This window comes from Hibiscus syriacus, unplaced genomic scaffold, assembly GCF_006381635.1.
Source record: "Hibiscus syriacus cultivar Baekdansim isolate YM2019G1 unplaced genomic scaffold, ASM638163v2 tig00111540_pilon, whole genome shotgun sequence".
Lineage (NCBI taxonomy): Eukaryota > Viridiplantae > Streptophyta > Magnoliopsida > Malvales > Malvaceae > Hibiscus > Hibiscus syriacus.
The window spans coordinates 378,257-447,198 of NW_024063114.1; the positions used below are offsets into that span (position 1 = coordinate 378,257).

General features: G+C 35.2%; 4 protein-coding genes, 1 long non-coding RNA gene and 1 pseudogene across 6 annotated transcripts in view; 4 read left to right on the plus strand and 2 right to left on the minus strand.

Moving 5' to 3' along the window:
- Positions 1–952, plus strand: part of LOC120164595 (protein FORGETTER 1-like) — a 6,687-nt gene extending 5,735 nt beyond the window's left edge. Inside the window, exons 17-18 of the mRNA XM_039174288.1 lie at positions 289–417; positions 893–952. Of these exons, the coding sequence (XP_039030219.1) occupies positions 289–417; positions 893–952 (189 nt within the window). The remainder of the gene's footprint in view (positions 1–288; positions 418–892) is intronic.
- Positions 953–22,088: 21,136 nt separating this feature from the next.
- LOC120164540 (metacaspase-4-like) lies at positions 22,089–23,972 on the minus strand. The gene is made up of 2 exons (XM_039174242.1): positions 23,560–23,972; positions 22,089–23,308 (listed from the first exon to the last, which is right to left on the minus strand). The coding sequence occupies exons 1-2, from the start codon at positions 23,903–23,905 to the stop codon at positions 22,410–22,412; spliced, it is 1,245 nt and encodes a 414-aa protein (XP_039030173.1). The 5' UTR covers positions 23,906–23,972; the 3' UTR covers positions 22,089–22,409.
- A 1,247-nt stretch (positions 23,973–25,219) lies between these two features.
- LOC120164596 lies at positions 25,220–26,960 on the minus strand (annotated as a pseudogene).
- Positions 26,961–27,634: 674 nt separating this feature from the next.
- Positions 27,635–45,522, plus strand: LOC120164480 (zinc finger CCCH domain-containing protein 37-like). Of its 2 annotated transcripts, none has more exons than XM_039174187.1 (12): positions 27,635–27,914; positions 28,653–28,900; positions 41,305–41,364; positions 41,464–41,541; positions 41,625–41,687; positions 41,782–41,976; positions 42,821–42,858; positions 42,950–42,996; positions 43,104–43,252; positions 44,560–44,613; positions 44,890–45,021; positions 45,146–45,286. In XM_039174187.1, the coding sequence occupies exons 1-12, from the start codon at positions 27,752–27,754 to the stop codon at positions 45,158–45,160; spliced, it is 1,242 nt and encodes a 413-aa protein (XP_039030118.1). In that variant the 5' UTR covers positions 27,635–27,751; the 3' UTR covers positions 45,161–45,286. The 2 variants fall into 2 exon arrangements, with proteins under 2 accessions (XP_039030118.1, XP_039030117.1); XM_039174186.1 differs by having other exon boundaries at positions 27,647–27,914; positions 45,180–45,522.
- A 3,514-nt stretch (positions 45,523–49,036) lies between these two features.
- On the plus strand, positions 49,037–52,192 carry LOC120164514. The gene is made up of 4 exons (XR_005519742.1): positions 49,037–49,085; positions 49,173–49,253; positions 49,371–49,465; positions 51,993–52,192. It is a non-coding gene; the product is annotated as an uncharacterized LOC120164514 (long non-coding RNA).
- Positions 52,193–53,657: 1,465 nt separating this feature from the next.
- LOC120164597 (serine/threonine-protein kinase AGC1-7-like) lies at positions 53,658–55,748 on the plus strand. Its single transcript, XM_039174289.1, has 4 exons — positions 53,658–53,718; positions 53,861–53,943; positions 54,037–54,689; positions 54,837–55,748. The coding sequence occupies exons 1-4, from the start codon at positions 53,658–53,660 to the stop codon at positions 55,717–55,719; spliced, it is 1,680 nt and encodes a 559-aa protein (XP_039030220.1). The 3' UTR covers positions 55,720–55,748.
- Positions 55,749–68,942: the final 13,194 nt, after the last annotated feature.

The following is a 68,942-nucleotide window of genomic DNA, read 5'->3' on the forward strand; positions in this document are numbered from 1 at the left end:
CCTAATATCAATTTCCTTCTTTCCTTTATGGACAAAATCTATCATATCTCCATCTTTATCAACAGACCTGTTATAGTTATATCAGTAATTTTTTGTACACAGGTTGTGTAAAAAACAACATTTCCTATTTAAACCCTAAACCTTAAACCCTAAATAAGACACGTGGCATTAAAATAGACAGGATTAGTTTACACAGCCTGTGTATCAGATAATTGTCCTTGTTATATTGTTAAACCAGTTTTGCTGACATCCTAATTTCCTCTTGGGTTAATATTTCTTTATGTGCAGTGCATGCATGGCCCCAATTGTAAGCTTGGCAAATTTTGTACAGTTGGTAGAAGAATCCAGGAAGTAAATGTTTTGGGTGGTCTCATTCTTCCAGTTTGGGGCACGATTGAGAAGGCCCTATCTAAGCAGGTAACTTTTTGTGTGGTCTGCTCTTTTGTAACAATTCCTTGTCAGTTGTATAATCTGTAGTACCAGTGTGTTTATGAGGAACCTTCTCCTCAAAATCAAGTCCTTGTAGCATCTGAATTTTGTCCCTTTTTATGACATGATGTAAAAGGTATCTTACTCTGTTAGAACGTGTATACATCACAATTTCTGTTTTTTGGCATTGCAATGCTGGGATAACATTCTATCATTGCTTGCAAAGATAATTTAGTTGTGTACCTAAATGCTAGTTTCGGGCTGCTACAATGCACAAATCTATTCTTCAAGTCATTGGTAATCAATGATATCATGTCAATTCAGCCTTCTCAAAGTTAATGTTTTCTCACCTTTTTTTGCGACCCTTCTTTTCTATGTTTGAGTTGAAAGCCTGTATGATGTTCAATTTTTATCATTATATTAATTACTTTTAATGATCTAAAACTTATCATTATCTTTTCAGGCCCGTCTCAGCCATAGGCGACTTCGTGTTGTACGGCTAGAAACCACTGCTGATAGCTAGCGAATTGTTGGTCTTCTTGTTCCAAATGCAGCAGTCGAAACTGTACTACAATGTGTAGACACCCGTTTTTGTCCGGGTTTTTTTTATTTATTTAGTTTTATATTTTATTATTATTATTATTATTATTATTATTATTATTATTATTATTTAATATGCATTTACATTATTTTTTTAGGCTTAATGGGCAGCCCAGATTACAAGCCCAAGTCCTAGTCTACCCAGCCCACTCAGACAGGCCCAAACAAAGGACCCAACTCAGCTAGGGTTTCACCCTATTCTCCCTAGCCGTCTTTAACACCAGTCGTTAGATCTGGAGGAAGATCAACGGCCCACAAGCAACCTAGATTAGGGTTTCAACTCTAAGCATATCATCCAGTAGCCGCCGCCGCTTCAACTCCTCAGCTTCCTAGCCGTGAGCCGATCACCGAGCCTTCGCCGAGTTCCCGAGCCACCAAGCCGAGCCTCCCTTCCGACCGTCTCTGTCGACGTTATCACCAACAGTGACCGAGACCACATCAGTCATGCAAATCAAAGAGAAAACCCGATTAAAAAATCAAATAAAATCATGCAAGTACACAAGAAATCTCGAGGAATCAGAATAGTCTATCTATCAGTCAATCCATCACAAAATCAGCAGAGAAGATATCACCAATGATACATGCAAAGATAAAAAGACAGAGAGGGAAATATCAGGGGACCATTCGGTTTTCCAGTGAAAATAGGAAAGAAGAAATACCAGAGGAAGCATTTTGAACAAAACAAAGAAAATATAGAGGTGAGAGGTGGAGATTTTACCTTTCTTGGGTCTTCGTCGGAGTCACTAATCGGTGGGTCTCGATTGGGGTTGTTTCGTGACCCAGGAAGGTGGTTGTAGGGCTCTTCGAGCCTTATGAGGCTCGATTGAACCATGGGTAACATAGGGTAAGGAGAACTGGGGTCTTTGGGGGTTTGTCTACACCCTATGGCCACCGTTATACGGTGGCCAAGGAGCCCCTGGGTGCTCTGTTCTTCAGCGACGAGGAGGCAGGAGATGAGAGAAAGGGAGAAGAAGAGAGTTTGAGCGGTTGAGAGGGGAATATAATGAGGGATTTAGGGTTTTATAACCCTAAATATGATTTATAACCACATTATTGAACGTCGTCGTTTTGCCAAGGGAGGGTTTGCGTGTTTTGCTAAAAGGGGTAAATCATAATTTAAGTCCCCCTTTCTTTTGTAACGTTTTGTTTAAGCCATTAAATGAAGTTTATTTCATTTTGATTTGAGCGCTCATGTTCATGTACTTATATTTTAGTCCTGTTGTTGCCTATTATGCCATTAATGTAAATATTTGACTTTGACCTCAATGTTTTTAAATAATTTAATTTAGTCATTGATGTTATGTGTTTTGAATTTTCTTTGTTATTTAATTTTGTCATGGAATTTGTAAATAGTTCATTTCAGTCATTGTTGACATTCGGTTTAATTATGTTTCAACCCTCCATGTTCCTGTTTTATTTTATTTTAGTTATATGTTATTTACGGGTTATTTCCATTTTTAGTACCTGTATTGTTTAATGCTTGTAATTTTGGGCTCTAATTTATTTGTAATTACTGTTGTAGTTCCTAAGTTTCTATTTGTTTCATTTTAGTCCTATATTCATGTTTATGCTAATTCATTCCTTTAATGTTCTATTTTGCTCTTTTAGCCCTGAAGTTTCTATTTTATATATTTTAGCCCCTAAATTTTTTATTTTGACTCTTAAATTTTTGTTTTTATTGTTTTAACCATTTAAGTTTATGTTTTTACCATTTTTTCCCCTTAAGTCTTGTTTATACTATTTTGGATATTTGATTTTATATTTTTGCTATTTTGGTCTTTATAATTTCAAGTACTTACCTTTTTGCTCATTTTATTTCAGTTTGTAATATTTGTTAGTTTTCATTTTAGTCCCTAATGTATGTGTATTATGTTAATTTTACTTTGCATATTTATACATGTATATGTTGTTTATTACGATATGTTTATTTATTAATTAAATTTTAGTTGGTGCCCTTAGATTATTTTTAAGAACATTTGTCATAGAATGGGTGTGAAAAGTACCCCCTTACGGAGGAGGTGCGATTCAATACACCATTCGAATGAAAGGAAAATTTGAGATAAATCAATTTCTATTTTACTAATTAATTTGTTTATATTATGATTCAAACGATGCAATGAGTATTGTTGTAAATATCAATTTGTTTTATTTCATACAAACTGTTTATATTTAGTTTATATTCTATTTTTTTATCGATGAGGGAACATTTTTTACGAATAAGAAATAGACGAGATAGCTTTCCCGACGGAGGATTGCTAATCTCGAAGTTTCTTTTCAAGTTAAAGAATTTTCTCTAATTAATTATTTCGAAGCAAATTAATTAATTTTGATAAATGAATCATATTTTAATTGTCGATGTGAATTCATTATTTCCACCATTTACGACAACGTGTAAGCGACGCAGTACCGATTTTGGGAGCTGTGGGGTTGCTAATCCTTCCCAACTCGTAACCGACTCCCGAACCCGTTTAAATCGAATCTTTGGTAAACGCAGACCAATTTTCGTCCTAAAAATGATTTTTCTTAAAATTATTTTAAAAGACGTTTTTAGGTATTCGACCTACCTAACCCAAAGGTCGATGGCGACTCCTATTCTTTTAATACAAATTCCTCAAAGTTTTCAAATTAAAGTCATAATCGTTTTAAAATAATAATTTAATTGTTTTATTTAAAAATGGTTATGACAGCTTGGCGACTCCGCTAGGGACCTTTTTTTATGAGAGTCAAGCTGTAAAGTCGCTTACACATTGTCGTTGTGGTCGAAATTATGAGTTTGAGTCTTTAGTTAATTTATGATCCGTTTATTGAAATTTTTAATTGCTTCATTTTTTAACTGTCATACTAACATTTGAATTTTTTCTTTCAGATCGGTCCAAGTTTTTATCGAGTTATTTTTTTGGTTTTGAGTCAAAGGTAGGTACGTTCCTCCTCACACACATCACATACATTTGCATAACATAAGCTCTAGACACGAGCTTCAATCCAAATTAGTCGGGTGAATGCTTTACTCTAGTAAGAATTTATTCTTCGTATGAGTTTTAGCAAATAACCCATGGGATACATATCTTATACCTTCGTAGGGATTTATTCCTCGTATGGGTATAAGGTAGTGAATCCCCTCGAATTGAACTCGTTCCGTTCGAAACCTGTAATGGGTGAGTATCGAGGGTCTGGAAGCCCAAGGGGGCACTGATATTAAGGACAATTCGAGTCCCATTTTCTTGTTAGAGCCTAAACCATGCATATAGTGAACCGTAGAACGATCACCCTAGGTATAGTCATACCGAACCTCTGTCCGTCAGTAGGTACCCAAATTAGGTATACACAAAGGAGGAGTGTTTCTAAACCTTTCCTTTTTGCTTTAAATTTTGTTAAATAATTGCATGCGAACTAGATACCATGCAGTTAGGATTAATTTCTTGAAAAATCATTGTGGGTAGAAAGCATGTCCGGGTAGGATTGTTATCTATTGAAAGCATGTTCGGGTATATATCATGACAGGGTAGGTGTTAAATTCATATTTAAATAACATTTTTATCTATATCTATTGTCTTACCTGAACTAACTAATTTCTTTTGTTTGTGTGCACTAATTTATTTCTTCTCTTTTGTTTGTTTCATTTTGTCATCATTTTTTGCATTGCATTGCATCATCATAATGCAAAAGTATTGATCCGCAAGGGAATATTCGAGAGAAAATTTTCTCAAGCAGAGATGAAAGTTTTCAATCAAACAGTCTCATATATAGACATGCATTAAAGAGTAAAAGGATTTCAGAGTACAAGAATGAGATTTGTTCGAAGATTGTGCATCATTCGAGATTGATATGATGATCCATTAATTTGAGGAATAATCCAACAGTGGAGTTTTATCTACAATCATATCATCGATAGTCATCAAGGAGCGACGCAATGGCTTCAGCACTGCTGAGGTATTAACGGAATGAGTTTACAGAGCATTGAGGGGGCATCAGTTCCAAATACAAAGATTCGAGACGAAGCAATGAGCTCAAAGATTGTGCAACATTCGAGACTGAAACGACGATCTATTGAGCCAAAGAGTAATTCAACAGTAGATTCTCATCTACGAATATTCCATCAGTAACTATAGAACACTTAAAGGGCATCATTTTCGAGGACGAAGATCCGAGACGAGGCAGTGATCCACTTCAGACTCAACATCTAAGCGAAGGCATGTTTGTAATGTGGATTGTCTTGTAATGTGAAGGCTTTTATTTCTGGAGAAAATTATTCTATGATATTCATCGTTGGGATCAACATTTTTGCATTTGCATTTGCATCTTTGCATTTTGCATATGCATTTCATTATTCATAAAAATGTGGAACTAATTCATGGAGAATTCGATGGACGTGATCCTGATCACGTGACGACATTGAGAATCGAAGCAAGATTTGAACAAATTAGAAGCAAGAAGCTGAAGTTAATACGGTGGAAGCTTGTTCGGCTGGTTATAGGACTGAGCCTTCCAAGATGATCCGAGAAAAGAGTCCTCGTTCATTGAGGTATACGATGTTGATCTCGTGTACAACTACCACACAAGAAGCCCTGAACATTTTGCTGAGAAATTGTAAGGCACTGAAGCGCAAGATCCAAAACCTGATTTACTCAGGGGCATGGACAATCAAAGATGAATGGGGGCATTGCATCTACCATTTACATCCATGGAGATTGTTTTGTTTGAACTCGTTTTTGTTTTGTCTTTTATATTTGCTTAAATTTTTTTAAATCTTAATATTTGAATTTATGTTAGCTTCTAAGGTTGAATAATTGAACGAATTTTAATCTTTAGTTCTTTGAATATATAATGAAGTACATATTCTTTTAATTCTTCAAGAATTATAGATTTTTGACATATGACAAGATTATACCTTTCTTATCATGTCCAACCCCAAAATAAAATCTCTCAATTTTTACCCAGAATAATTCCTGGTCACCATCAAAGAACCAATTTTTTGACATTCCCTCTCTTTAAGACCTTGAAACATTCTTTTCAAATCTGAAACGTTGTATATATCCTTTCGATATACGAAAACCATACCCATGCATTTTGTTGAGTCAATAAATTCACAACATTGTCTTCTTAGACGTCAAACCAACTTTTTCTACCAATAAGACCTACAGACATTGAGTACAAGATGTTCACTTGAACATGAAATTTCCTACAAGAATAAACAATGTGGGACATCTTGAAGCGATCTTCTGAGGACGAGCCTGAGCAATTGAGGCATACTGGGAGCAAGAAGCAAAAAAAAAACAAAAACAAAAACAAAAACAAAATTAATTCAAAATAATTTTGTCATGCATTAATTACATTTTTTTCATGTGAATAAAAATTATTCCTGAAAATCTATCCCCTTGGGGATACCTCTTCTGCAAGGACTTCTGTGTATGAGATGATGAATGGCATTCTTTCTTTATCCCTTCACAAAATGAGAAAATATATCCATGTGTCCCCTTTGATCCTAAATTATGTTTTCTTCTGATTCAACCCTAACCAAGGATCACCCTCCACACTAGGGGGCAAGGTGGAGGAAGTCTGCTCACATGAGTGAAGACATCGATTCAGATGATATACCGAAAGTGAACTAAATGCCAAGTGCGAATATCAAATCAAAACAAAGAGAAAAAGAAAAGAAAAATCAAAGAATAAAAAGAGGACAAAGAGCACAAACAAAGAGTCTATCGACTCAAATGATGCATCGAGCTTCAAACCGTGAGATTGATCAAGCATAATCACTCCAGAATCACTTCACTTGAAGATAATGGAACATCAAGAGAAAATAAAGAACTCATACGAGCAGATTCAAATTGAGCAAGATAATATTGAAGGCATCATAACAAATTGATCATTGGTTCAATTACCCTTAAACACTTATTTGGGCCTATTTATCCATTTCTTTCATAACCGTGAGCCATAGCCTACATTACGTTCCTAAAAAGTCCCTTCTAATCATACATGGATTTCTAAACAGAAGAGATTATCTTCAGATTGCATCCCGCCTATCAGGATTAATCTTTTATTTAAAAAAAAGTTTTCTAAAATCTTTAATGCATGATAAAAAAATAACAAAGGGGGTTCAAGACGTAAATCATGAATAAAGTCTTGAAACCAAAGGAGGATTCGAGTTGAAAACCTGAAAAGGCGACTCGAATACGAAGATGGTGCAGCTATTGCATAGAAGGCGATCGCATAAATCTCTTGATAAGGCATCGCACAACCCGAATGAGATCATGAGAGCTGGGAGTCGGAGAAAACTTCCAAGAGATGAGTATATGTTTCCCCATCAGATCATTGAACATTCAAATAAATGAGAACACCATACCTTTAACCAAACATAACAACCTGAGACTTTTTTATCATTTCCATACTTAACCATTTCTCAAAGATAGCATTGATCTTGACACTTGTCAAATAGCTATAATTTATTAAAGGATTAACAGTGTAATTAATTCTTTGATATTCAATGAACTCTTGTTCTATGATTTGTCAATTGTGAAACCTTGAAAGGGGCAATATTTTCAAATCTTTGATTAAACATTTTTCAAAACTCTTCTAATTGATGTTTTCATGCTCCTAAAAATAAAAAAATTCAAACAAGATAATCTCTGGTGGTATATCTTAGAATTCAATGAATATCTATCTGAAGCTCAAGATCTAAACTGGGGCAAGAGAAAGCAAATTTTTGGGGGTAAAATTTTGATGGGACAAACAAATGGTCTCAGATCAAGGTTTGCAAGAGTACACCCTAGTGGAAATAAAGAAAAACTGAATCAATGATAGAGTGAAGATTGCTCTTGCAACTATTCTCCTTCCAGATCGAGAAAAGCATACATCAACACATGCATACATACATACATACATACATACATACACATACATGCATGATACATAAATTTTGCATCAAACATTTATCATGATGTATATTAAAGACATTTTTCTCCTCACTTGAGGACAAATTTAATAAAAAAAATCAAATAAATTTCATTTTTAACATCGAAGATAGTCATTCAAAATGCATCATTTTGATCTCTCAGGAAATCAAAGCTCGGAAATGACCAGATGTCTCTAACTTGAAGAAACAATGACATCCACAGATGTGACTTCCTGACGTTAACAATTAAGACATTTCCTCCATCAGCAGGAACAAACAGATTATCAGTATCTTTTGATGTTGTTTCTCTCAAAACAAAATGTTGTCTCGCTAGAGACAGCTTCTTTTGAAAAACAAATCTTGTCTCGCTTGAGACAGTTTTCTAAAATCAAATCTTGTATCGTTTGAGACAATTTCTTGAAAAAAAAATTTCGTCTCGCTTGAGACATTTTTCCTTTGAAATACAAATTTCGAATTTGTTTCACATTAAACAAAGTTGATCTCACTTGAGATCGTTTTCTCATAAATAAATTTTGTCTCGCATGAGACAAATTTTGTCTCACTTGAGACAATTTCCTTAAAAACAAATTTTGTCTCGTTTGAGACAATTTCAAAACAAATTTCGTCTCACTTGAGACATTTTCCCTCATAATACAAATTTCAAAGTTGTTGTACTTAAAACAAAATTAATATCACTTGGGATTTTCAAAGTTGATTCGTCTCGCGTGAGACAGTTTCCCATTTAAACACAAATCCTGAAATTGTTTCCTTTGAAACAAAATAAACACCTTTGAGATTGTTTCCCTAGAAACAAAATCGACAAACTTTGAATCTTTTTTTCTTAAAACGATTTTTGTCTCTCTTGAGATAGTTTCTCTTGAAACAAATCTTTGAGTCTGTTCTTTTTTAGTAAAAATCTTTGAGCTGTTTCTTTTGAAATAAAGTTTTGTCTCTCTTAAGACAATTTAGTGAAAAATCTTTGAGTCTATTTCTTTTGAAACAAAGTTTTGTCTCTTGAGACAATTTCGTGAAAAAATCTTTGAGTCGTTTCTTTTGAAAAACAAATCTTTGAGTATGTTTCTTTGGAAACAAAATTTTGTCTATCTTGAGAGAATTTCTTTTGAGAAAAAAATCTTTGAGCCTGCTTCTCTTAAAACAATTTTTGTCTCTCTTGAGACAGTTTCTTTTGAAACAAATCTTTGAGTCTGTTCTTTTTAAAAAAAACCTTTGAGTTTGTTTCTCTTAACAAAATCATCTTTGAGTCTATTTCTTCAAAAACAAATTTTGTCTCTCTTGAGACAGTTTCTAATGAAAAATAAACCTTTGAGATTGTTTCTTTGAAAACAAATTTTGTCTCTCTTGAGATGATTTTTAATGAAAAACCAACCTTTGAGATTGTTTCATTTGAAACAAATTTCGTCTCACTTAAAACGTAAACTATCTTTGAGTCTGTTTCTTTGGAAATAAAATTTTGTTTCTCTCGAGACAGTTTCTTTGAGAAAAAATCTTTAAGTTTGTTTCTTTGAAAACAAAATTTACCATCTTTGAGTTTGTTTCCCTTGAAACAAAACAAACAAAATCTTTGAGTGTGTTTTTCTTGAAACAAAAACATCTTTGAGTTTGTTTCTCTCGAAACACCGATCTTTGAGAACGTTTCCCTTAAACACAAATTTTGTTTCGCTTGAGACAGTTTCCTTTAAACGTCATCTTTGAGTCGTTTCCCTTGAAACAAATTTTGTCTCTTTTGAGACAGTTACTTTTGAAACACGTCACCTTTGAGTATGTTTTTCTTGAAACAAATCTTTGAGTCTGTTTCTTTTGAAACAAATCTTTGAGCCGGTTTCCCTTGAAACCACAATCACTAAAGATGACCAGTCGTCCTCATCACGTAGGAGCAGTGTCATCCCCTGACTAGATCTCTTCATCGCGTAGGAGTCATCTTACCCCTAGATAACCAGACGTCCTCATCATGTAGGAACCGTGTTATCGCCCTTTCTAAAAAAGACCAGAACTCTTCATCACGTATGAGCCGTGTCATCCCCTGACCAGATCTCTTCATCATGTAGGAGCCATGTCACCTATAGATAATCAGTTGTCCTCATCGCGTAGGAACCGAGTTATCACCATTCCTAAAGATAGCCAGAACTCTTCATCACGTATGAGCCGTGTCATCCCCTGACTAGATTTCCTCATCACGTAGGAACCGTGTCACCCTTAGACGACCAGACCTCTTCATCACGTATGAGCAGTGTCATCCCCAACAACCAACATTATCCAATTTCTAGGCAAAAGAAAGAGAACCAGACAAAAACATGTTGTCTTATTGTCTTTGCCCTATTCTTGTTAACACAAGAATGTGCAAAGAGGGGCAGCTGTGGACACTCGTTTTTATCCGGGTCTTTTTTTTATTTAGTTTTATATTTTATTATTATTATTATTTAATATACATTTACATTATTTTTTAGGCTTAATGGGCAGCCCAGATTACAAGCCCAAGACTTAGCCTACCCAGCCCACTCAGACAGGCCCAAATAAAGGACCCAACTCAGCTAGGGTTTCACCCTATTCTCCCTATCCATCTTTAACACCAGCCGTTAGATCTGGAGGAAGATCAACGGCCCACAAGTAACCCAAATTAGGGTTTCAACCCTAAGCATATCATCCAGTAGCCGCCGTCGCTTCAACTCCTCAGCTTCCTAGCCGTGAGCCGATCACCGAGCCTTCGCCGAGTTCCTGAGCCACCAAGCCGAGCCTCCCTTCCGATCGTCTCTGTCGACATTATCACCAATAGTGATCGAGACCACATCAGTCATGCAAATCAAAGAGAAAACCAGATTAAAAAATCAAATAAAATCATGCAAGTACACAAGAAATCTCGAGGAATCAGAATAGTCTATCTATCAGTCAATACATCACAAAATCAGCAGAGAAGATATCACCAATGATACATGCAAAGAAAAAAAGACAGAGAGGGAAATATCAGGGGACCATTCGGTTTTCCAATGAAAATAGGAAAGAAGAAATACCAGAGGAAGCATTTTGAACAAACCAAAGAAAATATAGAGGTGAGAGGTGGAGATTTTACCTTTCTTGGGTCTTCGTCGGAGTCACTAATCGGTGGGTCTCGGTTAGGGTTGTTTCGTGACCCAAAAAGGTGGTTGTAGGGCTCTTCGAGCCTTATGAGGCTCGATTGAACCATGGGTAACATAGGGTAAGGAGAAATGAGGTCTTTGGGGGTTTGTATGCTCCCTATAGCCACCGTTATACGGTGGCCAAGGAGCCCCTGGGTGCTCTGTTCTTCAGCGACGAGGAGGCAGAAGATGAGAGAAAGGGAGAAGAAGAGAGTTTGAGCGGCTGAGAGAGGAACATAATGAGGGATTTAGGGTTTCATAACCCTAAATATAATTTATAACCACATTGTTGAACGTCGTCGTTTTGCCAAGGGAGAGTCTGCGTGTTTTGCTAAAAGGGGTAAATCACAGTTTAGGTCCCTTATTTTGTAACGTTTCGTTTAAGCCATTAAATGAAGTTTATTTCATTTTGATTTGAGCGCTCATGTAACATCCTGAAATTTAGGGTCAGTGACTAAATTGTAAATTTTGAAAACTATGTGCTTGATTTCGAAATAAGTTAAAAGTTCATGGATTTAGTAGTAAAGCTGGAAAGTAACAAGGGTATTATGGTCTTTTCTAAGAGAAGAATTTTATTTTCCCTTTTTAAGAAAACCACGTGGGAAAGGAGAGAATTATTCAGAGTCTTCTTCTCCAGCTTCTTCTTCTCCCCGTAAGCCTCATTTAAAGGTGAGTTTAATTTCAGCTGTTTAATTCTTGGATTTATAAGTTGATTTTGATTCTTGGAGTATTATATAAGCTTAAGGAAAGCTTATATAAGCTTTAAACATCAAGAATAGAGAATTAGAAAGGAAATGATATGAAGGGTGTAGAAATGAAATTTTGTTATAGAAAGGTTTTTGAAGTTCTAAAGATGGATTTGACTTGTCAAGGGTATAATTAAGAAGCTAGAAGCAATAGAATTGAATTTGGAACATGTTGAAAATTTAGTGTAATTCTTGAATTACATATGGAGAATAGGATTTTGATGTTAAAGAGGTGATTAATGAATAGGAATGAGTTTGAATATGAGTATGTAAGTTAAAAATAAGAAAGGGGATGATATATGAAGTATTAAGCTGAAAAGAGTGGATTTTCGGGCATAAAAGATGATTCTGGGCAGAGTGCATCGATGCATATTCATAGTGCATCGATGCATCAAGGTTAAAACCCATAAATTATTTGAAGGTGTATCGATGCATTGGTCGATGCACTCTTTTAAAATAGAAACATCGAATGCAATTAGTGCATCGATGCATAAGTCATGCATCGATGCATCCCAGTAATAATACAACATCGAATGCATTTTATGCACCGATGTATCAGTAGTGCATCGATGCATACCTTCATTAAAAGATGAAATTGGCTTTTCTCTGAGCCTAAGGAGTGATAGTTTCGAATATATCAATCAATATACTGATAAGTATTAATGTATTATTATGTAGATATAGAATGAAAGCTTGTTCCGGAACAAACTAAGGATTAGGATTGATTCAAAACAACGAGACCCAGGTGAGTGCATCTTATTGTATAAGATTATATGGAAATTTGGACTTGTGATAAGTCTATTCTTATAGTAATAGCTCATTAAGTCTTGATTATAAGTATGTTAACGATATGAAGTGTATGTATGTTTGATTATATGAATTGATATGTTTTGTTTTGTATGTGCTATGTGATTTATGTAAAAATACGGTTAAGTGTTAATGAGAGAATATAAAATAAGTTATGAAATTATATGAATATAGAAGATAAGTCAAGAGATATAGGGAAATGAAAATAGATGTTTATAAAGAGTCATATGAGAACAAATATAAGTAATATGATAATGAAATATAAGGCTATGTGAATACATGGTTATGAGATAAAATATGTAAGAATAGGAAAAGATGATGAGAGTGAGTTCATGAGAAGTGATATGAACTAGGTAAACATGAGTTGGACAAGTACATAGTGGTATGATCCATTATGGGAATTAGTGTAATAGAGCTTTTTGATTTAATGAGAGTTAAGGGAACTAAATAAGATTGAATTATAGAATGAAATGGGAATAGTATATCAATTAGGAAACTTGAATATAAAGGGACGATACGAATACAAGATAAGTTATATGCTAAATATCTATGGAGCTATATGAAAAGATTATAATGAAATTATGAAATTGAATTAAGTAAATAGATTAAATTATTACCTAAATAAAAATACTATTAAATGATATATATTTATAAATACGATATAAGCTATGTGAAAGTGTTCTAGGTGTTTCTATATGTTATATGAAGTATATGATCATATGTGAACAAGATATGATAAGTATGTTTACATGAATAAATGTGATTGGGTGAGAAATGATAGAAATTATATGAAAACATGTATATGTGAATTAGCTTTGTAATTAGGTAAATATATGAAATCATAACTATGAATTATGTGATGTGAAAGTAATCTATGTGATTATATGTTATATGAATACAAGAACATGAGATATGTGACATGTGAATTATATGGAAATGATCTACGTGTAAGTGAACTATGTGACTATGTGATAATATGAAAAGAAGCTATGTGATACGTGATATGTGAAAGTGAATTACATGTTTATGTGAATATTTGAAATGAAATAAATGATAATGCCCATGTTATGTGTCATGAGAGCTAGGGGTATAGTTGGCATGCCAAGAGTCGAGGGTCTACGCGGTCCTTCGGGACATATGTATATTCTTTGGAACATTTATGAGGTCTTTGAGGCACATACTTGGTCCTTAGTATATGTATATGATTCTTAAGGAATGATATGTAGTCCTTATGGACATTATTATATGGCACTACGGTGCAATTCTACGCGGTCCTTCGGGATATATATATATTCTGTGAAACATTTGTGAAGTCTTGTAAGACACATACTTGATCCCTAGTATATGTATATGATTCTTAAGGAATGATATGTGGTCCTTATGGACATTATTATATGGCACTACGGTGCAATTCTACGCGGTCCTTCGGGATATATATATATTCTGTGGAACATGTGTGAAGTCTTGTAAGACACATACTTGATCCCTAGTATATGTATATGATTCTTAAGGGATGATATGTGGTCCTTATGGACATTATTATATGACACTACGGTGTAATTCTACGTGCACTTCGGTGCAATGATACGAGCTGTGGTGACAGCATTAGTGCACAACCTCTATAGACTCACATATCGATAGTTCTCACAAGTGTACCATGGGCTAATCAAAGAGATAACATAAATACAATATATATAATGTATATGCTTTTAGTGAAATGATATATGAGTGATATGATATACAAAAATGATAAGTACAAGATCATGTGATAAATAATTTGATGATAATGATAGAGATAATGATAATAATATATATGATAATGCTAAGAAAATAGATGATGATATATGTACATGAGTGTATTTGTTATATAAAAAGGTGTGTGATTTTGTATGAAATTGTTATATGATTTTGTATGATAAGTTAGTATTAAATGTTCATGTGTTTTGTTATATGGAATGTTTTATGATTTCTATTATATGTTTTATTTGCCTCACTAAGTCATCGACTTAGCGTGTGATTGTTTCACACGTAGGTTCGAGAAGAATATAGAGAGCAATGTGTAGCAAGACAGGTCAGTTACTTCTTACCGAATATCAGATCAGAAAAGATGTTTTGAATTAGATGTATTCTGTACATTGAAAATGGTTGGCATGTAAATAAATATCTGAATTGTATATGCACTGAACGGTTTTGCAAAAACATTTAAGCTCTGAATAGTTCTGGAAATCTTTTGAATAAGCTACATGTATAAAAGTTTTAAATTACTCACTATTTTATACAAGTAAATGTTTTGAAAAAGTCAATGTGACACATCGGACTCGAATCCAGGTCGGGTATGGGTTGGGGGTGTTACATTTAATGGTATCAGAGCTAAGGTTTAGTTGATTCTAGGCTTAAACCGAAGTCAAAGGAGGTTTAAAAATTTGTACATGCCAACTAAAGGTGAAAATTTCTGATATGATAGTGTAAGGAGTATACTGTCTTGCTAATAGAATAAGATTTGTATGAGATAGTAAGAATTGATTATAGAAATTGTCAAAGTAAAGTAAATCGATAACTGAAAAATCTGATGGTGATAGCAATTCACCTGCCCTGGCCAGGCAGGATGAAGAGCAGAAACCTCAGAAAGTGTCTTATAAGATTAAAGGTTGATTTCAGAAAGTTGAAATCATATTAGAATAGTGATAGAAGATCTTTATTGTGTTGAATCATAAAAGTTATATGAATTAGTTTTGTTAGTATGTGGATAAGATAGAATATGGTGAACAAATGTCACCATAAGAGCGTTAAAAAGATCAAATGATGTAGTAAGATTTGGTAGAAGTGTTCAAGAATAAGTATATTAGTGACAAACGTATAAGATGTATAAGTCAGAGCTTATGAGTTCAAAATGAAGGGATAACATTGTGTATAAGCCAGAGTGTTTATATGATAAGGGTTTGCAGTTAAGACAGAAAAAGTTAGCGTTGGCTAACAAGAATATGTGATGGGAATGTACGGGAAGTATAAGAATGTAAGATATTGTCGGGATATGATAATCAAATATGGAATGTATCTGGATACAGTTGTATATTTGAGTAAAGCTGAGAATTGATAAGAAGAGTTTGAGAATGTGTATATCGATAATTAGTTTATAAGACAAAGAAAGTCATAATGTTGAGTTTGAACAACGGAAATTTTGGGATGTATATGATTGGATGATTAGGCCTTGTGCCCTAGATTGAACAGATGTTATTGAATAGTTGTCATAGTAAAGGTGATAGAGTTATAAGATTGAAGGAAAAGATAAAGTTGAGTTAATTGATTATGATATGAATTTGAATATAGTTGTATATTCTGAGCAGATAGCTATGATGTAGAAACAGAGATAAGTATTTGCATGGAACCTTCAGGAAGGAAAATACAAGTATAAGAAATGATAAAGAATGAAGTTATGTATAAGAAATGGGTTATCAGAGTAATGAGGATGCAATGAAGATTGGTACATAAAGATGAGTATAAGTGATAAGACAAGAGTATGTGAACATGAAAGGAAATATATGATTTATGTATAAGGAATAAGGAATAAAGAAATGAAAGGGATTGATTTAAAGGATCAAATACGATAAATATGGAAGTACAGATGACAATTTTGATATACAAATAAGACAAATGTGCAAGGTGATGTGAAAAGATTCTTTAAAGTGTATGTTGAATCGTATTTAAGAAGATTTAAGGTCGTATTCTTGGTTAAATGATGATGGAAAATGAATTTGGTTATTATAAAGTATTTAGAGATGAATTTATGATGTTAAGTGATGAAAATTGATGTTACCGTCTATGTGATTAGTGACATTATATGAAATTTCATAAATGGTCAAAGGAAAATGCATAAAGGAAGGAGAGAGAAGACATAAATGGATTAAAGTTACTAGTTACTGTTTATATGATAAGTGTCAGTACATGAATGTATAAAGGAAAAAGGCAACTGAAGAAATAAAGGAAGGAAAGATTAAGTGAAAGACGTAGTATGAGAACGTTAGAAGATATGTTCTTATTGATATGTTCAGTGAAAATTCGAGGACAAATTTTCTTTAAAGGAGGGGAGATTTGTAACATCCCGAAATTCAGGGTCAGTGACTAAATTGAAAATTTTGAAAACTATGTGCTTGATTTCGAAATAAGTTAAAAGTTTATGGATTTAGTAGTAAAGCTGGAAAGTAACAAGGGTATTATGGTCTTTTCTAAGAGAAGATTTTTATTTTCCCTTTTTAAGGAAACCACGTGGGAAAGGAGAGAATTATCCAGAGTCTTCTTCTCTAGCTTCTTCTTCTCCCCGTAAGCCTCATTTAAAGGTGAGTTTAATTTCAGCTGTTTAATTCTTGGATTTATAAGTTGATTTTGATTCTTGGAGTATTATATAAGCTTAAGGAAAGCTTATATAAGCTTTAAACATCAAGAATAGAGAATTAGAAAGGAAATGATATGAAGGGTGTAGAAATGAAATTTTGTTATAGAAAGGTTTTTGAAGTTCTAAAGATGGATTTGACTTGTCAAGGGTATAATTAAGAAGCTAGAAGCAATAGAATTGAATTTGGAACATGTTGAAAATTTAGTGTAATTCTTGAATTACATATGGAGAATAGGATTTTGATGTTAAAGAGGTGATTAATGAATAGGAATAAGTTTGAATATGAGTATGTAAGTTAAAAATAAGAAAGGGGATGATATATGAAGTATTAAGCTGAAAAGAGTGGATTTTCGGGCATAAAAGATGATTCTGGGCAGAGTGCATCGATGCATATTCATAGTGCATCGATGCATCAAGGTTAAAACCCATAAATCATTTGAAGGTGTATCGATGCATTGGTCGATGCACTCTTTTAAAATAGAAACATCGAATGCAATTAGTGCATCGATGCATAAGTCATGCATCGATGCATCCCAGTAATAATACAACATCGAATGCATTTTATGCACCGATGCATCAGTAGTGCATCGATGCATACCTTCATTAAAAGATGAAATTAGCTTTTCTCTGAGCCTAAGGAGTGATAGTTTCGAATATATCAATCAGTATAATGATAAGTATTAATGTATTATTATGTAGATATAGAATGAAAGCTTGTTCCGGAACAAACTAAGGATTAGGATTGATTCAAAACAACGAGGCCCAGGTGAGTGCATCTTATTGTATAAGATTATATCGAAATTTGGACTTGTGATAAGTCTATTCTTATAGTAATAGCTCATTAAGTCTTGATTATAAGTATGTTAACGATATGAAGTGTATGTATGTTTGATTATATGAATTGATATGTTTTGTTTTGTATGTGCTATGTGATTTATGTAAAAATACGGTTAAGTGTTAATGAGAGAATATAAAATAAGTTATGAAATTATATGAATATAGAAGATAAGTCAAGAGATGTAGGGAAATGAAAATAGATGTTTATAAAGATTCATAGGAGAACAAATATAAGTAATATGATAATGAAATATAAGGCTATGTGAATACATGGTTATGAGATAAAATATGTAAGAATAGGAAAAGATGATGAGAGTGAGTTCATGAGAAGTGATATGAACTAGGTAAACATGAGTTGGACAAGTACATAGTGGTATGATCCATTATGGGAATTAGTATAATAGAGCTTTTTGATTTAATGAGAGTTAAGGGAACTAAATAAGATTGAATTATAGAATGAAATGGGAATAGTATATCAATTAGGAAACTTGAATATAAAGGGACGATACGAATATACAAGATAAGTTATATGCTAAATATCTATGGAGCTATATGAAAAGATTATAATGAAATTATGAAATTGAATTAAGTAAATAGATTAAATTATTACCTAAATAAAAATACTATTAAATGATATATATTTAGAAATACGATATAAGCTATGTGAAAGTGTTCTAGGTGTTTCTATATGTTATATGAAGTATATGATCATATGTGAACAAGATATGATAAGTATGTTTACATGAATAAATGTGATTGGGTGAGAAATGATAGAAATTATATGAAAACATGTATATGTGAATTAGCTTTGTAATTAGGTAAATATATGAAATCATAACTATGAATTATGTGATGTGAAAGTAATCTATGTGATTATGTTATATGAATACAAGAACATGAGATATGTGACATGTGAATTATATGGAAATGATCTACGTGTAAGTGAACTATGTGACTATGTGATAATATGAAAAGAAGCTATGTGATACGTGATATGTGAAAGTGAATTACATGTTTATGTGAATATTTGAAATGAAATAAATGATAATGCCCATGTTATGTGTCATGAGAGCTAGGGGTATAGTTGGCATGCCAAGAGTCGAGGGTCTACGCGGTCCTTCGGGACATATGTATATTCTTTGGAACATTTATGAGGTCTTTGAGGCACATACTTGGTCCTTAGTATATGTATATGATTCTTAAGGAATGATATGTAGTCCTTATGGACATTATTATATGGCACTACGGTGCAATTCTACGCGGTCCTTCGGGATATATATATATTCTGTGAAACATGTGTGAAGTCTTGTAAGACACATACTTGATCCCTAGTATATGTATATGATTCTTAAGGAATGATATGTGGTCCTTATGGACATTATTATATGGCACTACGGTGCAATTCTACGCGGTCCTTCGGGATATATATATATTCTGTGGAACATGTGTGAAGTCTTGTAAGACACATACTTGATCCCTAGTATATGTATATGATTCTTAAGGAATGATATGTGGTCCTTATGGACATTATTATATGGCACTACGGTGTAATTCTACGTGCACTTCGGTGCAATGATACGAGCTGTGGTGACAGCATTAGTGCACAACCTCTATAGACTCACATATCGATAGTTCTCACAAGTGTACCATGGGCTAATCAAAGAGATAACATAAATACAATATATATAATGTATATGCTTTTGGTGAAATGATATATGAGTGATATGATATACAAAAATGATAAGTACAAGATCATGTGATAAATAATTTGATGATAATGATAGAGATAATGATAATAATATATATGATATGCTAAGAAATAGATGATGATATGTACATGAGTGTATTTGTTATATAAAAAGGTGTGTGATTTTGTATGAAATTGTTATATGATTTTGTATGATAAGTTAGTATTAAATGTTCATGTGTTTTGTTATATGGAATGTTTTATGATTTCTATTATATGTTTTATTTGTCTCACTAAGTCATCGACTTAGCGTGTGATTGTTTCACACGTAGGTTCGAGAAGAATATAGAGAGCAATGTGTAGCAAGACAGGTCAGTTACTTCTTACCGAATATCAGATCAGAAAAGATGTTTTGAATTAGATGTATTCTGTACATTGAAAATGGTTGGCATGTAAATAAATGTCTGAATTGTATATGCACTGAACGGTTTTGCAAAAACATTTAAGCTCTGAATAGTTCTGGAAATCTTTTGAATAAGCTACATGTATAAAAGTTTTAAATTACTCACTATTTTATACAAGTAAATGTTTTGAAAAAGTCAATGTGACACCTCGGACTCGAATCCAGGTCGGGTACGGGTTGGGGGTGTTACAGCTCATGTTCATGTACTTATATTTTAGTCTTGTTGTTGCCTATTATGCCATTAATGTAAATATTTGACTTTGACCTCAATGTTTTTAAATAATTTAATTTAGTCATTGATGTTATGTGTTTTGAATTTTCTTTGTTATTTAATTTTTGTCATGGAATTTGTAAATAGTTCATTTCAGTCATTGTTGACATTCGGTTTAATTATGTTTCAGCCCTCCATGTTCATGTTTTATTTTATTTTAGTTATATATGTTATTTACGGGTTATTTCCATTTTTAGTACTTGTATTGTTTAATGCTTGTAATTTTGGGCTCTGATTTATTTGTAATTACTGTTGTAGTTCCTAAGTTTCTATTTGTTTCATTTTAGTCCTAAATTCATGTTTATGCTAATTCAGTCCTTTAATGTTCTGTTTTGTTCTTTTAGCCCTGAAGTTTCTATTTTATATATTTTAGCCCCTAAAGTTTTTTATTTTGACTCTTAAATTTCTGTTTTTATTGTTTTAACCATTTAAGTTTATGTTTTTACCATTTTTGTCCCTTAAGTCTTGTTTATACTATTTTGGATCTTTGATTTTATATTTTTGCTATTTTGGTCTTTATAATTTCAAGTACTTACTTTTTTGCTCATTTTATTTCAGTTTGTAATATTTGTTAGTTTTCATTTTAGTCCCTAATGTATGTGTATTATGTTAATTTTACTTTGCATATTTATACATGTATATGTTGTTTATTACGATATGTTTATTTATTAATTAAATTTTAGTTGGTGCCCTTTGATTATTTTTAAGAACATTTGTCATAGAATGGGTGTGAAAAGTACCCCCTTACGGAGGAGGTGCGATTCAATACACCATTCGAATGAAAGGAAAATTTGAGATAAATCAATTTCTATTTTACTAATTAATTTGTTTATATTATGATTCAAATGATGCAATGAGTATTGTTGTAAATATCAATTTGTTTTATTTCATACAAACTGTTTATATTTAGTTTATATTCTATTTTTTTTATCGATGAGGGAATATTTTTTACGAATAAGAAATAGACGAGATAGCTTTCCCGACGGAGGATTGCTAATCTCGAAGTTTCTTTTCAAGTTAAAGAATTTTCTCTAATTAATTATTTCGAAGCAAATTAATTAATTTCGATAAATGAATCATATTTTAATTGTCGATGTGAATTCATTATTTCCACCATTTACGACAACGTGTAAGTGACGCAGTACCAATTTTGGGCGTGGTGGGGTTGCTAATCCTTCCCCACGCGTAACCAACTCCCGAACCCGTTTAAATATAATCTTTGGTAAACGCAGACCAGTTTTCGTCCTAAAAATGATTTTTCTTAAAATTGTTTTAAAAGACTTTTTTAGGTATTCGACCTACCTAACCCAAAGGTCGATGACGACTCCTATTCCTTTAATCCAAATTCCTCAAATTTTCCAAATTAAAGTCATAATCGTTTTAAAATAATAATTTAATTGTTTTATTAAAAAATGGTTATGACACAAGGTTCTTTCTCAATCCTTCACCTTTATCACATGATTGAGAGCATGTGCATGCAGAGAAGACACTTCTTCAAAGCAGACACATTCTCTTGTGCAGAAAGGGCTAATGCCAAGCTTTAAAGGGGTTGATCGCCCCTTGAGCATGTGCATATATCATACTGAGATTCGTGAACTCTTAGGTTGCAGATTTGACATGGGTTCAAGATATTGAAGATTAACTGGCAGTGGCCGTTCTTTTCGTAAGTGCGAGTTTTGATGTGCTTTGTGAGTTTTGTGACGAGTTTTCGAAGCACGAAACGTACAAAGAGACAGAAATCAATGCTATTATGCTGCTTCATAGTGGAAGAAGAGAAAAATGACATGCACCATTATTTGGGATCGTGCAGCCTTATTCATACTGATGAATTTTTGGCTATAATTTTGTATATTTACATTTTCACGAAGGGCAAACAGACTAAATAGGTCCCTAGGTTGAGTATTCATTGTACCAAAACCTGAAATAACTTGAGGACTAACTTGTAACTAAATGCTTATTCAAGTTATAGCTGCAATAGATAATTCATTTTTAGTTCAAATTTATTATTTGTCCAGAAAAACACACACACACACACAGAGTAAACACATTGATAAACAAACAGTCCAAGAAAAAGTACAATCTCATCAGCCACAAATATATGAGCAAACCTTGTATATTATTTGTCTCTGTAGCAATAGCAGAAGATTACCATTAAACTACTCGCAGACAAATGCAGCATCAACATGATGGTCGCTGCAGTAAAGGCCAGGGCGCTGAGTGAAACCCTGTCTTTTAAGCAACTGTCTGGCCTTAAGAACAAGCTCTTGATTAGTAACGCTGCCATCCGAATCAGCAATTATGGTTTGAATGGCATTGCTGAGTGCTCCATAAGCTTGACTTGCATTTCCCGATGGACTGGCATCTGCCGAAGTTTGGTCGGTCTGGCAGCCGCTGATAAGAATTCCGCTGTTGGGAAGAGAGTGCTTGGATGCTCCTGCATATGCCTCTTGCTTTCTACTCACTTCGGTCTTGAGTGCCGGCTTTCCGTACTCTTCGTCGTCATCCAGCTTTTGCTTCAGAAACTGTAGTGCCAAACCCCCAACCTTCCCCATGAACCCACCGTCGTCGCCATCATCGTCACCCTGTAGTTTGGTCATGATGATCTTCATAAACTTCTTCACTTTGGGGCTTGCGTCTTCCCCGAATACATCAAAAAGGGTCGGTCTCAGCTTCCCAACATCAATGTCATCTTTGCCAGTTTTCTGCTTCAGCATTTCAATTAGAGTTGAGAGCGGCAGAGATCTGCTCTTCACATAGCCACTCTCATCATAGTCTTCCACCACTCCTCTGTCATCCACCTCTTCCTCATCATGGTGGCGGTGGCGAAATTTCGAGGGGACATGAATTCCACGAGACTCAAAGGCACCTTGCAAGGTCTGGTGCAAGAAGTTCTTGAAGTCAGATTGTGATCCTGAATCTGAATCTGCATCCTTGGTGCTCTCACCAATTTGCTCTTTGGCCTCATCAATCAACCCCCCACTATGGCATGAATCCGATACGATTGTTATGCGGCAACCTTCTGGGACTTTATCCACCAAGTCTCTGAAATCATCATCTGTGCACAACCAAACACCACCATCGACTTTCAACTACCGTGCAAAAAACCATCTATCTAAAACCAATCAAATAAGTATGCAAGCCATCCATTCTAAAAAAATTCCAGAATTCACATCCCCTACTGAATGCCTCAGTCTAGCAAGGAGATCCTAGACTAGAACAAACCAAATCTGATCATGAGAAACACAGATCTACATTCTACAACTTATATAGCAAAGAAACAAAAAAGTTTAAGAAAGAAAGAAGAACCGGTGATAAGATTCATATCGCAGGGGACGATGCACTCATCATAGCCAGTATCATCGTCGTCCCCAGTCTCAGCAGGAAGCCTGGTGCCATGCCCACTGTAGTGCACAAACAGAAAATCCCCAGGTTCAGCCGAACTCACGAGTTCATTCAAAGCACGCCTGATGTTCTTCCCCGTGGGCTGATCGTACGAACTATCGGTATCTATCAACACCTTTATGTCCTCATCGGAGAATCCGTAGCGTTGTACAAGGCAATTGTACATTCTCTTCACATCGTTTATGCAGCCTTTCAGCGCCGCCTTTGTGCCTGGATAGTTGATTCCGATCAACACTGCTTTCTTCGCCATCGAATCAAAACTAATTTCTTCGCAAAATTCTGGTTGATTTGGTTTTGATAAAAAAAAGGTGGAGTCAGAGTGATAGAAAAGCTGTTGTCTTTTGTAGGTGGAAGATGATTGACTATTGGCTGGCCACATCAATTATCTCACTGTTTCTCTCATGGTTAAAGTATAACACAAGTCACTAAACTATGTTCAAATGTTTATTATGATAGTTAAAATTTTAAAAATAACTATTAAATGTGTAAACCACTACGCAATGATCATTGAATGTTATAATAAAGATAAAATTTTAATCAATTTGATAACTATTTTATAATAAATCTATAAAATTTAATGATTATTTTGTAATAGTTTAAGAAAATTCAATAATCGATGATAAAAGTGAGTGTTGTTCTCCTTTGAAACTACGAGTTTGAGTAGTTACATCTATAAGGTATGCGTCTATTTTCAATAGTTAAGAAAAATTCTGAACATATAATATCTTGTAATCATTCTAAACTATTAAAAAAATAAATATTATTATTTTTGTAATTGTTTAATAAGTTTAGTGACTATTTTATAATTTTTAAAAGTTCATTGGAAAAAAACTATTATTTAGCCATAGTTTAATGATCTATGATATATTTTATCCTTTTATCATTTAGAAATTTATTTATTTATTTATTAAACCCCTTCTTTTATTTAAATGGCCATTTTCTTTCCAACTGGCATATGCACATGATTTTTATAACTTAATTTTTAATTTATTAAAGATCATATATTTTTTATTAATTAAACGAAGGTGGGTCTAAAACTATATTACTGGTAAAGTGATAAATTATTTTATTTAAGGAAACTCAATGTTTTTTTTAAATAATTGATATAATTATAAAAAAAACGTTTCAAAAATAATAGGAAAAAAGGGCAAAGCAACCAATGTTGAAATATTAGTTAATTGGATGAATTAAGTTGTTATTTTATTGAATTTAAGCTATAAAATTCATTTGATGCAATAAAAACATGTTTCAATGATAGTTTGTTATAATTTCTCTCTTAAAATTGGTCAGAGACAGACCTAAAGAGATAAATAGATATTTACGTTAGAAAAATTATAGATTTAAATTATAGATCTAAATTATAGATCTAAAGTGTTGTTACGATAATCACGGGTATAAACAATAATATTTCAAAAGGTATCAGTGTTACTATATAACGACTACTATTCTGATAACCGACCTCTATTCACATATACGAGAAGGATATGATGGAGGGAGAGGAAAGAATACTATGTTTGATTATGGTATGTAAGTTGTCTACAGGCAAAACAATCATCAACCACAATTAATCGCAGATAAATGGAGCATCAACAAGATAGTCGCTGCAGTAGAGGCCTGGGCTCTGAGTGTAACCCTGTTTATTAAGCATTTTCCTCGCCTTCAAAACAAGTTCTTTATTAGTAACAGTCCCACCCGACTCTGCAAGTATTGTTTGAATGCCATTACTAAGTGCTCCATAAGCTAGATTCGGATTTCCCGGCGGGCAAGCATCCGCCGATGTTTGGTGCGTCTGGCAACCGCTGATAAGAATTCCGTTGTCGGAAAGAGAGTACACAGTTTTTCCTCTATGTTCGATCTAAAGCGCCCATTTCCCGTACCCTTCGTCTTTAACCAGCTTCTGTTTAAGAAACTGCACACCAGACTCCCGACAGTCCCCGTGAACCCTTCGTCTTCATCCTGTAGCTTCGTTATAACGACCTTCATGAACTTCTTCACTTTGGGGCTCACGTCTCCTCCGAACACGTCGAAGAGGGTCGGCCTCACTTTCCCGACATCGATGTCGTCTTTACCGGTTTTCTGCTTGAGCATCTCGATTAGAGTTGGGAGGGGGAGATGCCTGCTTTTCACGTTATCACCGTCGTCGTGTATTCCACGACCCTTGACAGCTTGGTTGAAGAAGATATTGAACACAGACGACCCTGATTCTGAATCGGAATCGTGGTGCTTGGTGGTGGTGCTCTCACCGATTTGCTCTTTGGCCTCTTCGATTAAGCCTCCGCTGTGGCATGAATTCGATACTATTGTTATGCGACTGCCTTCTGGGACTTCGTCCACCAACTCTCTGAAATCATCATCTGTGCACAACCACCCAACAACACCATTAACGAACCGTTCAACAAAAAACAAGATCATCAACTATATCCATAGGGTGTAAAAAATCAAAGCATTCGAGTATAAATAAATTTTTTATGTTTATTTAAAAAAGGAACGAATACAAACACGATCGACTCATTATAAACTCATTTACCATGTTCTTTTTTTTCTTTTTTTTTTTATATTTTAAATATTATTGAATGTATAGACTAAATTGAGTATAGGGTTAATTTTAGAGTTCAAACTATAAAACCTAAGGAGTTAAGGCCTAATGACATAATTTCACTATTTTCCTTTGTATCGCAATAAAAGTATAAAGAATAAACATGTTGACAAAATTCTAAATCAACATGTTTGTGAATATTAAACAATATATCTTTGAACATTAAACGAACCGAACATAAATAATTTAAAAGAGTTATTTTACTATTTTTATCATTTATAAATTATTAATTGATTAATTAATTTTAACCTTTGTTTATTAATATAAAAAAAGTATGCACCATTAAGCAAAAGAGTGAGGGCCTATAAGAAATATTCTTATCCACGGGCTATTTAAATCCATGACAGCACCTCGAGTGGTAGTGAACGGCTCATCGATGAGTATAGTTGATAGAAATAAATCGATTATACCACTAATAAACGGTTCATTTTTTTTATTTAAGTAAATATTCACAATTGAAGATGATACGATAGTGGATCGATATTTAAATTTTTATTTTTATAAAAGATAAAAAAATAATAAAGAAAGCGGTTCGAGATATTTCTTTTAATCTTCACAAAAAATTTTTACAATAATTCTTTTTGTTAGTGTCAAACATAAATCATTATGACTATTACTAAGTTGATAGGTTTAATAGATATGATTTATTAATAATAGATTTTGTTATGATAAATCACGTAAGCCTATAAAAAATCATATTAAGATCACACGATTACCCAAAAGGTGCAAAGCTTTGGAGACCCTATGTTTGAGAGGTTCTCCTAAAGCTTTAATTGCGGTAGGGTTATCTGGATAATATCGATACAAAATATCTATTTTCACTATTATTTTTTATTTTCAAAATGATTTTTAATGATCATTTAAATGTTTGGCGTATTTCTTGTCATTCATGTCTTTAAGCAAACACTCTAAACCTTTTAAATCTGGGAAAAAAACTCAAACTCTACAAAATAATGGATTTTTTTGTTTAATTTTATGAATTTGAAAAAGATTTAAAGATATTTAAACCGATAAAGTGATGGAGGACAATGAGACGAGTATATTGATATTTAGAACGATCATAAAAGATATTAAAGAGTGACAAATTTCATCAACAATTAAAAAAATTAACTTTGATGAAAAAGATAATGAATTATATTTAAACATACATGGTTTTGTACTTATCACAAATTAATTAAAAAAATAAAAATAAATAATATAACTTTAATGATTTAATATTAAAATAAATATCAAACCTAAAATTTAATGGTAACTAAGTGGTTTACTTAAATTTTATTTAGTTTTTGATAAATATTTTTTTAAAAGTATAATGGATTAATGATGTGTTACCTGACCCACCGAGCGGCATCACTGGGGTGGCTTCGAAAATAATAAAGGAGGATAAATGGTGAAAAGAAAATGGGATTCGAAGAAAATATGTAGTTACTTCAGACCTCACATACTTCAGCAGTGAGGGCACAATTACAATTTTGTGAATTAGGGTTAGTAGCAGTGGCCGAAATGGCCAACCGATTTTACGGTTACTCTTCCCCATCCCCATCCTCATCCCCTTCCGCCTCCACTCTCCAACGCTATCTCGACGCCGACACCACGACTCAGTCTCAGTTGTTTCACCAGCTCCACCCATATGCCGCCGCCGCACTCATCAAACGCTCCTCTCAAGGTAACCGAACTACCTTCAAATTATATACATCAACTGTTTCTTTTAATTTCAAGTATTGCATGTACAAATCCGATTATCAGTTTTATTTCTTTCTTATTTATTGAGTTTTGAACGTTTTCCTTGTTACGAAACTACCTTCTTAGATGCTCGTTATTGGTTCTAAACATTGATGCTAAAGGTTAGCTTTAGCATTAACCTTTACTTGCCTTTCAAACTTTTAGTTTAACACTTGTTCTGTATACTAAATAATGTCTACTTCTTTGTCTTTGTGTGGTTTCTCTTCGATAGGTGCACTGATGATATTGTTATTGAGCTTATTCTGTACTAACGATTCTACTTTTAGCTGTAACATGGTGTGAGATTTATTGCAATCTCGGAAGGAACCTGCAGGCTATTGGCCTGAATCAGCTTGTTCAAAACTTGTCCCATCTTGTATATGTAATTTTGTAGTACTAGTATTGTAAGTAATCTTGATCCTAGTTTAACTGTTAACGACTTTGGGCATCTCCCAAGGACGGTAATTAACTTTGTATCTAGTCTAACTATGCTTCTAGAGTTCAGTAATATTTTCTTTCTCTAATGAAAAGTTTATAGTATTTGTAATTTTCTAAGACTGTTATTTGGTATATAATTCCCAAACCATTATCTTCTTTATATAAAAGCACTTTTTATGTCCAACTTATATTATTAACATATGTATTTCATGTTTTTGTTGCATATAACTACTATGCACTATAGTTCTCTACCATCAGAATGTTTTGGATACCCAAAACTCACTTGGGCAGCTTGAAGCTTGGTATTCTGCTAGCTCTTTAGTTAAGCGACCTAGATTGGAGAGTGCAAGCAATTTACCTATATATCCTCAACGGCCAGGAGAAAAAGATTGTGCTCATTATATGCTCACAAGAACCTGTAAGTTTGGAGATAGCTGCAAATTTGATCATCCTATTTGGGTTCCCGAGGGTGGAATCCCATATTGGAAAGAGGTGACCGTTTATTGCCATCTTTTTTGCACCAATGATGATGAATCTTACTAGACTATGCCTATAGAAATTACTTTTATTTGGGTACAATATAAACATGACTATTTGAATGAAATTTATTTTCAACTTTTTACATATCTTTTATTTTAATAAGTAGTTAAGTACTATTATATACGTACTATTTATCAGCTATAAAGTATATGATTGCTTCTTTTATGCCTGGATAAGCATATTTGATAGGCTTGTCTGGTTATTTTGTAGTTTTACTAGTATTTAAAAGATTTTGTACCACTATAGCATTATGCTTGCATGTTTTATGAAATTCAATTACTATTCTAAATAATATCTAGTAATTAGGTAATAGAGAAATGACCCATTTTTCTAAAATGGTTTCGAAAATCCATCCTCTCTTCGAATTTTATGTTCCTGTTATTATCATAACTGAATAATTATTATTTTTAGTTAATACCATAATAATCTGATTTCTTGTTATATTTTTTGGAACTACCAAGGCTCTGAACATTCTTCAGGCCTAAATATATATATTTTAAAGATTTTTTTTGAAAGAGAACATATTATTAATCAGTCAAAGGAACAAAAGCAAAGCCCGGGGTCTCGTTAGAAAACCTACCTACACCTAAATGGAGGAAAAAGAGTGCACCCGAGCATTGCATCACAGACTGCAATAAGCCAAAAGACAGAACAATTACAAAACAAAACCATCCAATGACCCTGCAACATAACCAAATCCAAAACCATAACCAGGAACGAAGGTTATCCAACACCGACGCCTGCAACTAATTTGGCCAGTTGATCTGCCGCTGTGTTCCAACTTCTCGGAATATGCCTCACAATGAAATTCTCTCTAAGGGATATCTCAGCCAAGGGTTTAAGGACTCCTACCCATTCACTAGGAATCGACCCTGGGTTTTTGAGCCATTTCACCACCATCTCGCAATCACACTCTAGAATGAGACCAACGGACTTGAACCAAACAGAACCCAATAAAAACGTTAACCGCATGATCCACTACTAAGATCTCAGCCAAAATCGAAGACCTGTCTTCGATGGGAACCAAGAAGGAGACCAACATGTTACAATTTGGGTCTCGGAGAATCCCCCTAATGCCGCCACCACTGCTATCGACTCTCATTGACCCATCGGCGTTAAACTTAACTAAACCAGTTGGGGGAGGAATCCAAACCAGCGGAGAACGCGAATTTTTTTGATAAGGATGCTGTCTTTCATACATATATATAGAAGTTAAAACATGAGTGAGAAAGGTAAAGGCGTAGAGAGAGAAAAGATGAAAGGTCAGTCTTTCTCCGGTGAGGAATGGACAACTTTCGTCTATAATCTGAGCAAGAGAGTTTCACGAGGGGTGCTAAGGGAACTGTTCCTTTTTCAAGGTCCTGTAGTGAGTCTTCATCCCAAGAGAAACGAAGAGTCCTAGATACAAATCCTCCATTTTTGCCTTTGTGCAATTCGACAATGAGGCAGGTTTGAGGAAAGCTATCGAGAAGAATGGATCGCTCATTGATAGGAGGAAAGTTTCAGTAGGAGTTGCAAAATATCGAAATGAAAGATTAAGGACAGTGAGGACAAAACGAAGTCTGAATGTTGCTTCGATGTTGGAGTTAGAAGAAAGATCTAAGTTAAAAGAGAAAGTTGAGTTGTCGAAGAGTATTAGGGATTATAGGTCCTACAAAGATGTTCTGCTGACGGACAGAAGGCAGAAGAGTGATTTGGAGTAGAGGGAGAAAAGGAATGACAATATAGACAAGGTTATAGGGATAAGGAATGTATGAGAAATGCATATCCCTTCTGAAAGTTCAAGCTGGGTGAAAAGATCATTAACGAGGATTGTCAAACATTCTTTCGAGTTGGAGTTGTTGCAGAAGGTTCTGTTCAATGAGGATTATGAAGTTCAGATTGCAAGTTGGGCCTATGTCTGGAATTATTGCATTGTAACTTTCAAAATGATCGAAGAAATGTCGGAGGCATGGCACCTTTGCTGAATGAAGAAGAAAGAGGAGTTACGGTTCTGGTTTGATCGACTGACACCTTTGCTGAATGAAGACGGAGTCCTATGGTTTATTGCTAGGTAGAACTTTATGGTGTCCCTATTTTATGCTGGGATGATTCCTTTCTGGTAAGACTGGCGGGGAGATGGGGGATGGTTAACTGCATTGAAGAATTGACTCGAAATAGGAAGGATCTGTCGAAGGCAAGAATTCTGATCAAGGTGGCAAGTCCGTTCGACGTCCCGGAGGTGATCAGTTTAGGTTCGTATGGCAGGTCATTCAAGGTACGTACAAAACTGGGGTCGATGTCGGATTTTTTGAGTTTTTTTCAAAGTCAATCGGCGGAGAAAGTTTTCGATGAGAGAGTCATTGAGGAAAGCTTCATCGGAAGAGGATGTCGTCAGTCGAACGTCAATTGATGTAAGTGCTGGAAAGTCAATTGAGAGTAGACGGCAGAAGGTTGTCACATGGATTGAGCAGGGGGTGGGTTATGAGTTGATGGGAGTTGGTGAGGGACAACAGTCTCCATTTGGAAAAAGGAATGAGAAACGCATTAATAACATGCTGTCAGACTCCATTGACTTTGGCAGAAAAAATGTTGGAGAGTTTGCGGGTCTAGGCATCAGAAATTTGGTTTTTTTAGATACAAGTTCTCAGGCCCAATCAGTGGGCAATAGTGAGTCCGATTCCCCTATCTCTAGGATTATTCATGCTAGGTCAGTAATTAATTTAAAGGGGTATGGGTTTATGGGTAAAGAAAAAAATCGGGTTTCCGGAAGAGAGGAGGAGGTCCTGTCGTTTCAACAGAGTTTACAGCAGATCTACAGCGAGAAAAATTTGGCATCACAAGGAGCAGGGCATTTTTTCTATTACAACAGAGGATGAAGATGAACAGAGGGACATGGCCTTAGTTGTATGATCGGGTCATATATCAAACCCGGAGGCAAATATTTCTAGAGAAGATTTCACGCACATTTTTTCCCATGGCCAAACAATATTTCGAGGGCAGTTAAATCCCAATGAAGGATGTCATTCGGGTGATTGCAATTCTGATATTATGAATGAGAAAATTAATAGGAGGTTTAGAAGATCTTTGATAAGGGATGCGTTAGAGTAGGTCAGCATTCCTACAATCTCTTCCTCTGCTTTCTCAGTGCTGATGAAGGAAGCTCTAGCTACTTGGGAAGTTAGCAAGTTATCGGGTGTTTCCTTCAAGGATGGGAAGAAAGCCTTTTTGGAAAAAATTATGAATTTGGAGAAAGGAATTAATTTAGCTAGGTGAGGTGGCTGCCTTTGTGCAGGATAATTAGGGTCTTTGATTTTCATATGTTGATGCCTGAGTTTGCTATTGTTACATAGAATGTAAGGGGTTTGGGTAAGAAGGAGAAACAAAGAGCAGTTCAGAATTTGGTTTCCAAGCATAATCCGTCTTTTCTTTTTTTGCAAGAAACCAAAATGGAGAATTTTCCTACATCTTTTTTTTAAAAGGAAGGGGTTGAATAATTTTCAAGGGGTTGTAGTGTCGCCAGCTGAAGGATCCTCAGGAGGTCTTGTAAGTTCTTGGAATGATATTTTCGAAGTGGAAGATCATTTTGTTAACAGAAGGTTTATATCCATCTTTGGGAAGTTTAGAATTAATAATTTTAGATGCGGTTTCATTAACGTTTACGGGTCTTCCATGGAGGATGAGAAAGCTAGCTTTTTGAGGAACTTTGTTTATATCTGGCTAGTCACAATATCCCTTTATGTGTGGGAGGGGATTTCAACGTCTATTTATCAGATGAAGAGAAGAAAGGTAGAACCCAAAATAGGAATTCTTTGGAGATTTTTAGGCTTTTTATTCTTCAAGCTGGCTTAATTGATTTACCTTTATCTGGAGGAATGTTCACTTGGTGCAATAATCGGGATTATCCAACTTTCGTTAGACTAGACGGGTTCTTGGTGGATTTTAATTTCTTGACAGCCTTTCCGGAGATCAATCAGTCTCTTCTTCCCAAGTCGGTTTCAGACCATAATGCCATCATTCTTGAAAATGGGGGAGCAAATTGGGGCAAAAGACCTTTCAATCTATTCAATTATCTAATGGAAGAGGCTGGTTTTGAGGAGTTGGTCGTTTCGTCTATTAAAGAGTTTAAGAAAAATCAGAAAAGAGCTGGAATTTTAAGTATTCTGATAAGCACGAAAATTGCCATTAAAGATTGGTCTGGTTTAAGGGGTCAATGTCCTAGTGCTTCAATCTTTGATGTAGAAGGAAAAATTCACAGTTTAGCAATGGAGCTACAGTTGAATCATAATTCGAATGGGAATGTTGCAGATCTAGTTTCGCTGAGGAAGGAACTGTGGAGGCTTTATAGAATCGAGGAGCAGATTTGGTTCCAAAAATCGAGAGCGAAATGGGTGAAAGATGGAGATCGTAATTTAAGATTCTTTCATGCCTGTGCTTCCATAAGGAAGAGGTTGAATTTTCTTAATGTTAAAGGATTCATCATCAAAGATCCGGCTCATTAAGGCAAGTGTCCGAGATCATTTTTCGAAATTTATAACAACCAATCTACCTTGGAAGTCGAAGACGTGAGGTTGAATTTTGCTAGTATTTCCTTGGAACAATGTCTTATTCTAGAAAAGTTCTCGGAGGAAGAAATTTGGGTGCCTTAAACTCGTGCGATAGCAATAAAGCTCCGGGGTCGGATAGTTTGAATATAGGTTTTTTCAAGAGGTTTTCTTCCTTTCTAAAAGAAGATATTTTGAGATTTTTTCACAATTTTTTCGTTGGCAAAAATTGGGAGCACGGGATCAATCATACCTTCATTACTCTCATCCCTAAGGGTTCCAACATTGATGGCTTAGATGACTATAGACCCATCAGCTTGGTTGGGGGGATGTACATGATTCTTTCCAAGTGTCTTTCGAGGAGATTGAGATGGTGCATTAATGATATCATCAGTTCTTCAAAATTTGCTTTCATCCCTGGTCGACAAATCCTTGACTGCTCTTTTATCGCCAATGAAGGAATTGATTATTAGAGGAGAAAAGGTCTAAAGGGTTGTGTTTTCAAGGTGGATTTTAGAAAGGCTTATGTCACAGTGGATTGGCCAATTCTTTTTAAGGTGATGAAGAAGATGGGTTTCAGGGACAAATGGTGTAATTGGATAAGAAAATGTGTTACTACCACCTCAGTGTCAATTTTGGTTAATGGGGTGCCTACTGAGGAATTTCCAATGGCAAAGGGTCTTAGACAGTGTTGCTCGCTCTCTCCGTTGTTTAATTTGATTGGGGTACTTCTCAACTTACTGTTACTCAAAGCGGTTTCCTCGGGCCTGTTTGATGGTTTGGTGTTCGGGAAGCATGAAGGTTCTTTCAATTTATCGCATTTGCAATTCACAGATGATCTAATTATTTTTTGTAAGACCTCGAAGATGCAGATTCTTAATGTCAAGAGAGTTCTACGAGTCTTTGAAGTTATGTCTGGTCTTCAATTGAATCTTAACAAATGCAAATTATTTGGCATTAACATAAGTAAAGAGGAGGTGAAGGAGTGGGCGAGTATCATTGGTTGCCCAATTGGATGATTCCCTTTTGATTATCTTGGGTTGCCTCTTAGTGCTAACAGAAATTCTGCTGCCTTATGGGATCCGGTTGTTCAAAAATTTTACAAGAACCTTTCAGGTTGGAAGGCAGCAACCCTTTCTTTGGCAGGGAGATTAGTCTTGTTAAAGGCGGTTCTATGTTCTCTTCCTTATTATTTATCCTTATTCAAGATCCCTGCTTCTGTGAATAAAAAGCTCAATTCCATCATGGCTAGATTCTTATGGGGAGGAGGAATAGAAAAGAATAAGATTCATTGGGTAAATTGGTTGACAGTGTGCAAAGCCAAAGAGAATGAGGTCTAGGTGTGTTGGACCTCAATTTTATGAATAGAGCTCTTAGAAAATGATCATGGAGGTTCGCTAATGATAAGGAATCCGATTGGAGGAAGATGATTTGCAGTAAGTACAATATTGACAAGAATTTATTGTTGTTCAACGATAAGATTCCGACACAAGCTTCTTAGCTTTGGAAATCGGTGGTGAAAAATCATTTTAAAGAAGATTCTTTTGGGTCCAAGTTTCGTAGCTTGTTTGATGTACATGTTGGAAATGGCAAGTTCATTCAGTGTGGCAAGTTCATTCGGTTTTGGCAAGACATATGGGCGCTGAAATCTTCTCTCAAAGCTACATTCCCTTGACTTTTTGTCCTTTACACAAATCAAAATGGTAAGTTAATAGAATTTGGTGAATTTCGAAATGAAGGTTGGGTTTGGAATATAGAGATGAGAAGAAATTTAAGCGATTGGAAATTGGATCAGTGGATAGAATTGTTGACAATCATTAATAGAACTAGTCTTTCGGAAGTTTCGAGGGATAGTTTGATTTGGAAAGGAAATGGGGAGGGTATTTATATTGTCTGCTCGTGTGAAGCAGTGTTCTTTTAGTTCGGAAGTAGATCCCTTTTGGAAAAGAATCCTTTGGAGGGGGCTGGTGCCTCCTAGGGTGGAGACCTTTTTGTGGCAGGTTCATCAGAAATTGGCTGTAAAGGCATAATTAACTAAGAGAGGGGTTCAAGGAATAGTGGACGTTTCTTGTCCATTATGTAAGCATGAGTTGGAATCTTCCGCACACATTTTCTTCACCTGTTCAGTTGCATGGAATCTGTGGAATCAATTCCTCAATATGTGGAATATTTCTTCGGTTTTTCACGAAAATGCTAAAAAGTTTCTTTTAGCTTGGGAAGATTTGGTGACTCATTCCACAATTTGGTCCTTCATTTCGGGTGCTATTCTTTGGACAATTTGGAAATTTATAAATGCTATTGTTTTTTATGGGGTTGTTAGATCAGAATGAATTATTTTTCACTGCTAGGTTCAGGCTTGCTTCTTGGTTCTTAGCAAAGACTAAAAATGTTTCCATTTCCAAAGACCTTCTCATTAGTGATCCTTCTCTAGGGGATGTCTGGTTGAATTCTAAAAATTTGTTAGCTTAACAGATTCCTTGGTCCCCTCCTCCCAAAGGTTTTCTAAAGCTGAATGTGGATGCAACCGCCAATGGTGATTGGAAGACTAGTGGACTGGGCGAGATTTTGAGAGATGAAGCTGGTTTGGTGCTTGGTTCTTTCCAAGAAGCTACTGGTCCAAGTCCTCCTACCTTAATGGAGCTCAAGGCAATCAAGCAGGGTTTAATCTTCTATAATTCCTTTCGATGGTGCTTTAAGAAACGTTTAATTATTGAAAGTGATAGCAAGTTGTCTGTGGAGTGGGTTAAAAATATGGATAAATGTCCAGAGGTGTTTGTTACTATTGTTGAGGATATTGTTGATAGGTTAAGAGTTTTGGAGGGTCTTATTCGTTGGGCTGCTAGGACAACAAATATAGAGGCTGATAGTTTAGCTAAATATGGTATTGGCTAAGTTAGGGAGTTTCAGCTTGGGTGGTTCTTTCTTATTGTTTTTCGGGCTTTCAGTTGTAAGGGGGGTTGTTCTTGGATGTAGTCTACTCTTTGTAATACTTTTTAATTAATAATATTTGAGGCACTCTTTTCCTCCTTCCGCTAATTAAGGAATTCCAGTAGGCGTTCCTTTAATCATGAAGAGGGTTTTTAACGAGGCCTCATCTTCTTATAAAAAAAAGGATGTTGTCTTTCACAATCAGAAGATCGACTGCTAGATTATTCAAACTAGACGGTGCAGAAGGGAACTTAGCCCGAACCCAACAAGCAACTCGATATTTAACAAGGAAAACCACATGGAATTTATCTAAAATCTTCCCATTGAAGATAACTTCATTCCTCATAAGCTAAATGGACCATATTATTGAAAACTGTAGAATGCTCCAGATTAATTTATGTTTCGATCTGTCAGGGAGAGATTCATATCAGGCCCGTAAAACGTTGATTGGCTTCAAAGGAAAAGCTAAGTCGATACCCCACAAAGACAAAAATTGACCCCAAACTTTCCAAGTTGCCACGCACGAAAAAAAGAGATGCTCCACCGATTCCGGGAGAGCAGAGAGGACAACACGAAACCGAAACCTCAACACCTCTCTTCGCAAGTTCTACTCTCACTGGAACTCGACGCCTTAAAACCCTCCACAGGAAAGCTTCGACTTTAAAAGGTGCAATGCCCAACCAAACTCCCTTATTCCAATTGAAACCCAACCTGTCCAATTCACAAGATAGAGTCGACGCTAACTTAACCGAGAAAGCTCCGTCGCTCGCACCCAACCATTTAACCCAATCCGACCGCGTGGCCGAACTAACAAAGATTTTGAGGGCACGCATCAAGTTCTGCCATTGTCGTCTTCCCCAATCAAAAACGCTCCTCCTTAGTGGGATATTCCAAATCTAGCTCGACTCATTTTTCACCTCGAAATCGAAGATCGGACCCACTTTGATGGTTGCCAACGCAAATATCCTCGGAAATAGTTCTTGGAGAGGGCGGTCCTCAAGCCATTTGTCTTGCCAAAATCTAATGCTTTTACCATCGCCGACTTGGAGCTGAAATAAATCTTTTAAATAGAAACCATATCCCGTTCCTGCAAACGTTGAGATTACACCGCGCCAAACCCGTGAAGCCCCTCGGGGAACTAAGGTAGGAGGTAACATGGCATTTCTATCAATCATGTATTTCCCAATAGTAACAAGTTTCCAAGGACTCGTTTTTTTCGTTACAGTAGCGCCAACTCCATTTCCCCAAAAGGCCGTAACTCTTCTTTTTTAAGTCGATGAAACCTAGACCACCTGCCTCCATCGGCTTTGCAAACCTCGGTCCAACTTACCCAGTGAATGGTACTCTTATCCTGAGAACTTCCCCACAAAAATCTCGAGAACAAGCCATTCAATTTCTTATAAACCTATACAGATATTTTAAAGAAAGACAAATAATAGGTAGGAAGATTAGAGAGAACTGACTTTATTAGCGCCACCCACCCTCCGAAAGATAAAGATAAGGATTTCCTGCGTGCCAGTCTTCGATACCTTCTCAATCATCGATTCCCAAAGCCGAGCTGAATTTCGAACTACCCCAAGAGGAAGTCCCAAATAAGAGGAAGGAAAAAAAAAACCCGCTGCACACCCTATGGAATTAGCCCAATACAACAAACATTCCTTCAAATTCAATTCAAGGCCCGAAGCTAATTCAAACACCCTTAGAACTCGCTTCGCATTTTTAATTTGAGTCTTCGAGGCCTGGAGAAACAAAATTAGGTCGTCAGCGTACTGGAGATGTGTCACCTGTACTTCCGATGAATCTTTCCCGATCACACAACCCGACAACAGACCTACATTGGTTGCTTTCACCAACTTCAAACTCAAAACTTCCCCTACAAGGTTGAACAACAAGGGCGAAAGGGGGCACCCTTGCCTTAGGCCGCGACCTAAGCTAAAACTCTCAGTAGGGAAACCGTTCACCAATATGGAAATAGATGCCGAGGAGATACACGACCAAATCCACTTCTGCCACTTCTCTCCAAAGCCCATTTCCTTCAGTACTCTTATGAGAAAGCTCCAATCGACCGTATCGTAAGCCTTCCTGAAGTCGGTCTTAAAAACCAAACCCTGTCGACCAGATTTCCTTTCAAAGTCGATAACCTCATTTGCTATCAGTGCGCAATCTAGTATTTGCCTTCCCGGGATAAAGGCGAATTTAGCATAGGTTACTAGAGAACCCAAAACTGAGTGGAGACGGCTAGCTAGCATTTTGCTTACCAACTTATAGACCCCACCGACTAAATTGATTGACCTAAATTCCTCTAACGACTGTAGGTTTAACTTATTCGAAATCAAGGAGATGAACGAATAGTTCAAGCGTAGATCCAACTCCCCATTCGAGTAGAACTTGTCAAAAAAATTCATAACTCCTTTTAATTCAGGCCAAAATTTCTTTAAAAAATTAAAATTAAATCCGTTTGGTCTTGGAGCGCAGTTGCCATCTGTGTTCTCGAGAGCCTAAACGACTTCTTCCTCGGAAAATCTGTTCTCCAACCACCTGCTTTGATGCGAGTCTAATCTTGGAAAAGGAAGGGTCATTTCATCAAATTCTAAGGCTATCTTCTTATTAAATGCCTTTCTAAAATGGCCTTGGATCAAACTCTTCAGTTGGACCGGCTCATCAATCCTCACACCATTCTCAAACAGTGACAAAATCGAGTTGGTCCATCTTCTCTCAAAGGAAAAATTATGGAAAAAACGAGTATTCTCATCCCCCTCCGATACCCATCTAACTCTCGCCTTCTGCAGCCACGACCTTTCTTCCTTCCTATAAGTTTCCCAAAGCCTACACTTGAGACTTCTTAGCTCTGCAATTATGTTTTGGTTCTCCCTATCAGCCAATAAATCCGATTCTGTCTTATTGATCTTTGCTTCAAGGTCCCCAATCTCCCTCTTAAAATCAAAGGATTGTTCCTTCGACCAACCAATCGCAGCTCTTTTGGCAATATGTAGAAGAGTCCTAATTTCCTTATCACCGCGAACAGATTCAGCGTCCTTCATAGCAGCTTTTACAGAGGAGACAAAGCTACTCTCATCCGACCAAAAATTGAAGCAACGGAAAGGCTTACATCTCCAATTTACCGTATCCTCTTCAAGTATTACTGCATTATGGTCGGAAAGAGATTTCGCCAACAATTTCTGTATTGCCGCAGGAAACAGCATCAGAAAGTCATTAGAAAAAACGGTCGAGCCTTACAACTGTCGTATTATCCCTGTTATTCAACCAGGTAAACGATCCACCTGCCAACGGTAGGTCCACTAAACTAGACTGATGTAGGAAATTCCTAAAGTAACCGATGACCCTGTAATTGATGGACACTCCAATTTTCTCCTCCGAGTGAATGAACGCATTGAAGTCTCCCCCACACACCACAGAATTGAGTGATTGGCAATTGAAATTAACAACTCACTGAAGAACTCTTTCTCCCCATCAGCTGACGGACCGTAAACATTTAGAGACCCGTATGTCGAGTTCTTGCTAGGAATGAAACCGACTAAGGCAATGAACCTTCTGCTCACCATCCTCGAGGATACTACAAAAAAATTAGGGTCCCAAAGGCACATAAGACCACCAGCTGACCCATCTGCCGGGTTAAAAACCCAATCCAGATTTCCTGAACCCCATAACCTTTTACACATTGACACGTTTACTTCAGCCGATTTCGTTTCCTGAAAGAAAAACATTTTTTCCTTTGACTTTGAAATTAAGGTTTTCGCTGCTCTTAACTTCTCCCTCCTTCCAAAGCCTCTGACATTCCAAGTGATTAAAGATAGATTCATTGGAGACCGAGAATAAAATCTGAAAAATCTCCTCTGCTTGCCATCATGCAGACCTCCTAACTTCGCCTTCCAGATGATGGTCCAGTTTTTTAAGAAGATGATTCAGTTTTGTAAGATAGAAATTCATGTTTATGCATATATATATATCTTCATAACAGTGTTTATAAATTTTATCTAATATAATATTTTTAAAGAAATTTGGAGTTCCATTTAGTTTACAAAATTTTAAGTATATCCAAAATTTTCATCCTTCTATTGCAAAGAACTATTTCTAATGGAATTCACCCCTTTCTGGAATCAAAAGAGAGGCACAACTATGCAAGAGTATTTTTTGTCTCTCTCAAACTTTGCAAGAATGAGGGTGGAAGAAAGCAAGCTACTTTTGGTGGCTCTTCTTGGGCATGCATATAGGACTTGGTGTTTTGGGGTACTATTAATAAGGGCAACCTAGAATGATGGAATGCAGAACATGGGATTCTCCTTAGGGCCCTGCCTCAAGAATTTCTGCCAGCTTCTTTAAGGATGCTGAGACATTGTCCGACTTCAGCCCGAGAAAAATGTGGTAAAAGGGGCAGCTTTCCTATCTCCTACTATTGGTGCATAATGTGTCTATTGCTGTCAGTTTCTCCTGCTAGATGTGTTCAATGTAGTGGAGGGAGAAATTTTATACACTCTAGGATTAATAACGCTTCTTTTCTAAGATGTTTCGCTAAGTTTGATGGGGTATTTTGTCATATGGTTCTAAATTTCTGAACGGATCCCAGTAACATCTACTTCTCTTACTTCATTTTCTTCCTATTTGCGTATCTAATAATTGGGAATAGGATCATTGAATTGTTACTTTGCTTGACTTGCATGCCTTTCCGGACAAGTATTTCTTGGTTGTTCCAAATAAAGATACATTGTGATTTGTTGTACTTTTTTTTAAAAAAAAAAGTTGTTTATTTCTCCTGAGGATACATCAATGAGCATATTACTTATGTTTGTTTTCCATGTTAGAATTTCTACCCTGGTATTGCCAAAACGGAAAGCTAGTTTACAGTATTATGATATGGTTTGATTTCCTTCTTCTTTTTTTGCTTAGGCTCCTGTTGTTCCTGCTGGTGAATCCCTCCCTGAGAGACCGGGAGAGCCAGATTGTCCTGTAAGCTGTGATTTGTATATTTTATGCTTTTACTTTATTTAAATAAGTTGAACTTGAGTTCGTAAAATATTCCATTCTATTGTCTGTTTGATTTTGCAGTATTTTATGAAAACGCAAAGATGCAAGTTTGGTTCGAAGTGCAAGTTCAATCATCCAAAAGATAAAATGGATCCTTCTGTATGTTCCATTCATCCAAGTCTCCCTAACTTTGCTGTTATTTTCATTTCTGACTCTATGACAACGTCTGATTCTTTTCTCAGGGTGATTTCGAGAATGTACATGCATCTGGTTTGCCAGAAAGGCCATCTGAGCCCCCATGTGCTGTAAGATATTTACCTCCTATGGTTGATTTCTTCTTGTATGAGGAGGACCAATTATGATTTTAATTCGTTATCTTTGATTTTATAACTTTTGCAGTTCTACATGAAGACTGGAAATTGTAAATTTGGTGCAACTTGCAAATTCAACCACCCAAAAGATATCCAAATACAGTTACCCATACAAAACAATGCCAACTGCGAGCAGAATGATACATTCTCAAATATTGGGGGAATAACTGGAGATATTAAGCCGGCACTGTATTATAATTCCAAAGGACTTCCAATTAGACCGGTAATGTGTCTGTGCGTGCATTTGTTTTTCCTTTTTAATAAATAGTTGGTGCATCAGTGATGTAGAATACATAGGGAAATAGATGAAATATTGAATAAACATATCAGAAATAGATTGAAATCAGGCTGAAACAGAACACGGAGAAAGCAGAACTTGGTCAACGGGGGAAAATCAAGATAACTCAAATACTCATCATCTGGAACCTGATTGAATAAATCTAAAATAACATAGGTATTTTAAATAAACAAAAACCAGAATAATATGCAAAAGAGTGAAATGCCAAGTATAGCTCTAATTGGAAATAACGTTAAAATAATTTAAGCTTTAAATGATGTACGTCATTCCCTTCTGAGTAAAAGAACTTTATTGTAGAGAGGGTGTTAGATATAGAAACTCCATAAAGAGAAAAATAAATGGCCTATCCAATGAATAATATAATACCTATAGATCTCGAGACACGAAGCAGTATGCACATCAAGAATTCCTGCCACTTTGAAAAAGTGTGAACACTAGCAGATAAAAAAATTGGTCAGTAGTTGAGAAGCATCCTTAGAAGTTACCCTACTTTTGACATGAAAACAATGACTTGCGTTCAAGTTATAAGAGAAGGCACTATATAGGCATGGAGTTTAAGTAATGAGAGGAAGAAATGTGGGTAAATAGGCTGACACTCAATTTAATGAAATAATCATGAATGACACAATAAGTGTCGTAAAATGTTTTAGTATTATCATTCATCTTAGTAAGGCTGAATCAATACGATTTTTCATATTTTTTTAATCTAATCCCAGCATGGAGATAAAGGTTTATGAAGCTCATGGATAATGTATCTTCTTTTTGACAGGATGAAGTAGATTGCCCATTCTACTTGAAAACTGGCAGGTATGTGTTAGCTTTCAGTCAAATTGTTTTATAATGAAATAGAGATGGTTTATTATGCAAACTTCTAAATTTTCTAACTTTTCAATTTTAGTTGCAAGTATGGGCCGACTTGCCGCTACAATCATCCTGATAGGAATGGTATGTTAAATTCAATGTTTGTGGTTCTGAAGATATAATTATTCAAGTTTTTTAAATGTTGCATTCAGTATTTGAACCTCACAGTTCACTTTTGAGCTTTTGTGCAGCATTCATTCCTCCTGTGGCATTAGGTCATTCGCTTGTAGCATCAGCAAGTAATCTGAACGTTGGAGTTAATCCAGCTGCTTCTGTATATCAAACTATTGGCCTCCGATTAAGCCAGACAGCTATACTTGCACAGCAAACATTGCCAACGGTAATGATAGATTTTATGTTGCTGCATGCAAAATTTTATGTTTCATGATAGCTCTCCACTCTCTCCCTCCTATCCCTTTCATATATCAAACTGCATGACTAGTGGCAAAGAGGTTGGGCTTGAGCTATTATGACAAGTTTTAAACGGATATGGCTGTAAATGCCCATTTTATTTCTAGTTGCATGTACAACCATCACTGCCAGTTTTTATGGGAGAGGCCCAACCTGCCCAAGAAACTTTTTCCTTATAAAATTATGTTCAATAAGAAAATAATTCTGACAATTTTGTTTATTTTATCTTCAAAAATTTATTTTTCATTTAAAACAATATAAAGGAATTATTATTTTGTTTTTTCATTTTTTTTGCTTCTCTTTCAAACCTCCAAACCCATGACTTGCTCTCTGAGTCCAAATTCAGCCTTACAAATTGCAATTTGGCTTGCTCTGACTAGATCCATGGCTAGCTAGATTGGCATTTGTGTAATTCAAATATGGTTGGCTGGTTCCATGTTCTGAGGCTATGCAATTTAGATAAGTTTGGGTGGCTAGAAAAATGTTGAAGCATTTTATGCAAAATTAAGCATAATTATTCAATTTTAATTATCGAGTATGATATTATTAGTCTTTTTTCGATTTGGGTGAGGGGGTGACTTGAAGCCAGCTCTTTCAGCACAGGATACTTGATTTTCCATTTGGTCGAATGATCAGGTTAATTTTTGTCGAGTGAAGACCTTTGTTAATTTTAACAGATTTTATTTTTCCAAAGATTTCAAATAAGAAAAAGAAGAAATATAAACTAGTGGATATATTATTAATCAACATTTTTGGTAATATTTTCTCAACGGTCAGGTCATTCTCCCACTACATTGTCACTTGTTCGCAAGCGTTACTATTTCCTATGGCATAATGAGGCCAGTGCTAATTTCAATCTTATTGAGATACCACCTGATTTCTGAATCTCATTGCAATACCATTTGGAGCTAGGTCACTGTCTCTTCCAAGGGGTATTACTTGTATTGTCACTCATATGCCACATTCTTTTGTTCAAATTCATATCACCCAAGTTTCTTTCCGTCTTCTGTGGTTTTGAGTTCCTGTAGCTACCTTGATTGCATTAGACTGCCTTTATATACCAGTTTGCAAAATTTAGAGTAATCTTTACTCTTTAGCTTCAACCTTTCCTCCTACGTTTGCCAAAATTTCTGTACAATAATGCAAAAACTTTTCTTCTGTGGAGGTATTTTGCTTGATGTTTCTGAGTTTTTTCCCCCCAAGTGCTGATGCATGCTATTTACTTGCATATTGCAGCTGGCAGGATCTCCGACTGTGAATCCCCAGAGACCTGGACAAACTGAATGTGATGTGCGCATCAATCCATTATGTGTTCCGAGATTTGATAAATGTTTGTTTTTTAGTTGTTATTTTGAATTCCTTGTCATCCAATATTTTTATGACTACCATGATGGTACTCATATGGTTGATCTTGGATTAGAGCTGCACAATCTTTTGTGCTATAGTTTTCATATCAAGCATTCAAGTTACTTGGACATACTTTTGGCTCACTTTTTAACGACAAGCATTGCAGGAATCCCTATGCTTATTGATGACCTCCCCCCGTTTTATTTCTTTACGTTGCAGTATTATATGAAAACCGGCGAATGTAAATTTGGGGAGAGATGCAAATTTCATCACCCTGTTGATCGATTTGCAACCAATGAAGCTTCTCAGCAGGCTATTAAGCTCACACTTGCAGGATTACCTAGAAGAGAGGTTTGTTTTATTTTATTTACTAATGCCTTTACCACTATATATATATATTGCCTATAGGATTAATATCTGTCTAGGATGTCTTCTACAAGCATAAAGTTGTAGTTTTAGATGATTTTAGTTTTAGATGCTATTGAAATAATTGTGGGATACATTGACAGGGATCCATTCATTGTCCATACTACATGAAGACGGGGGCATGCAAGTACGGTGCAACGTGCAAATTTGATCACCCACCCCCTGGGGAGGTCATGAGTGCATTACAAGGAACATTCACAACAATGTCTGGACGAGAAACATGACATGACAACACAGGTAGGAGAAGCTGGTTTTTAGATGGTTTTATGGGGATTTCTGTATTAAGAGCATGATACTTTACGGAAACCGAGCTTCAGATGGGCAATATGAATGCAGCTAGGGTGCACTATGGCTTGCTTGTAGTTGTATTGCAGTTGGGGAATTTTATCTGTTCCGAGTTGTAATTCAAGTGTTGGATTGAAAGACTGGTTTTAAACCATTTGTTCAATGCCTTTAGAATGTCGATACAAAATTTGAGAATAATAAGTTGGAATGAAAAGATCGCACAATGGCTCACCCCTTGAGAAAACAACAAAGTGGGTGCAAATGAAAGTAAATTAAGCGGCCGTTCTGTTTGAATAAATTATAAGACCTGCCATTGTTGCTGTCTGGCAATATCTAGAGCAAAGATTTTAACAAACAAATAGTGATCCTCCGAAAAAAAATTAAATTTTGAATTAACTGAAAATATTTTTATGAATGATTTAAATTCATATTTTTTTGTATCACCGACACAAAATCTCGTGATATGTCTCTTTTCATTTGACAACAAACTAATGTGGCGGTGGATATTCCACGGTAGGCACTATAGGGCCATGGAGGAGACCAAATTTGGACCATTATTTTACAGACACGGACAGACACATGGGGCATCGGAGCGGCGGCCCAAGTACATAATTTTTTAGCGGCAAGACATTCAAATACATGGAGTAATCAAAAAGCGTATTACGAATGAAAATGATTAAACTATCTAGTTTTCCATTACTTCATCTACAAGCAAATCTATGGAAAGTGTTGGAACCATGTTGGAACCATTGAAGTGGGCGCATTTGAGGTTCATCTGGTTTGAATTTGGGCACCCCACGTACTCAAACAAATCTGCTTCCTAATTTGGGGTGATAACAGCAGCCGACAAAGTCCATGTTAGGGCGTAACTTACAGTTGCAGTTTCGGGTGCAAAACCATGTGCCATAAAAATGCACAAGAACCAATCACCAAATGACACGGGGCTAGACCGTTGGCTAGCTGATCTGTGTGGCCTTTAGTCGCTTTGCTCGGTTGTTGGGCTCTTAGGCAGCCTTGAAATCTAAGTTTGGTTGTTTAACTTGTTGCGAAAGTAAGAACAAAAAGAGTATGAATGGAAATAAGAGATGCACGAGAGTATTTGGCTTGAAAGTCGAGTTAGTCTTATTTCCAAGAGAAAGAATAAATGAATACAATGAGGGTGGGGAGGCCCCCTTTTTATAATGAGAATCCCTTAGGAGTTAATGACTAAGTCTACTTCTACTCTAACTAAAAGTGCATCCCTAATTTAGTCAAAAGTCTAAAGGTTGAATCCTACTTAAACAATCATGGTGGTTTTGTCCCTTTTCTTAGAGAGGGTCGGTCTTGGCTTGGAGAGGGCCCGAGTCAGGGTGTGCTCAGCCTTACCTGATTCTGATGCTAACTTGGCGCATCAGACAAAATTGGTGTGCCGCATGATGCGTCTGGGACTGAAAATGTTTTGGTACACGCGGGTGTGCGCTGGTGGATGTTGGACTCGCCATCATGGTCGCGGTTCGTGACATTCTCCCCACTAGTTATAGCAACGCCCTCGTCGCTTGGCTTGAATGAAATTGCTTGATTTTGTCCTTGAATTGCCATAGGGCTTCGGAAGATTCCCAACTTCCCTTACTGTCGGGAAGCCCCTTCCATTGGACAAGGTATTTTTGCCTTGGTTTGTGCCCCACTCGGTGATTGGCTCTTTCAGCGTGGATGGCTTCAACTTCCCTTTCGTAAGAGGCTTTTATTCCAACTGGAGCTCGATGGGAAATGCTTCGATCGGGATCATCTTTATCTGGGTGAAAAGGCTTGAGTAGGCTCATGTGTAACACAGGGTGAACCCTGATAGTTTATGGCAAGTCTAACTTGTAAGCCATGGTGCATATTTGTTTCTTCATTTTGAATGGTCCTTCGTATCTTCGTACCAACCCTTTATGTCTGTCTTGGTTGCGTAAGATGTATGTGAGTTTGGCAAGGACCAGGTCTCATTCTTGGAAATTTACGTCCCTTTGATTTTTTTCTTTCTGCCCACTTCATAGTATGTTTCTTGCTTTATGTAGGCAGGCTCGGGCTAACTCATGGTTGTCTTGCCATTCTTTGGAAGATTGATACGCTGATGGATTGGGTCCTTGGTACCCGGTTATAATCGTGTTGGGTGTAAGAGGTTGTTGCTCGTTTAAAATCTCGAATGGCTTTGGTTGGTGGCTTCGCTCTTTTGCAAGTTGTATGAAAATTGTGCTACGTCTAGAAGCTTTGACCAGTTGCATTGTGTAGCACTTACGTAGTGCCTAAGATAAATTTCTAAGAGGGCATTGACTCTTTCGGTTTGCCCATTGATTTGTGGGTGGACTGTAGTTGAAAAGTTCAGGCTTGTCCCCATCAATTTGAATAGCTCGGTCCAAAACCTGCCCGTGAATCGGGTGTCTCGGTCGCTGATGATTGTCTTTGGAACGCCCTAATATTTTACTACATGTTTGAGGAACATGCGGGTTGCTTCCTTGGCTGGGCATACTTTATATGTGGGAATGAATTCTCATACTTGGAGAACCTATCAACTACCACTATGATGATTGATAGTCCATCCGAGTGTGGGAGTCCTACGATAAAGTCCATTGAGATGCTTTCCTATGGTCGTTTGGGAATGGTCAAAGGTTGTAGCAACCCTACTGGTTTTTTCATTTATATATTATCTTGTTAGTACACAAGGAAGGTTTTCATGTAGGCCTCTATGTCTTCGTTCATGTGCGGCCAGTAGTAATGTTCGTGTAACAAGACAATTGTTCGATGGATCCTGGGATGTCCTACCCACTTGGAATCGTGGCATTCCATAAGAGTTCCTTGCGTAGCTTTCCATACTTTAGCACATAGATGCGGTGCCCATGGGTATATAATATATCTCTCTTGAGCCAAAATCTTATGGATTTGCCTTCTTTGGCGTATTCGATCAGCGATTTGGCTTCTGGATCATGCGATAGCCCTTCCTTTATACATTATAGAATTTGTCCCTTCAGTGAGCTAATGACTTCGATGTTGTACCTTTGGCTTAAGGCATCGGCGACACAATTTACTCTTCCTGACTTGTGTTCCATTGAGAAATTAAATTCGGTAAGGAATTCTTGCCAACGAGCTTGTTTAGGGAATAACTTCTTTTGGGTCAGGAAGTAGTTGTTTGCGATGTTGTCTGTGAACACTATGAATTTTGAGCCAAGTACATAATGTCTCCATAGGTGTAAGCAGTGTATTACGACAATCATTTTTTTTCATGGGCTGAGTATCTTTTTTCAATCTCATTGAGTTTTCGAATTTCATAGGCAATTGGATGTCCATCTTGCATAAGGACTCCCTCGATGACCACATCGGATGCGTCTGTGTGAATCTCGAAAGGTTTGTTGTAGTTTGGTAGGCACAACACCGGCTTGCTCATTAGAATGAGTTTGATATTGTCAAAGGCTTCTTGGCTTTTTTGTTCCCAAACCCATGTCTTGTCTTTCTTAAGCAGTTCGGTTAAAGGTGTGAAGATCCTGGAGTAGTCTTTGACAAATTTTCGATAGTAATTGGCCTATCCATTTGAATCATACCATCTCCTATGACGTGGCCTAGGATGTTACAAACTTCTTGAAATTGTTCAGGGGTTATACTCTACGTGGCATTTCCTTTTCTTACTGGTTGTTTATTCTAGGTATGGTGATGCAACCTTTGTTGATGAAAGACATCAGCATAGATATGAGGTAATCTACTATTTATGGGTTTATTAGATGCTATTTGTTGGTGACGGTTTATTTCAAGTTATTAAGAATGATGTTTGTCCTTTGTAGGTCAATCCTGATATGACATCAAAACTTGAAGCAGCTGGTCTCTTGTTTGTTGGTAGGGATGAAACTGGTTGGAAGATGGAGGTAAGTTACAATGTAGCATATATCTCTGAAAACCCAGACTCCACTCAACTGTTTCACTGATCATTACTTCTCTATTTAGTTCATGATGGTTATGGGCATTGTATGTTGGTTGTACAGATTGTAAAACTACCAAGCCATCCATATTTTATTGGTGTTCAGTTCCATCCTGAATTCAAGTCCAAACCAGGAAAAACCTTCTGCTCTTTTCTCAGGTGCTTATCCATAAAATATGGCATTAAGGGTTTATATGTGGTCGCGACATAATTGCTTAGTATTTAGACTGTAAAACACTAATTTTTTTCCATTTTATTTTTAAAAATTATTATTATTATTATTAAATATTAGTATTATTATTATTATAAAAATTATTATTATTATTAATATTATATATTATATATTATTATTAAAAAAAATAAATAATTACAAATTACAATGGACCCAGAGGCTCGTTTACATGCCCAGGCCCAATCAGAACTGGCCTAATAGTAACCTTAAACTCCCAGGGTTTCCATCATCTCATCCCAGCCGCCAGCCAATATCAGTCGTTGGATCTGGAGTGATCCAACGGTCCAGACGAGTCCAGCATGAAGCCCTTGGGTTTCATAACCCTATGTTATCATCCAGCCGTCGCTGTTTTTAGAACATCCACGCGGCCGCCGCTCGTCGCTGCCATGATGTCACGCCTCGCCGAAGACTCTAGAATCACCAGCTGCCCTTCCACGTTGAAGTCCTATGGTGAGTCACCACCATAGCTACAGTGACTCATCGAACTTCCACCCTTGTGACCGGTCTGAGAGCCACAACGACGAGGCTTATAAATGCCATCGGCAACCTGCAATGAAAAAAAAACGACAACAACCAACATAGAGGAGAAACAGAACAACCATCAACAGCAAGCAACAGAGAAAGAGATACGAACAACAACCAAAACCAGCAACCAACAAAGGAAAAAAGAAAATGAGACTTACTGAGGAAACTGCAGTCATCAGAGCCTCCACTCGGCGCTGGAAAATTGAAACATCGAAGGTAAATAACCTTAGATCTACGTCGATCTAAGGGGATTTATGAAAAAAGGAGGTCGGATTCGGCCTTTAGGTGTTAGGATCTTTATTTTAGGGTAATTTGGGATTTTCGGCCACCGGCGGTGGTTGTTGGTTCCGAAACACGGCGGCCGACGACGATAAGCTCTTCCTCCGGCGAGGGAAAACCAGAGAAAACGAGAAGCAAAATAGAGAATGAGAGAAAAATGGCCTTTAGGCCGGTTTAAAAGGGTTTAAATACCCTCCCCATACGACGCCGTTTAGGAGGAGGGGTGTCTCTGTAATTTCCCTTTTGGGAAAATCATATCCGCAACCATTCATAGTTTCGTAACCTTCCATTTTGGTCACTCGTATCATACATTTAATTATTTAAATTTTGTTCTCGCATTTTATTTTATTATATTTTAGTCCCTAATATATATATATATATGTATATATATGTAGGGTAAATACTTATTTAGTCCCTTATAATTTTATTAATTTTATTTTAATCTCGTATTAATATTTATGGATAAATTACACTGTTAATGTCTAAATTTATAATACTTCGAATTAGAACTTTTAATTTTAATATGTTATATTTTAATCATTGATATTTTAAATTTTTTTACTATTAATTTTTATATTTTGCAATTTAATCTTATAGTTTTAATATTATTTATTTTAGTCACTATTTAATTGCAATTTATTTTTATTATTATTTTTTCAATATGTTTAATTTAATATTTTAAATATTATTTATTCATACATATATATATATATATATATATATTTGATTAAATAAAAATGTTTATTTATTTTAAAATATTATGAAAATGGTTGTCTTAACGTAACTAGAAGTTATATTTCAATATTTTTAAATAAATAAATATCTTAGTATACATATATAATTATTTTAGTTCTATTCAAATTATTATATTTTATTATTATTTAATTTTAGTCATATTAATATATGTATATTAATAAGTATTGTTTACTTAATTTCATCAATTAACTGAATAATAATATTTATTTATTTTTAAATAATTAGAAAGGACAATCTTAAAATAACTAGATGTCCTATTCTTGTATTTTAAAAATAAATAAATATCCTTTTTATAAAAATATATATATATTTACTTCATTATTTTTATGAAAATTATTATATTCTTATTAATATTTATTTATTTATTAATATTAAAGAAAAAACAGTCTTAAAACAACTAGATGTCATTTTCTAATATTTTTAAATAAATAAATACTTTATTTATAATTTATAAAAATTATTTTAATATTTTTCTTCCTTATTATCCAATTGAATATAAAAAGATCATAAATTAAATTTATATTTTGAATTCTTAAATTCTATTATTAGAGACAATTTATAATCAACAGAGACCAATTTTGGGCGTTGTGGGGAGCTAATCCTTCTCCAAACGTAATCGACTATGAATCCCTTTTTATTATTAAAAAGAATGAATTTTTGAATAAACGCAGATCAGTTTATCTTTTAACTGATGTTTTTTTAAAAACTCTTTTAAAAGATGATTTTTTAGGTATTCGACCTACCTAACCCAAAAGGGCAATGGCGACTCCCAAAACATTTCAATAAAAAACCATTTATCCACATTATTTTTCCCGCCAAATAAAAATTCGTGTCCGGGCGAAAACCGGTTACGACATAGACTATTTTATCTCTATTGGTTTTGTAAATGTCCAGTACTCATCGCGGAATCATGTGGGCAACTGGATTTGTTTTTAAACAAGTCTGATCATGTAAGCAACGGAGTGGCAAACGGGGTAAATACTGGAAAAGCAACTCCAAAGGTCTGGCAAAACCGGAACCGTTTCAAGTCTGCCAACGGATCATTAAATGGCATGTACAGCAATGGTAATGGTGTGCACCATTAAGAACTCGGTTGAAGTTTCTCCAAGAGTGAACTGGGATCTGTGTGTACGGTGGTGGAGTATGAGTAGGGTTTCTTAGCAATTGAGACTTGAGAGACGGACAATACTTTTCCAGGAAGGCTTTTTGGTGTTTAATGATTAGATTTATCATTATATGAAGAAATGGCAGCAGCAGGTTAAGAGAATATGGAGCAAGTGGTGTCCAAAAAGTTGAACTTAATATACATCCTGTGTGCTATGACATTGGCTAATTTATCTAGATTGCAAGAAGAGAATGCTCTATCAGCAATTGAAGACCTAGCCATTCCTCTGCAACTATACAAAAGCCATTATCTTTTCAGTAAAAGAAACTGGTGATGCATATTAGATTTAAGAAATTTAAATCTCTCTTTATTATTATTATTATTATTATTATTATCCTGGATTTTGTTTCGGATGTTTTTTGCTTCGAGATTTGAGCAATGCCACCCTATTCAGGGACTAGCTGATGTGTACTCCTGAATCTGTTACGTACGCAACTATTATCATTGTTATCAATTGAGTGAACATTGACGTTTCAGTTTATCTACGTATTGATTTTAAAAAATCGAAGGTTTAATATTACTTTGTAATACAGCATTTTTAATATTATTTAAGTATTTCAAATACTAAACGGAGTAGAGTAAATTGGGATAATATACATCATAGAAAAATAAATAAATAAATAAAATTCTTTTATACTTAAATAATAATGAAATATAACTTTTCTTTACCTAACACGTCAAGCGGTGAAAACACAGATTATTACAGTAGAAATACATGTTCTATGGCACATGCTCAATTCCAAAAACAAATAGAGGACTCTGTTCAAATGAATTTTTATGGGTTATCTGAAGTATATTTATGTTATTATTTTATATTTTACATGTTTTATTATGATGATTTAGTTTTAGTTTTTAAAAATATTAAAATAAATTGTCGTAATGAATTAATCTAAAGAGGTTTTAATTACTTTATTATTTTATTTTAATTTTAAATAATATAACATTTACTAATAAAGATGATATGATCGGGTGATAGAATGTTTAAAATTGAATCTCATAAACTATAAAAGAATTAAATTTCTCTTACGAACACCAATAAAATTGGTTCATATTTAGAAAACAGTGAATAATATACAACTTAAAATAAAATAAATATACCAAATAAAACAAAAAAAAATCAAATGAAACGGTCACACGAATATAAATATAGACAATACATAAGAACTAAATGGAAAAAAGAGGAAATGTATTACAGAGAAACAGCGTGGCATGAATTGGGCCACAACTTCAATTTCATACAAAACTGGTGAACCATTCATTAAATCCTCGAATTAGCTTATGGATTTGTTTGCCTTTTAATTATCTCCCACGCTTTTAATTTATTCTTTTAATCCCCCATTAAATAATAAAAGCATGCATCATTAACCACTAATCCCCCTCTTCACATCTCTATCATGGGTGGTGCTGCCGCTGCTCCTCCATCTTCGTTTCCGACCAAACTCCTCTTAGCCGGCTGTTTCCTAGATTTCTTTTAAAATTTAATTTACAGCTACTAATTCCCTTTTTCCTTCAGGTTAGTCCTCGCCCTTGTTTTATACGTGGGATCTTAACTTATTATTACATGCATGCAATTCTACGTATTTTCTTTTCTATGCAGTGATTAGGAGATCAGTCGAGTTTTTCCGAATTGAATCGATGTCAGGTAGAATAAATATAATGTTCAACTCTTCCGAAAAAGAGGTAGCATCTTTTGTTTTAGTTTTATTTCTTGATTTTCTGTTTTGAAATGAATGTCAGTGATAAATGTTGTTAAATTTTGTTCTGATGGTGAAGCTGAGCGATAAGTCATCGGGAGCAGCAACAGATTCAAATTTTAAGAAAAGGAACAACAAACCTAGCAATGCGTCCCATCAAGTGAATGAAAACGTACCGTCGAACCACCACCAGCACGACCCCAAAACCAAGGTTCCGGCAAATATACCGAGGGTGCCAACAGATCCCGACATGAAACCAAATGATGCGAGGAACACCAATCTTTCGGGGAGTAGAAACAGTAGTCGCAGTGATAGCATGGAGAGCACCAGTACCGCGCCGCTTAGGCCGCACACCGGCGGCGACGTACGGTGGGACGCTATTAGTTCGGTGAGTGCCAAAGGCCCCATCGGTCTCAGCAACTTTCGGCTTCTCAAGCGCATTGGATATGGAGATATAGGGAGTGTGTACCTCGTCGAACTTAGAGGAACCAGTGCTTATTTCGCCATGAAGGTGATGGACAAGGCGTCTTTGGCCAGTAGAAACAAGCTATTGAGAGCTCAAACGGAACGAGAGATTCTTGGCCTTCTCGACCACCCTTTTTTGCCTACTCTCTATTCTTACTTTGAAACTGATAAATTTTATTGTCTGGTCATGGAATTCTGCAGTGGGGGCAATCTTCATTCCCTCCGCCAAAAACAGCCCAACAAGCATTTCACAGAGGAAGCTGCAAGGTTCATATTCTTTCTAATCCGATGCTCACATTTTGGGACGGACATAGAATTTTATGATAGGAGACACGGACTTATAAGATTTTAAGTTAGTTTTCTTTTTCTTTTTGTTAATATATAGAGGTTGATGATTGATTTTGGGTATTGCAGGTTCTTTGCATCAGAGGTGTTGCTGGCACTGGAATACTTGCACATGCTAGGAATTGTATATAGGGATTTGAAGCCAGAAAACGTGTTGGTAAGAGATGAAGGCCATATAATGCTCTCGGATTTCGACCTATCCCTCCGTTGCTCCGTCAATCCGACACTGGTGAAATCTTCATCGGGACATAATGCGAACAACGGCGGCGGAAACGGTGGCATCTTGGATAATGAGCAAGTGCCCGCGCATGGTTGCATGCAGCCATCCACATTCTTCCCCCGCATCTTGCCTAGCAAAAAGAACCGCAAATCCAAATCAGATTTCGGCCTCTTCGTGGGAGGATCCATGCCGGAGTTAATGGCCGAACCAACCAACGTCCGGTCGATGTCGTTCGTTGGTACACACGAATACTTAGCCCCGGAAATCATCCGAGGAGAGGGTCACGGCAGCGCAGTCGATTGGTGGACGTTCGGCATCTTCTTATACGAACTCTTGCATGGAACGACACCATTCAAAGGCCAAGGCAACCGAGCCACATTGTTCAACGTAGTAGGGCAACCACTGAGGTTCCCAGAAACACCACAAGTGAGCTTCGTGGCTCGAGACCTCATACGAGGCCTACTGGTCAAAGAACCGAGCAAACGTATAGCATGCAAAAGGGGAGCGACGGAGATAAAACAACACCCGTTCTTCGAAGGAGTGAACTGGGCACTGGTGAGGAGCGCAATGCCGCCGCACGTACCAGAGCCGGTGGATTTTTCGCAGTTGGCCACCAAGGAAGAGAAGAAGAACAGCCATGGCGGTCATCATCATCTTCATAACGAACATGTTGGAAATCAAGCAGTTCAAAAATCCAATTCATCTGACTACATACAATTTGAATACTTTTAACACTACATTGATCTCTTCCCATTAACTTCATTTCTACAAAAATTAATTCTAAATGTGATGGATCTCAATATAATGATTATAATTATAATTATAATTATATAATTATGATAATTAATTATTACCATATAGTTTATACATATGTATAGATTGTTGTATGCTTAGGATTGGAGATTTTGATTCAAGCTCACCTGTTATCATTTACTAGAAAATTTGTAAAATTTCTCACATTTTAAACATGCATTCTCTTATAATTCTTTTAAAAATTGGAAATACTTAGAAATTTTTCGCTTGTACATTTTATCTTTTTTAAATTTTATTATATCTCAAATTAAATAAGGTTTGATGAACGATGATAATACAATAAGGGGACATGTTGAAAAAGAGGCGTAATTTACTTTAAAAATTATTAAGGTCTCACATTATCAAACTAACAATATTTATAATTTTAAAAACCAATCATATATGTAACTAAAATATTATTTTTTAAAACCAATAATCAAGATGCACAATAATTAAATTAATGACCACTGTGATAATTTATCCTAGATAGATGTTTAAAGTAATTAAATGTAGGATAAACTACACCAAATATCAGTAAATTTTGTTCGTTGACTTGTTTATACTATTAAATTTTTAATTTTTTCACTTATAACACTAAATTTTAGTTTTTCATTCAATTATGTCACTCCGTCGTTAAGTTAATATCGAGACAATAACATGGCTAATGATTGCTGATGAAAGCTATTACACGAAAATGACATCGTTTTGGTGTGACAATTTTGATGCATAAAATGATGTTGTTTTAGACATTGAACTTTAGAGGTGTATCGATTTTGTCACTAAATTTTTTTAAAATATTTTTTTTCGTATTGCACTTTCCGACCACTATCGACAACCAATAATTGTTCATCTTTTACGACAAAATTAGTATCAAAATGTTCACATTTCACCCCTCTTTGTTCTCCTAGGATTAACTTTTTTAGATTTATAAGATTTGGAGGGTTTATTCCAATATTCCAACGATGAGAAGTATTATTCCGAGAAGATGAACAAAATATCTCAAAACTAATCTTATCAAACAGTTATTGAAAGAGATCGTAGTATTAATACATCAAACTTTTAAGTATATTTTTGTCAATTTTTAGTGGGTTTCATGGAAAAATCAATCATATGAGAAAAAAAAGGAGTGAAATGCGAACGTTTTAGGACCGATCTTGCCATGAAAGATTACCGATGACAGACTGTGATTGGCAGTCGGTGGCTGTCAGAAAGTGTAGTGCCAAAAAAGAAAACTCTTTAAAAGTTCAGTGGCGAAATAGGCACTGTAACATCCCAAACACCGGGTTAGTGATCAAATTGCAAGATTTTAAAATTTCATGATCAAATTAGATAAATTGAAAAGTTTAGGGACTTAATTGGAAATTTTCCTTGTGTAGGATTGATAAATAAAGATTGAAAGATGAAAGCGTATAATGGTCATTAGACAAGTGAAGAATTAAAAATTCATTAGTGGAGGTATTATATACACGTGCAAAAATTTTAAAATAGGTATTATAATGGTCTCAAGTTAATGTTTCATTTCATTTTTAAGTTGGTTTTGATTCTTGAAATGTTAGGAAAACTTAAGGAAGTTTAAAGAGAAGTAAAAACTAAAAGATTTGCAAGTTATGAGAGATTGAATATAAGGGGTTTTAAGTGAATTATTGAGAGAGAGTTTGTAAATGGATTTTTAGTCATATTTGACTTGTAATAAGTCAGAATAAGAGATTTAAGAGGTTAGAGAGGATTAATAACAAAGTTGAATATTTGGTAAGATTTTTAGATTCAAGTGTTCTAGTTAGATATTGGATGTTAATATGAGTTAAAATGATATAAGTTGATTTGAGTAAGTGTAGTTGAGTTTAAAGGCTTTAAAGAAGAGTAAAGTGAGGAAGTTAGCAAAGTTTTGAAAAAATTTCGGGTTAAATGAGTAAGTTATGGGCAAGGGGTATCGGTACTGGATGAACAGTACGATGCTCCAAAGCAAAAATAGGTGATTTTTGGGTTTGGGTAGCAATACTAGTTGAACAGTATCGATACCATAAGTTAATAGTTGATGAATCCTTCAAAGAGTATCGATACCGAAGTAGTAGTATCGATACCAGGGGTATCGATACCAATGTTTAAGTATCAGTACAATTTTTTAGAGCCGAATTCCAGAATGTAGAAAATGTATCGATACTGAAGTATAGTATTGATACCACAGTAGAGAAGTATCGATATTGTACCTGGGGTACTGATACTATTCAGATTGGAATTGTGAATTAAGTGTTTCATTTAGCTTATGTTATTAAGGATTGATTATAGTGATACAAATTCCGATATTTATACCAATCATATCATTGTGTAGATATCGATCGAAAGCAAGTACAGGACGATTCAAAGCTATAAGAGTGTTCAAGAGTTATAATTGTTTTGCTTTGGCCAGTGAGGCCAAGGTGAGTGCATACTAATTTGTATATGGTGTTTCATGGAAATGAGACTTGTGATGAGTATATTTCTAATATTTTGATTGCATGATTCCATGAATACAAGCATATTGTTTTACATGGTTTCTATATGTACATGAATGCAAGCATATATCTACGTGTTATATGCATTGTTATACATGAGCTATGTGTTACATGTTATCTTATGTGACCATAATCTATAGGGACATATGAGAATAAAATATAAGCTATGTGAAAATGGTCTATGTGAATAAGTTCCTATGTGATAAGCTATGTGAAATAGTATAAAAGGTAAAGCCCATAAGTATATGATATGAGAGCTAAGGTTATAATTGGCATGCCAAGAGTCGAGGGTTCTACGCGGTTATTCGGGACAATTCTACGTGGTCATTCGGGACATTTTTACGCGGTCCTTTGGGACAATACTATATGGTCATTCGGGATATTTCTATGTGGCACTTTGGTGCAATTTATACGCGGCACTTTGATGCAATTTATACGAGCTGTGGTGACAGTATTTGTGCACAACATCAATGCACTCACATACCTTAAGTTCTCAAGAATGTACCATGGGCTATTAAAAGAAATAACATGAATAAACAATACATAATATTACATGTTCTTGTATGGCGAAGTGTGTGATGTTACATGTTATTGTTTTGTGAAATATATGATGTATTCTGTACATTATGAAAGTTTATGATTACATGTTTCAAATTTTCATTTAAGCATGATATGCCTCACTAAGTCAAAGACTTAGCGTATGAGTGTTTCGCACGTAGGTATAAAGAAGTAGGAAGAACAAAGTTAGGATCAATCAAGACAATATATTTCTACTAGAAGATCAGATCAAAAGTGATTTACACAATATGTATTTTGTTGTATTAAATGTGTTGGCATGTAACTAAAGCTTTAAATCACATATGTTCTGATCGTTTTTGTAATATACACTATTATATTTATGTAAATTATTAAGTTTCTTTTTTCAAAATAAGTTGAATATTATTTATTTATTTTGATCAAAGGTTTTACCCTTATCATACAAATATATGTTTAAATTTCAAATATATTTTAAAAGTAAATGTTTTGAAAAGTTAATGTGATACCTCGGGTTCGTATCCAGGTCATATACGGGTTGAGGTGTTACATTTAATGGTATCAGAGCTATGATTTAGCCGATTCTAGGCATAAACTGAAATCAAATATATTTTAAAATGTATACATACCAACAAAAAGTAAAAAAACTTATGATCTGATAGAGTAATGAGTATGATGTCTTACTAATAGAGTTATATGGTTATGTCTTATTAGATGTCAAATCACGAAATCTCTCTGGCCAGGCAAGGTGAAGAACAAACACCTCAGGGAGTGCCTGCACAAGATCAGGGAGCGTTTTTTAGGATGTTGGACGTTATCCTGACGTGTTTCTAACCTCTTGCTCCCTCAACTCCTAGAATAAATATCGCGAAAGAGTTGTGAGCATCGCTCCCAGTGGAGGACCATCCAATAATAAAAAATAGGGGAAAACCTTATTATCTTGGAAAACAAATTCAAAGGCAAAAATTTTAAAATGGGAATTATAAAACCAATAAAATAAGAAAAAAATGAAATAAAGTATTGGTCATACAAAACTCATGTTTTTTCTCAAGGAATGTACGGTCGAGGGAGTTGGTTGAGGGATGGTAGAGAAGCTCGAAGCTGTTGAAGATCTCGAAGGCGCGACCCCTCTGGACACCTACGTCACATCCATAGACTCGAGGGGCTTATTGTTGGGGTTCAATGTCATTAACGGTGGTAAAGGTGGAGGTGAGTGGATGAGGGTTCATCTATGACTTGACCATAGTGTAGTGATCGAAGATGTTTATTATTACTAGAGGATGAAGCTTGAAGGTTAGGCTGATGCTCGACGATGACGCCATTATTTGATTTCATTTCAGTCGATGCTTTGCTTTCTCTAAAATTTTATTTTATTTTTAGGGTAAAGTATATAAATGGTCACGAAACTTTTCAAATTCTTGTATTTAGGTCCCCCATCTTTTAAAACTTGTAATACAATCACCAAACATTTAGTTCGTTTACAATATGGTCCCCGATATAACGGCCATATCACTGTCGTTAGGGTAAATTATATAAATGGTTGTTGAAAATATTTTGATGTTTCGATATAACAAATTAAGTTAAATGAATTTTAAGATTTTACAATTGATTTTCTAAGTATATTCAATTTAATTACTCGAATATCAAAATATTACTCCAAGTCTTTCAAGATCAATTTCAATTCTTACTAAAGTGTAAAATTGTGTTTTAATCTTAAAATATTTTTGAAACAATTTTCACAAAGTATTTCGAACCAAAAACGAGCATAAAATCAATTTTTCAGGTAAGTATACCGATGCATAAATCAATGTATCGATGCACTCTTGTTTTAATTGAACATCGAATGGCTTTTGTGTATCGATGCATATACTATGCATCGATGCACTCTATGTATTATTAAAACATCGAATTGATTTTATGCACCGATGCACAAGCTATGCATCGATGCACCCCAACTATTTTAAAACATCGAATGTGTTTTATGCATCGATGCACCCTCAATGTACCAATGCACTAAGTCTTCCAACGGTCGGAATATTTGAATTTTACACACAGTGTACCGATGCACTAGTCTTATGCATCGATACACACACGCTCCTAACTGATTTTATTAATTGTTTTCACACTTAAACGGCTCCATTGACTCCATTAATCATCCCCAACATTCAGAGTCAATTGAAGGAGTATTTAAACAAGCTTAGAAGCTATTGATCAACAACAAGAAACAACAATCAACAAGAATCAAGAGAGAATCAAAGAGAAAACATCAAACCTCAAGTTTGAGCATTTTCAAGCCTATTTCATTAAATATTCAGTTTTGCTTTAAAGAACACTTATTGTACTCAATTGTATTATTCTTGAGTGTTCTTTCTTTGTTCTAGAATTGTGCAAAAACATTTTCCTTGTGAGGTTTTTCATTAAGTTTGCGAATTTGTAATCTTTTGAGAAAGAGTGTTCTTAAGAATTGGGGTATATTCTTGAGGGAGTTGTAAGGTTATCTCTTTGTCCTCAAAAGAAAGAAAAAATTAGTGAATTTGTTGTAAAATCCTTAGTGTGGATAGCTAAGGTAATGGACGTAGACTTTGGTTGAGAAAGTCGAACAACTCTAAATCGCTGTGCAAATTACTTTTAATTTTCTTCAAAAGCTTCCACCAAATTTTTAATTGCCAATTCACCCCCTCTTGGCCGATTCCATCGATCGATTAACTCAACAATTGCTATCAGAGCTTGACTCATTTGAAGGTTTAATCGCCTCTTGAGTAGATTCGGGAAGAGTTACATCGATAATCAAGTCATCAATGGCCTCCACTTCAAACTCTGACTTCGATCTTGATCATTGCCCGTTAACAAGCCTCTTTTCTTCAATGGAGCTAATTATGCTTATTGGAAGAATAAAATGATGTATTTCATTCAAGCAAGTGACATAGGAGCATGGAATATTATAGAAGACTGATACTTTAAACCTTCCACTCATCCAAGATTGTGGAGTGAAGGAGAAACAAGAATGTTCCAGCTAAACTCAAAAGTCATCCATATTATCTTTTGTGCTCTTGGACCGGATGAATACGTGAGAGTTTCATATTGTACAACCGCCAATGAAATATGAGACAAACTACAAGTCACTCATGAAGGCACCAACAAGGTAAAAAATCTAAAATTAGTCTTCTAACTCATAGCTATGAAAATTTCATGATGAAACCGGATGAAGACATCAAAGCTATGATGGATAGATTTTACACGATTGTCAATGGTCTCAAATCATATGGAGAGATCATTCCAAATGAAAAGCATGTAAGGAAGTTAGTTTACTCACTTCCAAAATCGTGGCAATCAAAGAAGACGGTTATCATCGAGGCTAAGAACTTAAAGTCCTTAACCCTTGAAGAACTAATCGGTTCACTCCTCACTCATGAAATGATGCTTCAAGATAAGGTAGACCTCGATAAGATTGATGAGATACAAAAGGAGAAGAAAAAGAAGAAGAAGAACGTTGGAGTTGCTCTCAAATCTACAAAAGATGAGAGTGATTCGGATGAAGATGACGATGATGAGGAAATGACATTATTTGCCAAACGGTTCAGAAAACTAATGAGGCCCAACCAATGAAGAAAATTCAAACGAAATGAAGGCTTCAAAACTGAACCAAAGGAGAAGGACCTGATCATTTGCTATGAATGCAAAAAGCTGCGGCATGTCAAATACGAATGCCCTCAATTAAAGAAAAATGGTCAATCCAAGAAGAAGCACAAGGCTCATATGGCTGCATGGAGCGATGAAGAAGGTTCTGATAAAGAGGAACAAGAAGTAGCAAACTTGTGCTTGATGGCATTCGGGGAAGATTCTCAGGAAAAGAAGCATTGCTACAAGGCACAGGAAATAAATTCAAACTCATGGTACCTTGATAGTGGATGCTCAAGACACATAACCGGTGACAAAAGCCGGTTCATAGAGCTCAATGCCAAAAATGGAGGAGAGGTGACTTTTGGTGATAACTCAAAAGGTCACATTGAAGGTATAGGCACTATAGGTAATACCTCTTCCATACAAATTAAGAATGTTTTATATGTGGATGAATTAAAGCATAATCTATTGAATATTAGTTAATTGTGTGATAAAGGATTCAATGTCATGTTTGATATTAATGGTTTTAAAGTCATTGACATTGCAACTAATCAGATTATGCTTGTTGGTCATAGAATATGAAATATTTACATGGTGCATTTAGATTCTATAGATATGACTAATTTATGCCTAGTTGCTAAGAATGAGCATGATAGTTGGTTATGGCATAGGAGACTAGGACATGCTAGTATGAGTGTTTTGCAACGATTAATTCAAGGAGATTTAGTTCGAGGGTTGCCTAAACTAAAATTTGATAATGATAAATCTGTGATGCTTGTGCTAAAGGAAAACAAAAGCAAATTTCTTTCAAATCCATTAATGATGTATCCACTAGTAGAGTATTACAATTGATTCATTTAGATCTTTTTGGGCCATCTAGAACTACAAGTTTGGGTGGAAAACAATATACATTTGTATTGGTAGATGACTATTCTAGACATACTTGGGTTCTATTCTTAAGTACTAAAGATGAAGCATTAGAAAAATTCATCACGTTTTCAAAAGTAATCCAAAATGAAAAATGTTACTCTATAACTAGTGTTAGGAGTGATCATGGAACTGAATTTGAAAATCTTGGATTTACTGATTTTTGTAATTCTAATGGTATTAGCCATAATTTTTCAACACCTAGAACCCCTCAACAAAATGGAGTTGTTGAGATGAAAAATCGAACTTTAGAAGAAATGGCTAGAACCATACTTTGTGAAAACAATTTGCCAAAATATTTTTGGGCGGAAGCCACAAATACCGCTTGTTATGTTATTAATCGAGTAATAATTAGGCCTATTTTGAAGAAAAATCCATATGAACTTTTTAAAAATAAAAAGTCTAACATTAGCTATTTTCATCATTTTGGATGTAAATGTTTTGTTTTAAACAACGGTAAAGACAATCTTGGCAAATTTGATGCTAAAAGTGATTAAGGAATTTTTCTGGGTTATTTCTTAAATTCTAAAGCTTATCAAGTATTTAATAAAAGAACTTTAGTTGTAGAAGAGTCTATACATGTTGTTTTCGATGATAATCCCCTTTTGAGGAAGGATTCTTGTGTGAATGATGATGTAGGTATTATTAACTTAAATGACGTTGGAGAACCATCATCAAAGGAAGAAACGAAAGATGAGGAAACTCAAGATCCTCTCGAGAATCCAACCATTGAAGAAAGGGAAATCTCTTACCCAAGGGAATACAATTATGTCAAGGATGGTGAAATAATAGGTGATTCATCCAAAGAGGTAACAACTCGATCTTCTCTTAGAAATATTTGTAATTATGTGGCATTTATCTCATGCATAGAGCCTAAGAATATTAAAGAAACATTAAATGATGAACATTGGATTATGGCTATGCAAGAATAGTTAAATCAATTTGAGAGAAGTAAAGTATGGACATTAGTTGAAAGGCCTAGTAATAAGTCTATTGTATGTAATAGATGGGTATTTAGAAATAAGCTTGATGAAAATGGTAATATAGTGAGAAACAAGGCTAGACTTGTTGCTCAAGGGTATACTCAATAAGAAGGCATAGACTATGATGAAACATACGCTCTCGTAGCTAGGATAGAAGCAATTAGAATGTTACTAGCATTTGCATGTTTTAATGAATTCAAATTATATCAAATGGATGTTAAAAGTGCATTTTTAAATGGTTTTATAAAAGAAGAAGTGTATGTGGAACAACCTTATGGTTTTGAAGATTCAAAATTTCCAAATCATGTTCTTAAATTGACAAAAGCGCTTTATGGTTTAAAACAAGCTCCTAGAGCTTGTATGAAAGATTGTCAAACTTTTTAATTGAAAAAGGTTTTTCAAAAGGGCATGTTGGCTCTACATTGTTTTTAAAGCATAAAGGTAAAGATTTATTAGTAGTTCAAATTTATGTTGATGATATAATTTTTGGTTCTACTAATGATGTTCTTTGCCAAGAATTTTCTAAGCTAATGCAAAGTGAATTCGAGATGAGCATGATGGGGGAGCTCTCATTTTTCTTGGGGCTCCAAATCAAGCAAAGAAAAGATGAAATATTCATCAATCAAGCTAAGTATGTCAAATATATGCTCAAGAAGTTTGGACTAGAAAATGGGAAACCTCATGACACTCCAATGAGCTCATCTACAAAGCTTGACAAAGATGAATGAGGTAAATGTGTGGATGTTAAATTATATAGGTCAATGATTAGCTCTTTGCTTTATTTAATAGCAAGTAGACCGGATATTATGTTTAGTGTTTGCTTATGTGCTAGATTTCAATCATGTCCTAAGGAATCACATTTACTAGCTGTTAAGAGAATCTTTAGATACCTTAAGGACACTCCCTGTTTAGGACTTTGGTATCCTAGAGACTCTAGCTTTAGCTTGCATGCCTTCTCTAATGCGGATTATGGAGAATGCAAATTAGATAGGAAAAGCACCTCCGGTACTTACAAATTACTTGGAAATATGTTGATTTCTTGGTTTTCAAATAAACAAAATTGTGTTGCATTATCTACCACTGAAGCGGAATACATTTCAGCCGGTAGTTATTGTGAACAAGTTTTGTGGATGAAACAACAACTTTTTGATTATGGAATTGAATTAGGTACCATTCCTATCAAGTGTGACAATACTAGTGCTATTTGTCTCACTAAAAATCCCATCCAACACTCTAGAACTAAGCATATTGAAATTAGACATCACTTCATTATAGACCATGTCGCTAAGGAAGATGTAGTTCTAGAATTTGTTGATACTTTGCACCAATTAGAAGATATCTTTAAAAACCCTTAGACAAAGAAAGATTTTGGACACTTAGGAGAGAATTAGGTTTAACTGACCTATCTTCACTTAGTGTTTAAATTAATTTTAGCACTTTTAATAATAAATGAAAAATGCTTATAATAATAATAATTTTGATTGCATTCTTTGCTATTAGTTAGAGGGAGTTTATGATCTTTGGTGAAAATTAATTATATGTTCAAATGTAGTTTAAGGATAAAATTGATTGATTGAACATGATTAATTTTCAATATATGAGTTGCTAATACCACTAGAGCTAAATTATTTAGCATTTTAAGTGTTTAAAACGAATTTTTGACATTTTTATGCATAATGCATCGATATACTATGAAGGTGCATCGATGCATCCCTATGAATGTGCATCGATACATCATGATGATGCACCGATGCACGCCTTGAATTTACATCGATGCACAAAGCCATACATCGATGCATCCGTCGGGTTTTTGGTTAAAAACCCTGTTTCTTCTTCATTTTCTCAAAACCCTTTAAAACACTCTCAAACCGCCGTTCATCCCTCTCTCACCCTATACTCTCTATTTGCCCAAAATCAACGTTTTAAAGTCGGAATCTTCAAGCATTACATCTCCAAACCCTGCTAACATCATTAAATCGTGCAAAACAACATCTCATTCTCACAAATCCGAATTTTTCAAGGTATTTTTTTAAAAACCCCTATTTTATCAAAATTTGATTTTAGAACTAGTTTAGATTAGTTCTAGGATGAACATTATATCGAGCATTGATGATATCATGATTCTAAACTATATTTAGCAATCAATTTCGTCAAAAAAATAATTTTCAAAATGTTCTTTGAATTTCGAAATTAAAAAAATTAGTTTCGAAAATTATTGATTTAATTGTGTTGTTTTCATGATAAATATACGTATTATGATTTTTCAAATAGTTTTCAAAATCTTTCCCATTAGGATTCGATTTAGAGAACCTTGAATTACTGCGGACTCAATTGAGTTTTGGGATTGATTATATTGCACACATGTTTTTAAATTTGAAAGTTACCTATCCCATTCTATTTCTTAAACCATGTCCAACCCTAAACGTACTAGGTCATATTCGAGTCATTCTAACCGACCTCCTAATCCTATTCCTCCTCAACCTCCAAATCCAAACGATCCCAATATGACCATTCTAAACTCCTATTTTAATATGCCTGGTCGTCATAGAGAAGAACTCTACCATAGGTACATGGATTCTTTCCGAACATACAAAATCCGGGATGAACGTATTCGCTCTATTCAAGCCATTGTAGATATCAACTTTGAATACCTACAGACTCTCAAATACTAGAAGTTTGATAAACTGATTCACCTTAAACCAATTGTCTATCATCAGTTGGTCCACATTTTCTACTATAATGCGGCATGTATCCAAAACGAGTGTCAAACTGGGACTATAGGAATCAGATCCTACCTTTTAGGAAAATATAATCATATTGATTCTGAAATGATAGTTAAACAATTTGGGCTAGATGACAATGGCTTATATAATGAGAAAGAGACTGTGGCATATCCCTATCTTCCTAATTCTATATTAGTACCTTACGTACACATCACAATTATTTTCTTCATTTAATGATCTCTTGGTGGTTTAGACCATCCAGAGGTAGGTACTCCACTCTTCATGCTAGGGATTTATGGTGGATACATTATATCCAGCATAATAGAAAGATAAATTTGCCACAAATCATTTTTAGTGAACTAGTAGATACTATAAATGTTGTCTCCTCTAAACATGTCGAAACTTTAGTTTATGGGTGTCTACTTAGTAATCTTTTTATCAAACTCGGTTTTAGAGTTTCTCTTGACAATCCCATCCCTCTCCAAAACCAAATCAATCTCACTTCCTTGGAGAAAGCTGATTGGAAACAGGATGAGGAAACTGGTCAATGGGTCTTTCGACCTAATAAGCAAACTCTGGGAGCCAGTACTTCACGAGCCCCTTCTTCTCCTAGCTCTTCTCGTGTTCCTCGTCCTCTGGCACTGGCTACTAACGATGATCCCAAGCTTCAACAACTAATGCAAGATATTGACGATCACGTACCCGGCGACGAGCCAGAGCAGCATCAAGATCCGGCACAACAAAAAGATCAAACGCCACCATATTTTCGATCCTTCTTAGAGTCTTTTGATCTGAGGTTTGCATCCATGGAATCTCAGATAACTAAGTTTCAATGGGAGATGCGTGAACGTATGGGTGCTCTCACTCTTCAAGTGTGAGCACATTATCCTCCTCCTCCCGACCCTCCGATGGAGTAAATCCTTGTTTGTCATGCTTTCTTGGTTTTAGAACTTGGATTGATAAACATTTTGTTATTCTTGGATTGTTTTTATTTTGGATGATTATTTGTTTGGATTTATGTTTTGGATGCTTAGATATTTGAACTTAATGCATATTTGGTGTGTTTGATTTTTTTAAATTATTGCATCATTTAACATATGACCAATTCTTACCATTTCACATTTTTTATTATGAATATTGATGGAACTAATGGCTAACCTTTCTCTTGATTGTGATCTTATCAGCTTAAGCTTTAAATTTTAAATATCAATTGGCTAATTTTTCAAAACCTTGTTTAAAAACGTTTTGGAGTCTTTTTGATTTAACAAAAAGGGGGAGAAGTGTTAAGGGGGAGAAGTGTTAAGGGGGAGAAGTGTTAAAGTAAGGGGGAGTAATTTCAAAACTTTATTTCAAAAATCCTAAAATTACTAAAATATTTTGTTATATCAAAAAGGGGGAGATTGTTGAAAACATTTTGATGTTTCGATATAACAAATTAAGTTAAATGAATTTTAAGATTTTACAAATGATTTTCTAAGTATATTCGATTTAATTACTCGAATATCAAAATATTACTCCAAGTCTTTCAAGATCAATTTCAATTCTTACTAAAGTGTAAAATTGTGTTTTAATCTTAAAATATTTTTGAAACAATTTTCACAAAGTATTTCGAACAAAAAACGAGCCTAAAATCAATTTTTCAGGTAAGTGTACCGATGCTTGAATCAATGCATCGATGCACCCTTGTTTTAATTAAACATCGAATGGCTTTTGTGTACCGATGCATATACTATGCATCGATGCACTCCATGTATTATTAAAACATCGAATTGATTTTATGCACCGATGCACAAGCTATGCATCGATGCACCCTGACTATTTTAAAACATCGAATGTGTTTTATGCATCGATGCACTCTCAATGTACCGATGCACTAAGTCTTC

What these genes read in the sequence shown, in the direction of transcription:
- LOC120164540 (XM_039174242.1), bottom strand. Translation starts at nt 23,905, where the DNA reads ATGGCGAAGAAAGCAGTGTTGATCGGAATCAACTATCCAGGCACAAAG. An exon ending in CGATATGAATCTTATCACCG is followed by an intron (nt 23,309 to 23,559) that starts GTTCTTCTTTCT and finishes GGTTGTGCACAG; the next exon opens with ATGATGATTTCAGAGACTTG.
- LOC120164480 (XM_039174186.1), top strand. Translation starts at nt 27,752, where the DNA reads ATGGCCAACCGATTTTACGGTTACTCTTCCCCATCCCCATCCTCATCC. An exon ending in AAGATAAAATGGATCCTTCT is followed by an intron (nt 41,542 to 41,624) that starts GTATGTTCCATT and finishes TTCTTTTCTCAG; the next exon opens with GGTGATTTCGAGAATGTACA. An exon ending in CACAGCAAACATTGCCAACG is followed by an intron (nt 43,253 to 44,559) that starts GTAATGATAGAT and finishes TGCATATTGCAG; the next exon opens with CTGGCAGGATCTCCGACTGT.
- LOC120164597 (XM_039174289.1), top strand. Translation starts at nt 53,658, where the DNA reads ATGGGTGGTGCTGCCGCTGCTCCTCCATCTTCGTTTCCGACCAAACTC. An exon ending in CAAACTCCTCTTAGCCGGCT is followed by an intron (nt 53,719 to 53,860) that starts GTTTCCTAGATT and finishes TTTTCTATGCAG; the next exon opens with TGATTAGGAGATCAGTCGAG. An exon ending in TCAACTCTTCCGAAAAAGAG is followed by an intron (nt 53,944 to 54,036) that starts GTAGCATCTTTT and finishes CTGATGGTGAAG; the next exon opens with CTGAGCGATAAGTCATCGGG.